At 40.7% G+C, this 71893-nt stretch overlaps 3 protein-coding genes across 5 annotated transcripts; 1 reads left to right on the top strand and 2 right to left on the bottom strand.

The window, feature by feature from the left end:
• Positions 1-21663: 21663 nt before the first annotated feature.
• wnt7ba (wingless-type MMTV integration site family, member 7Ba) lies at positions 21664-33923 on the top strand. The gene is made up of 4 exons (XM_080887917.1): positions 21664-22044; positions 23168-23394; positions 28248-28519; positions 31490-33923. The coding sequence occupies exons 1-4, from the start codon at positions 21962-21964 to the stop codon at positions 31967-31969; spliced, it is 1062 nt and encodes a 353-aa protein (XP_080744043.1). The 5' UTR covers positions 21664-21961; the 3' UTR covers positions 31970-33923.
• Positions 33924-34120: 197 nt separating this feature from the next.
• On the bottom strand, positions 34121-46328 carry atxn10 (ataxin 10). The gene is made up of 11 exons (XM_080887916.1): positions 46188-46328; positions 45440-45631; positions 45038-45123; positions 44404-44500; positions 44134-44298; positions 43956-44036; positions 43570-43726; positions 43283-43400; positions 42877-43058; positions 38816-38879; positions 34121-36052 (listed from the first exon to the last, which is right to left on the bottom strand). Exons 1-11 carry the CDS (start codon positions 46316-46318, stop codon positions 35868-35870), a joined length of 1458 nt encoding a protein of 485 aa, XP_080744042.1. The 5' UTR covers positions 46319-46328; the 3' UTR covers positions 34121-35867.
• Positions 46329-52778: 6450 nt separating this feature from the next.
• Positions 52779-68983, bottom strand: trim24 (tripartite motif containing 24). 3 transcript variants are annotated; one of them, XM_080887913.1, is made up of 19 exons: positions 68245-68983; positions 64963-65081; positions 64689-64836; positions 64442-64574; positions 64134-64250; positions 63431-63545; positions 63188-63334; positions 62909-63023; positions 60748-60887; positions 60384-60620; positions 60104-60226; positions 59850-59997; positions 59670-59727; positions 59397-59523; positions 57482-57774; positions 56623-56734; positions 54933-55007; positions 54416-54577; positions 52779-54307 (listed from the first exon to the last, which is right to left on the bottom strand). In XM_080887913.1, the coding sequence occupies exons 1-19, from the start codon at positions 68516-68518 to the stop codon at positions 53759-53761; spliced, it is 3192 nt and encodes a 1063-aa protein (XP_080744039.1). In that variant the 5' UTR covers positions 68519-68983; the 3' UTR covers positions 52779-53758. The 3 variants fall into 3 exon arrangements, with proteins under 3 accessions (XP_080744039.1, XP_080744040.1, XP_080744041.1); XM_080887914.1 differs by having other exon boundaries at positions 59406-59523; XM_080887915.1 differs by having other exon boundaries at positions 60384-60599.
• Between the last annotated feature and the right edge of the window lie 2910 nt (positions 68984-71893).

Genomic DNA, 71893 nt, shown 5'->3' with positions numbered 1-71893 from the left:
ATAATATTTACACTTTGTTTCAACCATAAGTTTTCGTTTTCATGAAATAATCGTGTTTAACTGCAATCATAAAGAATAAATATTAAATATATCTGTTAACATATATTTTCATATACAAAAAAGGACATTGATATACCTCATGAAGTACAGATTGAGTTGTTCAAATCAGCATAAAAACTATAACTTTTACCCATTATGGGGCGTCATATTTGTCTATCAAGAATTCAAAAGCAAACTAAAATAATTTGTGATAGATAGATAGATAGATAGATAGATAGATAGATAGATAGATAGATAGATAGATAGATAGATAGATAGATAGATAGATAGATAGATAGATAGATAGATAGATAGATAGATAGATAGATAGATAGATAGATAGATAGATAGAAATATGTAATATGTAAGTAGTATCAAATATTAGCCACAATTTTAATGTAATTGTTATTGCACTTTAATGCAACTTTACAGAGCAAACTTAAATATAATTTTATTTAAAAAGGTGCAATATGCACAACACCTTGCTATAGGAGGAGGACACTCTTTAGCATCTAGAGCACAAGCACATCAGAGCTAAGGGTCTCCTTTTCTTGCATCGCCAGACACTGCTGCAGCTTAGAAGTGATCTATCCCACAACCCCACCCTCATTCAGTCTTTTCCCCTGACCTCAGCATCACCTGATGCCTGCTGTTGGGTTAGGGACACTGAACGCACCACAAACAAGGAGTCATTCCTGTTAAACTTCTTTAAAGTGTAACTGGAGCCTCACGCTCAGTCTGATTATGAAGTTTACAGTGGGACTCAAGCAGACACTTGGATACTTGTGGAAATTAAGTCTGGCAAGAAGCCTTGTTACGTTTACTGTTTCTGCATTAGGGCTGCCACGATTAGTCGACTAGTCACGATTACGTCGACTATCAAAATCGTCGACGACTGATTTAATAGTCGACGCGTCGTTTGAAGCTTTGTAAGATCACAAAAGACGCAGGAATAAGTAGCAGGATTTAAGAGTGTAATAACAGACTGAAACAGAAGATGGCAGCACTGCATGTACAAGGATGCCAGCTGCCGTTAAACCCCGAAGAAGAAGAAGTAGCTCCGTCCCAGAATTCATAGCGCAGCCCAGCTCTGTTGTCAACAATGGCGGCAGCTAGTTAGTTTTTATATTACTCTTATTATTCTTTCCGGGTCACAAAATAAACGTTTAACATATTTTCAGGCGAGAATGTAGCTGTGTAAACCTCAAATATCTGCTCAGTTTATCAAGACACCACATATTTTCAAAAGCGCTCCGACGTTTTCGGAGACGTCTGTTACCCACTAGCTCGATAGCTAGCCGGGGGCTAGGCTAACTAGAGCCGTGAGAACACCGGACTCCCGGCAAATCGTTTTCAAACCCACTGCCGTCACTTAGCTTAAAATGTTATTGTTTGGCTTTTTTTTAGTATTTTATTTGTTCCTGAGTAAATCGGTTTGGCTGAGATTAAAGTTATAGTTTTTACACAGCTGAATAAACGTCAAGCAGACAGCTGATTATCAGAAGTGTGAGATGCTCGAGAATTTACTCCGGTGTCCTGTTATATTTTAGATAGCAAGGAGTTTATTAAACTTCACCGAAACAATCTGCAAACTTCATTAAACTTTAATAAACTATCATCTTGTCTTTATTTTTAATTAGCACTTAACTTAAACACTTAAAGCTGTAAGCTAATGATAGTTATATAAGAGCAGATGCTGCTGGTGCAATAAGCTGTACGCTGTATGTCCAATGGATGATGATGTGATTAGTCGACTAATCGCAAAAATAATCGGTGACTAGTCGACTATCAAAATAATCGTTTGTGGCAGCCCTATTCTGCACTGTAAAAGAGTTGCATGTACATTAACAATAAAACAGGGCTGCCACCAAGTTACTGTTAGTTTAACAGTTTTCCTACTGTTATCTACATTACAGCATGCTACTACAATGATAGCGTGTCCTGAAGTGCTCCGCGTTCCTTTATTTCTTCCTTATACCACGTCAGCTATAAAAACCTGCACAATGTAAGTCTTCCTCTCTCTCTCTTTACCACTGAGGGCATAGCCTGCTTGTTTGTAAAAGATTTACTGGAATTGTGACCAAGGTATGGAGGCATTTACATTTAGTATTAGCTCTCAATGGTGGCTCATGTGTTTCATCAAACAGGATTGGTGATTAAAATGAAATATCGACCTCTAATGTCAGTTAACATAATGTGAAAGTTTAAAAAAAAAAAGGGGCAACAGTGTCTGTCCAGCTTTCAGTGCTAAGGCTAATCCTGCTAGCATTCTATAGACAGACAATAAATAATGCATTATCAAAAAAAGTTTTATTTTTTACATAAATAGACTTGATTGGAAATGACTCGGAGTGTACAAAATCAAGCATACCTCATATTGAAATTATATAATTTGCACTCAACATTTTGAGAAGACCACTTTCTATATAGACTATGTACTAACCAATAATAATAATAATAATAATAATAATAATAACAACAATAATAAATTGCTGACTCAACATATTTATTCAAGACTTCAGCTTTTTTTTTTTCTGTCCACGAAGTTACAGCCTCAGGGCTAATGCTGCAAAGTCCAATTAAGGGTTAAAGACACCCGGCCAAGGCTTGCTTACTGAGCAAGTCAAACCCCTCTGCTGTAGTCACACAAACAAGATATTAAAACACAAGGAAAAAATGGTTCCTTGACTACTCCTTGAGCAGACTAGACTATTCATTAATGAATAGAATGAATAGAATGTTTCGTAACCCATATGGAAAAGATATACATAAATCTTATAAAGTTTGTATCTGTCGTTGTATTTTTACTCAGTTGTATATAGCATTCGTATTCTATTTTTATCTTATTGTATATTTTTATTCTATTTTATTCTACTGTATATAGTATATTATTTTATTCTATTCTGTACAGTTGTGTACTGTATTTATTCTTATTGTATTCTAATTTTTGCGTCATAACTTTTGCACTGTCCACTTCCTGCTGTGACAAAACAAATTTCCCACGTGTGGGACTAATAAAGGTTATCTTATCTTATCTTATCTGTCTTGTGTGAAACTTGTATGAAAAGCATATAAGTGTGAAAACAGATATAAGATCCCTTGAAAAATTATATAATGAAACTTGTATGTTTTGGATACTTACTAAAACAATGTATGAAAGTAATGCGAAAGTGGCCACTTTCATGAGTAATCACATATAAGTTTTTACTATTTCTTTTCCGTATGGGAAGGACCGATACAGTCCTTACGAAACAGGTATTCTGGAATATTTCTGTCTCTCGGCAGCTGCTGGGTGTGTGACGATGTTTCTAGAATAGTCTGTAGATAGTTCAAAAGGTATTGAAAAAAAACATGAAAGAGGCTGAGTAGGTGTTTTTAGTTAGAGTATCTGGCCTTATTTAATTCCTACCACCCCCACCCCTCCACACTAAAATATGTACATGAAACCTTGAAGATGAGATTAGGTCATGCTGTTTCAACATTTCTAGCATTTACCTTGGTCTGCATGTAGTTCTTGGAATAAGTGTCATCACACGTGAAATATGTCTAAGAACAAATTTAAACTCAGTGACCTTCAAACCAAATGAATCAATCTCACGTTTATTCCACAAAATTATTACATTTTTGGGATGCCAACGAGTTGATCTATAACGCCGGCTTCCAGTCATTCTTTTTCTGTGGTACAGTACCATTTATCACTCCGCAGATCACTCAGAAGATTCATTGGCTACTTTTATCTTTTGTTCTTTACTTTTTAGCTTTCAGCAATACAAAGGGCAAATGCTTTGTAGTGTCTCGACACTGGCCTTGATAAACCCGGTTTGTGTGTGTATGGTAAATACTTAAAAATACTTTAAATGCTTTCCAAGTATTTAATGGACCTCCCCTTTTTGCTGCACTTAGTTTATAACTGAACCGGAAGAATATGCACTCCTACCCACAAAGCAACCCCCTCACCCAGTCTTCTCACAGGACTTGTGAACTCTCCATAAACCCCTGAGTCCCTCCAGAACACTGCTGTTCATCTGGAATCAGAAAAACTCCACACACACACACAAAAAAAAAAAACTTAAATAGACACTAAAGTACAGAGAGTGAAAAGAGAGAGGGACAGAAAGAGAGGCAGGCCAGATTGCAGAGGGCTGAATCAATGCAGCAGCCTGGTCTCTTTTTTTCCCTCTCCACTCTTTTTTCATTTTTTTCTCTCTCTCTCTCTCTCTCAAATGATTCACAGTGGAAAGAAAAGGCCTTTTCCCTGTCCTCAGTTGAACTCCACATCAGCTTCCTGTTAGAAAGGCAAGGAGGAAACACCCAGAGCAACACGCGCGTGCGCACATACACACACACACAAACACACACAGAAGAAGGCCTTCACGAGTGGATTCTTCGCTGCCAGAGAAATTAGGTCAAGCACTTAAATGCCCTGTGCTGAGATGCACAGAGACTTCAAATGTGAAGTGTTTGGTGGGGACAGCAAAAGCACAGCAGAGCAACAAACACACATGCAAACAAACGCCTGTTGCACTCGGGATATACACACACTAGTGACACACTTTACATCTCATGGTTTTCCACATTATTAATACCAGAGAAAACTTAAATAATCAGTGACAGACGCCCACCTACTGTTAACACACCATCCATCTGTGCAGATTAGAACATGACAAGGTGGCTTTGTCACACACGATAAAATAAATGACGAATTAAAAAGGGGGTAAGGAGAAAAAAACAAACACATTTTAAAGCCCTTCTCAGGCAAAAAGCTAAAGGAGTATGTGTGAGTTCTCAAAACGCCAGATGACCTGATTAGGGAGCGACAGGACTCTGCACGCCTATACGAAACAGCTAAAGATGGGGTGGGCGAGCACAAGACGCCACACTGCAGCATCGGCCGTGCACGCCGAAAATCCCCCTCGCCAAACCCCACCGCCCCCCGCCCTCTGACCTGAAATGGCCTTAAAGTAACAACACACCACATCGCCATCACGTCCAATCAACTATTCATAGAAAGGCTGGATTGCGCTCCGTCCTGATCTTGCCGTTTAGGGTTTCAATCAATTGCGTGAGATATGAGAGTGTGGCAGGGAGTGTGGGAGGGAGGATGAAGCTGCTCTGAAAGCAAATGAGAGGAATTTTTTTTTTTTTTTTTTGCTGAATCCAAGCCTTCTTCTTTCCTACCATATTGGCCACTGCCAGTATGGCCCACAACGGAGCTCAGAGCTACAGGGTGGCGGACTGAATCTGAAAATAATCACGTCAATTTTCACTCCACAGCCATGTCCTTTCTTCTGTCCCACTGCCTCACTGTAGAGAAATGAACCCCGGCCCATTGTCTAAAGGCCACCTGTGTTTCTGCTGCATTCTCTCAAAGGCACATTTTCCTGTTTATAACCATGATTGTGCCTTATAAACATAAATCTCATAAGACACAGAGGGGGAAAAAATTGTGTTTGTGACCAAGCTATTGCAGCCAAGAGGTCGTTCTGACCCCGCTCAAATTTTTGGCTCCTGACAGTTGTGTTCCTCTTTCATGGTGAGAATGTGGCAATAGCACAACACGCCGTGTTTTGTCAGCTAACACAGATCTTTTCCTGGGAAACGCTGCTGCTTCTTTGCAAATTTGACCGACACTCCAGAATGAACAGAATCTTACCCGACCGGCCAACCAGGCTGCACACAAAGCCTTGAGAGCACACAGGCACACATACACTCACAAAGCAAAAAAGAAAAAAATGTAGCCAGATGAGCAGAGATGAACTGGAAAGGAGAGGCAATTCTCTAAGGTGTGCGTGGGCCACTTTTTAACCTTTAACCTGCGATGCGTTTCCGTGCCGGTGAAGTGTGGCCTGAGTGATATATCCAAGATAAACTGACAGCAGTAAATTTGAGTATGAAGCTAACAAAAAAGGAGACTTGTGCTTTAAATCAATAGAGTCAAATTTAATAAATTTACACCCAGTGCAAATTACAAAGCAACCATGCTTTTATGACTTTATGTGCAGGCTGCATTTTTGCTTTAGTTGCTTTTAGAAGAGGACGATGATTTCCCCACTTTATTTATTATTTAGCAGGAATCTGTGTGATTATCTTCAGCCAAAAACAATCAAAGAACGAGGCTGTAAAAAGAACTTTGTGTGCTGCTACCTGGCCAGTGTAAAGCACCTGTTATTACTGCCCACATCCACGTGTAACATCAAACGCATCACAAATCTAATATCTCACGGGGAATTTAAGCATGTGTCTTTTTAGAGAAGCTCAGTGTACACCTGAGACACAGCCAGGAAGCACCAAACGGGCCTTTAGAGCATTAAAAATACATTCAGCTACTGCTGAGTTAGCTGCTCTCGGATTTCAATGAATTAATTTCATCAAAAAACTTCTCTTGAGGGGAAACCACAGTGACACATCAGGGGGAAACCGCACAGTTCTACCATATGTTCTCGGGTCTTACATACGCTCATCATCTCGGGGCGCACAGCTCCGGGAGACGCAGTTTTTACTAATTAAACGCACATTTTTCCTTTTCCCCCATCAAATCCTTCAAACTGATCACTTGGAGAGCGGTGATGTTTTCCGCTGGATTGACGCGATCCGCCCGGCTGCCTATCTGTGTTTGCATCGGGGACAACAAAGGGGGGAAGATTATGCCTCTCAGCTAGCAGAAACTAGGGCACGGGAAGGCGACCTCTTTTCTCGTATTGCGACGGAGAATTTACAGCCTGGCGACCATTTCCATCACCGCGTATAGACTATAAGGTGTCTGCGACTTGTTCTCAATTTTAAAGACTTTAAGCTATTAAACAGTTTCGGGCACGCTGGAAACTTCCCCTAAGGACTGTTTCAGTCATAACAGTGTCAATATCCACTGACTCAGTCTGGGGAGGGTGTTGGTGGAGGGGAGACGCACCGCCACAATTCACACACGCTGTATTGCTTTTGCTTTTAAAACAAAACCTTTGATGTAATTTTACGCAATTGGCGCAAATTTAAAACTAAAAATAAACGTATAGAGCGGCATTTTAATACGCACCGATTCGTCTCAAGTTCAAGTTGGATGGTCTGCTCCGGCGTGTCCAAGTCGGCCGGCTTTATATTTCCTTTAGCCCACGGTGACTCGTCTTCCTTTTTGTGTCTGGAGCCACGAAACAGCAGGAAATTAAAAAAGCAAGAAAGGGACGATATTTGCAGACTGAGATGTGGAGGAGTCATCCCGTGACTCGGTCTCCGAGAGCCGCTGCTATGTCACGAAAGTGTTGCGTTTCCCCCCTTTCTTTCTCCGCGTCTCTCTCGGCCGGCCATGCAGCTCGGTTCAGTGGGGACACACAGCAGACTGCGCCGTGCGACTCGCGCCGCCGGTGAACCAGATGCGTCAAGTTCAGCTGAGGTGAAACACGAGTTATACAACCACACCGCTGTGCGGTGCAGGCTGCTCTGCCGTGCTGCTTATTTAAAGACTCCAAAATACGAAGGGAAAGGGGGGGAAAAACAAAAGCCACCACTCTGAAATATCAGCAAAAACGAGCCTGCGTTCAGATGATTATTAAGGGCTGCCTCACTCCCTCCCCTCCTGCCCCCTCCGCGGACCTAAAAAGCACTATTTGCTGGCGTGAACTTTTGTCAGCCTCGTGAAAAAGACTATTTTAATTCCGCCGTCAACTTTTACTGGTGCTGAAAATAGCACAAATTACTGCCGCGAAATTATTTACAACAGTAAAAGAATATTAAAGAATTAAAAACAAAAATGCTATAAAACAACCACCAAGGTCACTGTAAAGTCACATATTTTCCATGGCACACAGGTTTTATGCCCCACCTTGAATTATTACACACATACCATGCCTTTTTCCCCACTTGCACCACCCCTGCTTTTGTAATTAACAATTACTCTGGTAAGTAGCTTTGCTGTAAAGTATTATTCATAAAAGTGTGTGCTTTTAAAACAAACTGCAAGTGTGAAGCTAAAGAAAAATAGCCACAAAACAAGCAAAATGTGCTGCGTCACCATCCGTCCGGGCTAACGGCGCTCTATTAACAGCACATTAACTTAAATGTAATTCTCATGTTAGCTTAGACCTTAACCTCCACAGCTAGGCTACTTCATTTTCTTCATCTGCTAGCTTTTAAAACACACTCCCCGAAAGCGGGACTTCACACACCTGTTCCCTCCCTGCAGTTAATGAGCTTCATTCAGTTTTGTCCTCTCTGCAAGTTAATGAAGACCTCCTTATTCATTCGACGCCACAGGTGACTCGCAGACAAGCCCGGACTTGTTGAGGTAGCCAGTTTGCCTCACAGACACTTTATTGATTAATCAGCTGTGGTGATGAGTCAAACCAGAGCTGCTGGAGCACGTCCCCGACATTTTGAAAAGTTGCTAAAAATAAATAAATAAATTAAAAAAAAAAAACCCCAAGTGGCAAAAGCGAGGGGACGTGGGAGATATTTTAATAGCTAATAATTTGATTTTTCATGCTGGGTCATACTAGTTTAATGTAAGGAAATGAAACTGTAATAGAGTCCGTGTACTAGGGGGGAAATGTTTTCCGAGAGAGTTTGTAGGGGAATTTTATGATTGGACTAAAAATAAATAGTGCGCATCTTTAGGTCTAAATCTTTTTTTTAATCTAAAATTATTTATAATAACATGGAAAGTTCATTAAACGTTATACTCCTTACACAGAGCTCTGCACAGTCACTCTTTAATAATGTAAACACACACAAAAGTGGCTTCCCTGTAAGATTTAACCTTTTCCTCAGGTATGTTACTGAGAAATGAGATTCTCTGAAGGCAAGGATAAAAAATTAACTTTTAATATTCCTCTGGAATGTGTAAGAACACACTCCCTCACCATCAACTGCTCAATGTAAATTAATAAAGGGGGACCAAAAAGTCAATTATTAAGGGAGCTAATTAATTAAAATCCTCCCTTAAAAATCATGGTAATAATATTAATAGGAAGAAAAACATTAAAAACACAGGTGGAAATATGTCAATGTGATTATTTTGTGGGAAAAAACTTAACACTAGTAACAGAAGTTGAACAGAAGCATGTTTGTCCCTCAGTTCGTGATCAAACCACTGCTTGTGTTAGTTGTTTTTTCTAAGCTCTGTGCACATTAGCACTGGAGCATCACACTGTGAACTAGCAGAGTGTGCAATGAGTGCACGTAAACCTGTATTTACAAGCGTACAGAACACCTATATTCACGAGCATGGAGCCATACTATAGGATTAGGAGTGTGTGTGTGTGAGAGAGAGAGAGATGTTACAGCTCAGCTGCCTATGGCCTGAGAATGTAGGCTATAGCTTACTGGGATTAGAAGGTGACACGAGTTCATATTATTAAGACAAACACACACATATTTAAAGCTGCAATAGTTCATGAAAAAAGGCTGTGTGTAAACTTTTATTAACTAAAGCCAATTATAAAAAAAAATAGGGTAATGTTTTTACTTACAGTTGTGATGTTTATAACTAATATATATATATATATATATTATAGAGATGATAATATTTTATTAACACACATAGGCGATAGTAATTGCTTAATATATTATTTTATGTAAGCGAAGAAACATCAAATTCTTATGTAGGGCTCAGGCTCATATTTGTTCTCACACACACACATACAACCCTGTTATTTAAATTTCTTAGATATTAATAAACATATTCATTGTAATATAATATATTAGTAATTGTGGTCAGCACAGAAGTGTGAAGTTATTGTGTAATGTAAGTATTCTGTATTTTATTATTTCACCATGTCCTTTCTTTGTAGAAAAGCATTTTTCATAAGGCACTTTTGAACTTTTTTTTCTTTGTAATCACCTTTAGAAATGTTTTCACAGTTCCTTAAATTTTGTAAATGAACATGCTCAAATTATAAAATACCTTCAACAGGAAATATATTTAATTATTAATGATCTTTTTTGTCTGTTTTCCCTCAAAAGTGGACCTGAAACTATAAAATCCCCACGTTTCCTTTGCCTGGGAAGAAAAAAAAATGCTCCAATAATAATAAAGTGAGCTTCAGGTAAAACAAATATTAGGAGATGTTAATGTCACTGGTGGATTTGCTGCAGATGTTGTATTTGGCACTTATCATCCAAAATTTTACACCCAAATTGACTTTTGCACTCAGTACTCATCAATGTTTCATTTGACTGAATTTGAACACTCACTCGCATCAATTACGTGAAAAGTATTGACGAGAGAAAAGCACCGAGTCCCGCCATTAACCTTCTTTTACGGGACTTTTTCATAAAATCGAACCGGCAAAGTGTCCGAGGAGGACGGGCGAGGAGACGAGATGGCGTAAACAGTGTTGAATCTAGTGGAGTTGGCCAGGGTGCTCTATTCGGCACTTCTAATTTGCAATCAGACCCTCTCTTTGAGCCCACGTCTCCAGACAGTGTGGATGGCAGCTGAGACAAAGCTAGCATTCTCCACCGCCCAAGGCCCCTCTTAGTTTTATTTCAGGCCACTGCTCTCAGACACAGACCATTCTGCATGGAGTACCCAAAGACAGCAGCCACAGAGAGGGAAGAGGAGGAAGGAGCAAGTTTGGAGGAGGTGTGGAAAAAAAGTGGGAGGAGGCTTTGTCAAGGACCAAACTGCTGTCTGTCTCTGTCTCTCCCTCCTCCACCTACCCTCCTCTCACTGCTCCTTCCTCTCCTTGGATGGTACCCCTGGCCTGGCCCCCACCCCCGCCCTCAAACTTACTGCAGTGCAGTGCCACGCCCCACCTAGTACCACGAAAAACACTTGAGACATGATCGATCACACCACTCAAACCGGGGCACGCCAATCATGACCTCCTTCCCCTTCACCATCTCTAGTTTTTTTAGCTCACGGGAGCAAAAAAGCTCTTTTGAGATTAGCATGCCGAGTGTAAGAAGTTTGATAAACTCCTCAACAGCTCACTTCGGCACGCGCACCAAATGGGTAATACATGGCACATCATCTCATGGTGCAGTTGTAAAAGTGAAAATTGAGTCACTCTGGTGGCAGACTTTAGTGCCACAGCAACCCAACTCTTTGAATACTTTAACTCTTTGAGTGCGACAGATTTTAATTTGGCAGGGAAGCTGGTGTCCGATCGGCAGTTGGCACAAGTTCAAAGATTGGAGTCAGAATCAAGGGTCAAAAAGTCTCCGCTGCCTTTGTGCTTGGTATTCACAAAGTATAAAGTTTTGTGTATGCAGTAAAGCTTGGATGAGCATACTTGTTTTTACAGTAACGCCCTGTTTAAGGAGATAATGAACAGGAGTTAGGGATTTTCTGGGGCTTACAGGGATAACCGTGACGCTGATAATTCAGCCCAATATATATAAATACGTAATCTAACTCCTTTAGAAAAAAAAGCGTGAGCACGCATGCCTGCGCTGTTATCCACACGCCGACGTTATCGCCTCGCTATCAGCAGTCCTGTGGTCGTACGGTTCGTTGTGGCTTAGTTGCCACAGGTAACAGGTCAATGATTACCAAGAGGGCCGAGGGTGTCCTCAAGCTCAGGTCATAGTCAGTTCCCCGAGAGAGAGAGCAGGACAGCAGTGCGCCGCAGCTGCCGTGTGTAACTCTAGGCCTGAGTGTTGAAAAGCGGCACTGTGTTCACATTGGGCATGTGGCCTGTGTCAGGGGGCAGGGGCCACACTCCAGTAGCCGGTGCTACTTTATGAGGAGAGGATGGGATCTTTTTATTTGGCTTTCAAGCAGTCGCTTCTAAAACCAGGAGGCACTAAAACTTTCACATGATGTCGCTTTAAATCCACAGCTGTACCTTCCCTCCTCATCAATAACGTCTCCAAAAACGGAGAAAAGATCTGCCTCAGTCCTCTTTTTTGGTTTGAGCTGATTCCCACAGATTGTGTCACTTATTAGCTGCTTTTCCTGCACTGGACCGAGGAGCACAATCCCTCTCAGTCTCACTCGAACACATAACAATGCCAGGAATGGCTGCATTTGTGCAGTACGACCATTAGGCAACATCCAACTGCCTAATTCATTCAATTTCTCCCTCTGCCGTGCCAGCACAATTGGCCTGAAAGGGCACAGGTGGGGGGCAGAGGAGGCTGGTAGGCTTGCTGCTAAAGTCGCTCACACAGTTCTAACTGTTCTAGGGGGCTTGGATGGGTTAAAGCACGGGAGCTGGTTGGGAAAATCGTGTCCTTGAGGCGATCCCAGCCGGGCTCTGACTATATCTTTAGCAGTGAACGGTACAAATTACTCGATCGCACGGTTCTGCTTTCTCCCCTCTTGAATCCCTTTCTCTTTCTCACTTTTCTTTTTCTCCGGATGACCACAAATAGCCATTGTCGCTGCAGACCACGAGAACAATTGGGTTCTTATGCTGTGGCTGGTCAGGGGATGGGAGGGTAAACTTCGGCAATGACTGCACTAAGTAAATTATAGCTCCAATGGCCTGTGTGGTTTGGAGAGGCTGCGCTTTGTGAGAGGTCCTGCAAGTAAAACCACCGGTTCAGCACATTCGCTGCACTCTGCAGCGAAAAACTGACGATAGCATGGCAGACTTTTTTGCATTTTTTTTTGTTTCGCTGGTTTCTTCTCGATCTACCAGAGCGGTTCATAGTCGTGTAAGCACTTTGAGCTAACACTGAGAGCTGTTAAGAAGCAGTTTGAGTTTTTGTTTGGAGTCTCTCTGTAAACTACATCTTGTGAAATGAATAATTGCATGACTGCGGGGCAATGCAAGATTGCCACAGTCCGGCTCCTTCTCCCCCACCCCCCTCACCCTTCCCTTTCTCTCAGATCGAGGCTCCGCCTGTCGACTGTCCTCCCGCGCCTCCATCGCTCCACCCTCCCACCCTATCCCCTTTCTACATGACATCATCCGCACATCTGTCGTCCCAACAGGGTGCTAGTGACACAGACAGGCCACAAAATTAGTAGAGTTCCTCCCTCTGCCTTTGTCACCATCTCTTTCTTCCCCTCTGGTTTTCTCTTTCTTGCTGTTGCTTTTTGCTTTCTCTCAGCGCTCCTCGGTATTCCTTTCTTTCCTCTCTTTATACTTTCTAACCCCCACAACCATCACCATGCCCCCACCCCTTTCTGCATTATGTCCTGTAAATAATATAGCTGCATGCTGCATTACATTCTGCCTGTTTCCTACAATATGGCACGTACATTTGAGCAGGCAGGAAACAGCCATTAAACTAAATGATCCGTGAGCTTCACCCCAGCCTTGACCCATGTGATTGTGAGCAAACTCAATCAGCAAGGTCAGCACTAACACGATGTGACTCTTACAAAAGACTTTTTTTTCTTGACTTTCTCTGATTTGAGCTAATAGGGCCTGCTAAAACCAGTTAAGAGGTTGCGGTTGTGTCAATTTGTGCGTTGTTTTTTTGTGTGTGTGTTTGTGTGTGTGTTTGTGTGTGCGCCCGAGAGAGAGTGCAAGAGGAAGAGAAAGAGAGTGGGAGCGATTTCTAGTGTGTTTCAACAGTCAGACCCAACCCATTAAGGGCCAAGTATTTTCAAGGGAATAGAGACTTACAGAAGTATAACACATGTTTGATTCCCAGAGCCCCAGTGCAATAATTCTTCACACATGAATTACTCACAGATCAAATCAAGTTGTACTGGATCACACAGCTGCGCTGGATTTACAGGTCTGCTGATGTGTTAGTGAGCGTTCACATCACCATTCACGCTGTTAATACCATCATTAACCAAGTTTCCTTTTAAAAAAATTACACTTCTCATATATTTCCTCCTTTATAGGCGTATACGTGGTAACACTTTAAGTAAAGGTCATCAGTACAGGTGTTCATCATTAACTACTTGATTATTAACATCCATATTAGTTGGCTCTTAATAAAGAACTCTGAATTATGGATTTTTACTTTTTTGGGGGGCCAGAGCTTTTACATCGACTATATATAAAAGATGGACCTACCCACTATGACATCACCCAGTGGTTACTGAGGTCCTGTTGTGAAGCCTCAAGCTGAGAGTTTGCTCTGCCATCACATCTTCTTTCAAAATACCATTTTAGTGTTTAGTTTGAAACAACCTGTGACGAGTGAAGGGAGAATCTGGTTGAGAAACACACAGTAGACAATGTGGACCTTGCTTTATCCTCCTTTGGACTATAATGAGACCATAATATACAATTTAAAAAAAAAAATTGGATGTATTCAGTAAGGTTTAAAAGTAATGATTAAAACCACAAACTTATCAGGAAAGTGATTTGTAGAGGTTGTAGAACAAGGAAGCTGAGGGCTGTTTTTGCAATTCTACACAATCAATCATTTAGAAAGAATGCACATGTAAAGCACCTCTGAAGACTTGGAAGCTGTTCATCTATGAACTGCCGTCTACGGACGTTGACCGTTTTCTTTTAAGCTATTTTAGTGCTCTGCTTCTTTAAGAAATCAGCATGGTTACAAATTACATTTCAAAGTCATATTTTTTAGTAGAGCTGCATGGTGATGCCTTCCTTTTTTATTTTTAGCTAGAGTGTGACAAGTGAAAGTAGTGCCATAAAGACCTGGGATTGTATGGCCGAACTCTTAGATTCCATGTCCAACAACAGCTAGCAATCAATCCCACAGCCCACACTAGACAAGCTATTGGCATTTTGCTAGCTCTGCTCTGCCAAGGTTACACACACTCTGATCGTTAACTGAAAAAATCTAATCAGCCAGTCACTTGGCAGCAACTCATTGCATTTAGGTATGTAGACGTGGTCAAGATGGAATACTGAAAAACTGATCATCAGAATGAGAAAGAAAGGTATTTTAAGTGGCTTTGAATGGTTGTTGGTGTGTTGGTGGTAGATGGGCTGGTGTGGATGGGTTACTGTCCCACACAACCCTCCAGGGTTTGGAGAGAGTGGTCCGAAAATAGAGATAATATCGTCTGGGAGAAAATAGCTGGTTAATGGAAGAGGTTAGAGGAGAATGACCAGACTGCTTCAAGCTGATAAGAAGGTAACAGTCACTCAGATAACCACCTGTTACTACCAAGGTGTGCAGAAGAGCATTTCTGAGCACACAACATATCAAACCTTAAAGCAGATGGGCTACAGCAGCAGAGGACCACAGCGGATGCCACTCCTGTCAGCTAACAACATGAAACTGAGGCAATAGTTTGCCTGAGCTCACCAATAATGGACAAACTTTGCATGGTGAGTGTCGATTTTTGCTGCAGGATTCAGACAGTAGTGTCAGAATTTGACATTAACAGCATGAAAGCACGGCTCCATCCTGCCTTGTAGCAGCATTTCAAGCTCATGCTGATGATGTTTTAATGGTGTGGGAAATAATTTAGTAGTAGTACTGAAATGAACAATAACTACTGAATGAACATATTCTGAATTAAAAACAATCTGGACTCATTTGAATAATGTTAACACATGCAGTTTTGTGTTTTGTTACACAAAATACCCCACCCACCAAGGGAAAATTTCGACACTTGTAGCAGACCCACCCTTTTAAGTGGAAAATGAACAAAGCATATTAGAATATTCCAGCTATACAACAACTTTCTAATCCATTATATTAAAAAAGCAATGATTAGCCGGATATTGAGGAAAACTCTTACTTGATGCCCTGCTAGCAGCGTATTGATCATGCAGAATTAATCTTAAAACGTGCTCTATAATCACACAAAAAAATCATGAAAATAATAAGCTATTAATATGCCTCCTCCCAGGCCACTCGTGACTGCCGAATCTTGTCGAAATACAGACAGCGAGGAAAATTAAATGACATGTTATTAGTTGAAAGTCACTAGGTGGATGTGAGAGTGTAGTTTTGGGTTCCTCGTTTGAGTCTGATCGCCATCAAAAGACAGCCACACAGAAGGCAGCAGATGGGATTTGAACCTCGGATTACACAGAGGGGGAAAACGAACCCCGATGACCACCACGTATGACCTCCGCCTTTTTTTCTTTTATTTTTTTTGTCCTTGCTTTATTTTTCTGTGGACGTTCATGGATTAGCACTTTTGAAAAAAATCATGCTAATAAGCATAATTGTTTAGGAGATACAAAGTTGCAAAATGCCACTGTGTGGAACTGCAGGACATTTGGAGTTTGCATTCAGAGAGCACTTTGTGTGAATTCAGTTTGTTTGTGTAGCTGCTGTAGACACCAGCAGATCCGATAGAAACCAAAACCCACTGTCAATTTCTAATAACAGGCTCGTGTTTCTATCAGAGAAACAAGTAAACCAAAGTTTTGGTGAAGGTGGCTCCACACACACACACACACACACACACACACACACACACACACACTGCTCTTTTAATTTCCGATACATTTTACTAAATTCCAGGTCTTTGCTCCTTTAGCTGATGGTTAAATAGAGTGCACAAATATTTCAATTTTGTCAAAAAGTGCTTGCTTTTGTGTGCTCAGCGGGGGGACTTTGTGAGAAGTGGAATATATGTTCACTAAAGGCGCACAAATAAACACGACCGTTAAATTTTGAAATTCTGATGGCAGGAACCAAGATGGTGGAACGACTGAGGGGTGGTGGGGATGATGGGGGTGGATGTACGGCGTTGAAACAAGGGAGTAAAGAGCCCCCTTGAGGATGTCAGACACACACAACATTGCTAGTGACACTGAACTACACCAGGCTCGCTGAATAATCACCGGACACGTGAAACAATATCGGCAGAATCAGAAAGAGGAATTTTCTGAGCTGCACGTTGCTTAATGTTCATTAGAATCTAAACAGTGGGGGGACCGACAGTGCTGCAATGAAATAAAGAAACAGTGGTTAAAGTAAAGTTTGTTCTATATCAAAAAGTAGGGGATCTGCTTTTTTAACGGCGTGAAAGACCAGAGTGCTGGTGGGAAGAGGACAAGCTTGACCCAAGCCAGAGAGGTTTGACCTGAAGTGAGAGCTTCTCTGGTCCTTTGTCTCCCTCTGCAGCTCTAGCTGGGTAAGGACAGATAGAAGAAGCCATTTGAAAACAGAAAAAGGGGAAAAGTCTTGGGGAAAAAACAAAACAAAACAAGTAGAATTAGAATAAATACTTGGGGATAAAAACGCTGCATGATTGCTACAGCATAAAAGTACATAAAGCTTCCACTTCAGTCATTAGCGAGCAGATTGTTGCAAAAATCTTGGCAGTGTTGCAGCGATTCCAAACAATTCATATTTTTGAAATAAAAATTAAGATTTTAAAAAAGAACCCGTTAGTCTCTTGTTTCTTTAAATTACAAACTCATAAGGATAAAATTCTCCCCTTTTTAGCTTCTCGTGGTGGTGAATTCGAAACCCTTCCCGCCATCTAGCCTTTCCCCCCACATCTGCAACATGTTTACAGCTTGAAATGTGCATTTGTGCACCCAAAAAACCCATAAATCTTCTTTACATAAAAGAGATCATTTCTGAAGACGTTTATGTCCCTCGTGTCACCGTTAAAAAATACAGCCCTGCCATAATCTGCTCTGGAAAAAGGTTCAAGATGCTTCGAAGGCAACGACTGCGTGAAAAAGTAGAAATGTCACCCGTCAACATGGAAATAATTTCCCCTCCTGTCAGCTGTCGGGTTTTGGGGGATACTCAGGACGGTGTAAATTAGATTTGATTACAAAGTAGTTTCTTGTAGCTGTGTCATAAATACTCTCTTACTTCTTCACCCCCAGGCCTGGCTGTGCCTTTTTTATCTCTGAAAACCCTTCACAGTGCGGGGGGTCATATTCATTTCACCAACCGCGCCTCAGATCTTTTGTGCATTCTCTCATGCGTTTTAGCCCATTACACATATAAGCACCATGTGTTTGTCTCGCAGTATTAGGGTCTAAACAATGCCTCTGACATTGTGGTTAAGCTTTAAAGTCACTCGAGTTGCACGTAGCAGTGAGTTAAAATGGCCCATATGCACTTGTCTGAGCTAAACAAATTGAACCCATCAGTTTGTCTTAGCAGATCAGAGACACATGCCATATGTTGAACCGAGCTCTTTGATGCCTGTCTTTTCCTATGAGCTCAAATGTCACATTTTACATATAAGGCTGGCATAAATCTATATTTTTTCCTACTATTAACAAATCCCCAAACCAGCAGTGTGTCTGTGGCAATCAGCTCCACCATGTATAGTTTCATTGTGCACCTGCTGACTCATTTCAGCATCAAAATTGTGTACAGGAAACACGATCTAATCATCTAACTGGACATAAATGCTTTCATCGGTATTCTCGCGAACCATTCATCTCATCTACTTCAAATTTTGTCGGTGTACTGCCCGAGTAAGAAAGGGCTCCAGTGTAGCACTTTCCTACGCAAAGTGTTTATTACAAACGGTCTCATTCGCACACACATTCACGCAAGCACTTTCTAATGTGTCCAACGCCTTTCTATCTAACGTTCATTCACACGCCAGGAGCATTGAGAGCAAGTCAGTATTTTACCCAACCTACCTTCCCACCCCCGCACTGTCACGATGTTGGCATCATCAAAAAATGTACAATGTCAGAGTAATAACACTAATCATGGGATTGATTTGTGGCCTCATGATGATGTGTCACACAGTCTAAAAATGTCCCGTAGCTGTATTTTTATAGTTCCTGGAAAGCTACGAAGCTTAAATATAAACTTGGATTCATGGTAGGTACAAGAATGAACACATAGTTTAGGTTCACCTTTATTTTTCTAGGAAGAAAGAAGTGTTAGTAGGGTTAGGCCTCCAGGTAGACCTCCACTGGGGATCTGCTCCTCCTCATAATTATCTGGTGGGAGTGGGTCCCTGGCTTCAGCACTACATTTATTAAAAGAAAGTCATGGAGGATTTTATGTGTACAACACAAAGCAAAGATGTTTTTTAATAGAAGCTGAGCTATTTTATGCGTCTCTTATTGTCACTTTGAACAGTCATTGTCACAAAAAATCCCCCAAAATACCACTTTAAAAAAATAATAGCAATCAATGCCCAATATCCAGAGCTACAGTACAATAGATGCACAATTTATCAGTCCCTCCCAACTAATACACTGTCTATATGAGCAACAACACCAACAAACAGCTTATTGGATGTAAAATAACACACAGGGTTCATTATACTGGGCAGAAGATCTCTCAGACAGCAATAGCTCCCCTCAGAAAGAGAAAAGACGGTGGACACATACTTTGGATGATTGCTAAGCCATCCAAAGCTTCTAGAAATAAAACAATATATCACTCCCTGCTGGGCTAAAGCATCACACCATCACTGTCTGGGACTTATAAAAAAAAGATGTGAGGAAAAACTTGCAACATAACTATCTTCATGAAGTAGAAAATGTCGACATCTTTACCCACCAATAGTTTACATTTCATTAGAAAAAGTACCTTCTTCTATACAGTTTACTTTTAAGTTAGAGTGAGAAATTTAGCACACAAGGAGCAGAATGAAATGCTGTGAAAGGCAACGTTAAGGCAGGGACACATTTCATCCTCTGAAGGAATGGATGTGACATGTCTGGTGGAGGTGATATATAAATAGAGAGGTTGCAGTGATGTTTTAATGCTGGTGATGAAGCTCAGAAAGACATTAAGGATAATATTGGCTACACTGAGTCAACTCAGACTGGCATGGTGACTGTGAAGCAGTTTCACATGAATTTGGTGCTCTGAGTGTGATCCTGTGTGTGTTTGCTATTGTTCAGAAAAATGTAAGATCATTTGTCAAATGATTAATATTATATTTTACAATATTGTTTCATTGACATCTAGGATTTGGGGTTTAAGGAAAAGAAAGGCCCAAAATCCCTCAGAGCCCTGCAGACACTATGAATAATGTGGACTTTTCAGGCCTGCTTCCAGCTCGAGCCCTCCGCTGCTCCCTCCGCGCCTGACTTCCAGATCCGCCGCTCATCGTAAATGACGTGAACAATTCCACAAAATCAGTTCCCATCAAACTCTTGACACAATCGCACCAAAATTCGGTCTGATTTCGAGTTGCTGACATCACAAACTCGAGCTTCAGCAGTGGATGAGGAATTCCTGCGTGGCCCCGTGCTTCTCGTGTCTCCCCGTTCACCTCGCCTTCTGCTCAGAAATATGAAAAGAAACAGATATTGCCGCGCGAGCGCCAGGACACTGAGTGCATGCTGTGTAAGTGCTATCTTGGCTTTGGAAATTGTGGTTTTAGGGGGATTATTTAGACAGAAAGAGAGAGGGCGAGGGAGCATGAGACAGGGAAAAAGTGTTGAACACATACACAGAAAGGTCCAGTTTACAGGAAAGGCTGCATGTAGCTACATTATATCTGCCTGCAGCTAAAGTTACACACACACACACACAGTCTGAGTGGGCACAACCATCAGGCCCATCTGACACGAGCCAAGGAATGAAAGGTATTTTATTTGAATCACTGCTATCTTTCGCCGGTTGCCACAGGGAATTTAAATTAAGAGGTTCGTTTCCACAAAAATACCCTCAATTATTCCACTTAGTTTTGTTCACATGATTGATACCCTGTTCAGTAACAGATTTCTATCAATATTATCTCCTTGTGGTCATTTCATCAGTTCAAGTAAATCTTTGAAAGGCTCCATTTCGGCCTGCAAAATGTCAGCAAGCCAGGAAAATATGCACTTTATCCTCTCCCCTCCTCTCCGTCCAGTCTGTAAGACAGACCTATAAAGCCTAGCCCGAGTGCTGGTGAAGATCTTTTGTTTTCACAGCACTTTTAAGTACAAGTGTTTGCCCTTGTTTGCACTCCTGCATGCATTCACCACACAGAAAATTGTCCCGATTAATCAGTATCTTTATTTTCTGCTTGCCCACACTGAAAACTAATCTATAAACCTCTTTTGTTAAACAGTTACAGCAGTTCTCTGTAACTCTGCAGATGCAACACCAACTGCTGCGCATTCTGGCACCGGTTATGTAGCTGAGTGACATTGTTCCTTCATGTCACCACATGAGGGCGTGTTGTCGGAGGGTACAACCACAACACAGCTGGAAGCTTGAAGAGTCGGAGACACTGCAAATCTGAAGCATTTCAGCAAACACCAACCAGCTGAGAGAAACTGGAACTCCAAGAGTTGTCTCTTTGGGAGTGCAAGTAATGGTTATTAAAGCCATTTGTTTGGTGATACCCACAGACAGTCGCTAAAAAGCTATTCCAAAAAAATAAATAAATAAAAAAATAAGAATAAAAATATATATGTATATACACTGCCAAAAACCCAGAAGATTATTATTTTTAAAACACTGAAACCAATTTTGGGTAATTCAAATATGCAGTTATTCACTGGCATTGTTGTTTTTCAGAGTTAAGAATATTACTGGTTGAGTTTTGGATGTGCTGGACTTAACTGTAACCCTGCAGTGGTCACGGGTCCGAGCACAACGGGGGGATGAGGACAAAAAGGAATAACGAGAAACACATTTAACTATTGACTGCCACAAAAAAACAAAAAAAACAAACAAAAAACCTTAAAAAATATATTTTAAAAAACGCGAGAAAGAGAGCAGAGTGGGAGAGGCGTGGACGGACGTGGGTAGGAGGTGTGTAGGGGGTGGGACACAGAAGGATGCAGGGTATGCAGCCTCATCCCGGGGGCTGGTGCACCGGGAAAAAAAAGGCCACCGTCTCTCTCCCCTCCAAATACTTTAACAGTCTCACTTTTGGAGACGCATCCGGACATCCGGAATCCCATCTGCCTCCCCCTCCCTACCCTCTCTCCTCTCTCTCTCTCTCGCCTTTAACACCTAGCCCGCTTTCAGTCCAGGTGGCAGAGCGCACATCGGCCGAGGGATGCAGACTCTCATCTCCAACAACACACGGATAGCGGAGCTGGGAACAGCCGCCGACAGCCACGGCTCCGTTAGCTAAAGAAGACGAACAGCTCTGCATTTGCGTGGACTCTAAAAAAAGGATACATTTGTTCTCAATTCTTCTTCTCCCTTTTTTTCTTAAACCCAAGCGAGCAAATCAAGCTGTGTTCAATGCGCAACCATGCTCATCATCTCATCTCGCAGTGCGCTGCTGTCCGTCTACTACCCACAGATCTTCCTCATCCTCACCAGCGGTAGCTACCTGTAGGTTTCTTCTGAATGAACACATGTAATTTCTCCAGCAGGTAGTAGTGCCTTGTGCGCAAATTAGCCAATTACGCACAGGGAAATTGGACTAACAGAGAGCGAAGTTTTGTTTTTAGTGCAGGTGTTTATTTATTACAGCTGATTTTTTTTTTTATTATAATGATTATTATTTTTAGCTCAGCATTTGACTTTGCAAAATGAAGAAATCCGACTCGTGCTTGCATCTCGTTCTGGTGTGGCAGAGATTTTATTTTAGAAAGTGAGGTAAAATGAAATTTGGACTATCCAGTCCCTCAATATACGGGAAACATGGGGAGGAAATGCGTGATTTGTGACGTACAGTTAATTTCATTTTATCCTATCATAGACTGCCAAGGAACAAGAGCTGTGGATTTTTCCTTCAACATATGGCCACGTGTGTCATTTTCCGTCTCATATTGAGTCATAAAGATTGAATGAATTCGCTTGAGTGTATGCATGTAGCCAATATTTAATCGGCAAGATTTGTGCACGTCCTAGTGTGTGCGCCGCTGATGAGATGACCTGCCCTCGTGGATTTACACATTACACCAGAACCACTTTGTCATAGAAGCACCTCGTCAGACAAGGGCCATAATTGGAAAGCAGCATATGGAAAAGCCTCATTTTTGGATTACTCCACGCTTTGCCCACAGGCCCAGGCCTATGTAATGAGCTCTTTTCTTACAACATTAAAAGACCCAGACCCTCACAGAGAGAATGATTGCTGCACCATACATGCCTCTCATTCATATTAAGGGCAGGTTCTGAAGCCTTAAAGTAGCTGTGCTGGTTCATGTTTTATATAATATAGAGAAAGAGAGGTGGACAGAAATGTCTGAATTTGAAAACCAGTTTTTCTAATTAAATACGGCACTTTCTTATGTCTATATAAGAGTCCATTAAATCAAACATGATAAGACTTATGTTTTTATTTAGTTATCTTGACAAATGTACCCATTTCTCCTCTTGACAATAACATCTTGATACCCAAGCAAGGTTTAAGTTGGGGGAAGAATTCAGATCTTTCTGATTTCACTCAGATTTCAGTTCCATAATTTCTATTGTTCTCTCTCACTAAGCCCCATTACTCTCTGCCTAGGGCGTTGTCTTCTGTGGTAGCTCTGGGTGCCAACATCATCTGCAACAAGATACCTGGACTGGCCCCACGTCAGAGAGCCCTCTGTCAGAGTCGCCCCGATGCCATCATCGTCATTGGTGAAGGTGCCCAGCTGGGCATCAACGAGTGTCAGTACCAGTTCCGCTACGGCCGGTGGAACTGCTCAGCCCTGGGAGAGAGGACCGTGTTTGGACAAGAGCTGAGAGTAGGTCAGTCTGGTTGAAAGTCAGCTTCTACAAGAAGTATTAACAGTTTTTCTCTGCATAGACACATAGACTGTATGCAAAAGATGGAGGCAGCCACTGCATGGTTACCTAAAGATTGTAGATAAGTTTTTGTTCTGCTTGCACCATGTTGGATTTTTTGAGCCAGAGGTGACTACATAAAGACAAGCAAGTCAATAAATAAGTTATCAGCTAATGGTAGCATACTTGGTTAGCAAGCTACAGCCACAAAATATACTGCTATACGAACCTGCAAAATCTGTGCTAACTAACATATGCTAGAATTTAAATTTCTAATACTGAAGCAAAAAATATTTCATGAGATAGACATCACAGCTGGCCAAAATAGTTTGTCAGTTAATCCCAAGATAACCAGAATCAGAATCCTTTAATAATGCCTAAGGAAATTATGTATACACCATTAGTGCAAACATACCAAGAATCTCAGCTCAGTAACTTAGCAGAGGTGTGTCAATGCTCATTTCAATCAAAGAGGCCGTGTCCCAAATTTTAAGTCTTAAAAAGATCCAAACAGGTGAGTTAGGAAATATTCTGCTTTCCGACAGTTGTTATGAAGAGGAAAATTGGCTTTAGAGACTTAATCCGTGTTTCGTATCATGCTCTAAACATTGTTAATTTCATCTTTAATGCTGGTTATTTCAAAACCGAGTCAGTATGGACTGATGTATGCGTTCTAGTCAAAAACTTGGGAGTGACATCACTCCAGAGTTAGCACATTCCAGAAAAAGACAGGAAAAACAGCATTTGTTTTGGTTCTTAGCAAGGTAGAGCCATGCAGGTATTACTAGCAACACTGCATAATGCATATATTTTTTTGTGTTACAAAACACATTCATGGATAGAGCCTGAGTGCTCTGAAAATGCTTATTTAGTGAGTCAAAAATACAGAATAGTGGTAGTACAGATGAGAAGTTTACCGTTTTTCTACTGTTTATGTTTATTGCTGCCATCTCAGGGTATGTTGGTCTGCTCCGACTTTTCTGAATGGTAAATCCAAGTTGAGGGGGTTTTCCACAAAAAATTTCCAAATCACAATTTCCAACTTATTCACCATGAGTATCTTTTGGAGTCAGCCCCTAGTGGCCTTTAGAGGAACAGCAGTGTTTTACACTTCCAGTTCTACCATGGAGGTTGCTGCTTGTAGATTGTAGAATATGTGAAAAGTAGGCTGAGACTGAACGGCTTCAAGGACGAGACAGGGGTGTTTGAGATACTGACATAGTATCAAGTACAGATTGACAATATTTAATATAATATGACCTATTGAGAGTAAAAAGGTGACAGAAGAAAGTTTATTGGCTAACATTTTACAACAGTCTGATTAAATTAAATAAGGTCCAACAGGTGGAAATGATAGATGTGATAACAGGTGGACTGTTCAAACCAAGCCCAGCCAAGATTTCCCATCACTGAAAGTTGAACATCAGTGCGTAGACGAAGCCATTCTTCTTGCCACAAGAATCTCTTCTCATTCTTCTAGTGTTGCCTTTGAACGTCCTGTCACTATTGTCAGCGCTGAGAGGAAAAAGTTGGAGCACTGATGAAGGCATTTCTGTTTGGAGCTCCACACACGAGAGAACAATGAATGAACAAACTCCAACTCTAACGGCTTTGCTAGTATTCCCAAAGGGGATTTAAGCGACTCTGCTTGCCATGCATCGTGGTTGATGGGGCAAAGACTTTCTCTGTGAAGCCTCGCTTTAGGTCCATCTCTGAAAGCGATGCATAAACACAGACACGAACACACCTCCCTGCTTTTAGTCCTCATTCTTCCCAGTTTTATTCCTCACAGGAGCGTGTTTGCTCCTAATGTGAACCTCTCATGTAAATCACATTGTAGTTGGAGCTGTTTTGTTGCGGTCTCGCTGTGGGTTTGGATGCACGTTTAATCTAGCATCTCTGGGAGCAATCACTTTCTTCAACATGGGAGACGGGCAGACGAGACGTCTGGATCGCTTTATTTCTTTTGTCAGAGGAAATGTCTCTTTTCTTTTGTGGTGTGTGAACAAGACTCAGAGAGACGCTCTAGACCTTACTTTGATCCTCGCGCCCTTTCCATGAGGAACAATTAAAAGACTTTATTTTAATAAGAAGTAAACTAGTTAGCAGGCTGCAACAAATGTGTGAGCTTTCTAGATATTTTGGGGGGAGGGGGGGTTGTAAAATAATTTCTTGTAAAATCACACACATCTGTCACCTGATTCTTACCCATTTTCTTTAGTCTTAAAGACAGAAATGTGAGCTAGGGTCTTAGCCCCCTCTCATGTGGCCAATGTGCCATCCACCACTTTATTTGATTGACCTGCTGAGCCTGTGAACTCATTAAATGTTGAGAAAGACCAGCGAAATTCATGCAAAACCACTAATTGAAGTCAGCTCCAGCAGCTGGATGGCAACAATGGAACCCTGCATGCACTGCTGTACAATCAAAACAAATCACAGTGCGAAGAGATGGCTGTTTGGCTATTGAATGCGCCTGATGCCTGGAGAAAGACTCAACCATACAATATATCCGAATGGGTCGCAGATTCAGCCTGATGAGAGACGACTAAAGAGTTTGTTTTGAGTTATGGAACGAGCGAACCGCAGGCCTGATGGTTTGCGAGAGCGAGTTTGTCAGGTTGGAGGCGCGCCATTAGAATCGCCTCCACCAGAGACGCCATGGATTAATACTCTGGGGCTGCTCAGAAGAACGGAGGCCCGGCATTATCCTGATTGGTGAGCGGGGATATCCTGTTACCAGCTTCTGTGCCAATAAATCCATCCCCTTTCTGCCCCCCTCCCCCACCCCATAAATATCAACGTGTTTATTCTGAAGTTCAATTGGTGACACGCAAAAAGCTTGGAAATGGGCACATCTCAGTCGAGCCTGGCCACAGATTATTTCAACATGCAACACACAGCGGTATCATTTGCTGGAATGATGCGGACCGCCTAAGACAGAGACAGAATGACACTTGAGCTGCGTGAGAAATCCCATTGATGAAAAACATTAAGCAAAGTAACTGCGAGTGCTGATCTTTAAAGAAAAAAGAAGCTCCTCCAGTCAGCCAGTAGATGTCACTTGTGTTTTCTTCACCATGGTGATCACTGCTTCAACAGTTACCGACTAACTGTGCAGATCAGCGATGGAGCATGAAACAAGGCTTACGGAGAAAAGATGGAGTTATGAAACTGTGCCTTTACTCTTAGGCTCATTATTTTGCCTCTTACAGTAAATTTACGGAAGGCATTAACAAATACTGTTATACACCACTGCTCTCTTTCATATTTAATCATGTCCTTAAAGCAGTGAATATTTTTTTTCTCTAAAGCCAAAGAGCAGCAACCCAGCTTTGCACATCAATACATTTTGAGGGCTTTTGCCTTTTCCGGAAAGCTGGAAACGAGGGACTAGAGAACTTGTCGTGAAATGCAACAAATGTTTGGCTGCTGGGGTAACCCCATAAAATTGAAAGGCCTTTTGTCTGCCCACACAGAAGTGTTTTCTTTTATTTTTGCCTTGCGTGTTATTTGACGTCAAGTCAAATCAAATCATTAAAAAAACAGAAGAAGGACACTACAAAGCATGCACGGTGACCAAGCTTTTCTTGGACGGACCTTAGGACAGACTTCACAGCTAAAAGAGAATAAAATAATAATAAAAAGGAAAAGTTAAAACAAGACAAGCAATGCATATGCAAATGCCAAATATTCAGCCTAGTTTAAAAGCCAAAAACATAAAATGTGTTTTCAAATGATTTTTTTTTTTTTTCAAAAAAGAACGCTAGTTTTGGAGAGGTCCTGATTTAACTCTTTACCCCTTGAAAGCCTAATAGGAGGAATCCTTGAAGCTTTAAGGTGTCCCGAGAAAATAGATCTTTTGTTTGTAAGCCTTTAAGCTTACAAACATGGGCCACAGTCCAGAAATGCTGAATGCTATATTGTCTTTAAGCCCAACTTTTTCCTGATAGCAACACTTTTTGCTAAGAGCATTTGAAGAGATGTCAGAAAGACAGAGAATAATGTCTTTCTGACATCTTGTCAGGTTGCTGCCTTGATAAAAATGAATATAGTATTGAAGGGTTCTCTGTTAAATCTTTCAATGCTCAGTTCAATTCAGTTTTTCAAGTAGAAATGTTAAAAATCCCTTCAGATGTGTCCTCATGAGCTGAAAGGTATGTTCCACTACATTAAGATCAGGTGACTGATTTGACCATTCTCTTTGCCTGGAGAAACTCTTGGGTTGCTTTTGCAGTATACCATAACAATGCCTCCACCATGTTTGATAGATAGTGTGGTACGCTTCGATCATGAGCTGTTCCTTTCCTTCTGCATACTTTTCTCCTCCCATCATTCTGGTACAAATTCATCTTGGTTTCATTTGTCCAGTGATTTCTTTCCCAGAACTCTGCAGGTTTCTTTTGATGTTTTTTGGGAAAGTCTAATCTGGTCTTCCTAACCAATCTGCACCTTAGTGTAAACACTCTGATTCTTAGATTTTTGCATCTCTTGACTGTAGACTTTGACAACAGCAACAGGTCCACCTGTTCTTGACTTTGTTGTGAAGTTGTGAAGAGGTTTTTCTTGACCATGTAAACATATATTTCAGTTTTCTTCTGTGTTGGTTTTGGTGTTGCTGAACTGGCCAGTGCATATATTCTGTTTAAGAGTGAACCAGGTTGTTGATTTGGCCACTCCTAAAGTTTCTGCTGTCTCTCTGATAGGTCTGGTTTTTCAGACTAATGATGGCCTCCTTCACGCCCATCAGCATCTCTATGAACCTAATATTGGAATAACAATGGATTCGGTATATTAACATGATTCTATTTCTTCAGGCAGCAGGGAAGCAGCGTTCACTTATGCCATCACGGCTGCTGGAGTTGCCCATGCAGTAACCGCAGCGTGTAGCCAAGGCAATCTGAGCCAGTGTGGTTGTGACCAGGACAAGCAGGGCTACAATGACCAGGAGGAGGGCTGGAAATGGGGAGGCTGCTCAGCTGATGTCAAATACGGCGTGGAGTTTTCGCGGCGTTTCATGGACGCCCGCGAGATCAAGAAAAACGCCCGGAGGCTGATGAACCTGCACAACAATGAGGCCGGGCGAAAGGTAACACATGATCACAAAACTCTATCTGACCAGTTGTAAACTAAACAATAAAGCAAATAATAATTAAACGATGTGTGACATAAAACGTGAGCGTTGGTAAGGACGACTCCTAAATAGAGCTGTGCCACAGGCCTACAGCCCATTCAATGAATTAATAAGCATTAAGTCAGAGTTGAGGATATTATCCCCCGCCTCCTTTCTCAGCGGCAGCACCAAAGACCACACTTCTGCGCCACCACAAATACTGAACCGACTGGAGGGACTTCCAAAAATGCGATAACCACGAGGGGAAAGACAGAGTTTCTCTTAAGACCAGAGCTGTAGACAAACAAGTTACAACATGATGTAATTATGAGCTTTAAGTCATCTCACATTGAAAATGCATCGAAAACAAAATACAGCTCGGTCACCAAGGCAAACAGTCACCTGTCAATTTTGTCATCTGAAAATATTTGTATGGCAATATAATATAAATCTGGCTCAAACCACAATGTAACTCTATACATGCATGGTTGCACAACGGCTCTGGTCAGTTTTCTCGGGCTGACATGCTATTCTGTGGTCTCAGCAAAGGTAAAGTTAATTAGAGACTACAGTTCGGGGGTATGAGTTATTTTCCCCAGGTTTTGACATAAAGTTGGCCTATATGTTGCTGTGCTGAAAGTTGAAGTGCCCACAGAAAACCCAGCTCACCAGAACAGACAGACTTGAAGGCTGAGCGAATGCTATTAAGCATTTTAAGCAATGGACCTGCAAATTTAAAATGACCATTTGCAACACACAGAAGTGTGTACACCCCCGCGCAACGTCAATTAAATGTCGAATTATTCAAAATGATGAACTTGTACTAGCTGCTTACTTTTAAGTTGAATGGTCAAGTGTTTGTTCTCATGTGAAATTAAAAACAGGCCGATTCTATTCAAAATACAGGAAACCAGAGCAGCAACTTTTAATAACAGATTCGATCCGTTTTGGCATGAAGAATATCGGTGTCACACAGATTTCTGATGAGATGCTGTGCCGTTCTTCAGAGACATTTCTTTCAGCTGTTGGTGTTCTGCTGGATTCCAATCAGGCAATACACTTGGCCTGGTCATAGTTTTGAGTTTTCCTTCCTTTAGAAACTTTTGTGTGCTTTGGATGATTATCATGCTGGAATATTCGTCTTCTGCCAGTCATTTTGTCAGCCGGTATTTTGGGATTTCCACGGGTAGCCATGGCCCATCTATAAATGTCATCTCTTCAACCTCCTTTGCATTCATTCAGCCCCGTATCACCTTGGAGCTTCACTGCTGGTGTGGGGGTCCCGGACGAGTTTGCGCCAAACACATTGGAACCTATCTAAGGCAAATAAATGTATCTGGCTTCATCTGACCAAAGAATGCTCTCCTAAAACCAATTTTTGTGTGGAAGAGCAAGCAGGACCTTTTTTGGAAGTCATCCTTAGAGTGTGCACCGTCCTTTCGCACTGTCTCAGATGTCACACAAACTCTGACTTTCACTGATAAGATAAACAGAGGCTCAAAAGTTACCTCTCAGATTTTAACTAGTCTACAGACTATGGTCTGTGGTGACATTTCAGGAGGTTAGTGGCACTATGGCTGGCTCTGTTACTCTTGATTAGTGCTGCAGCTGTGTTTTGACTGCTTTTGAGTCGGTTACTGATCTTTCTCCATGTTTTTCCAACCTATTTTTCAATTCCTTTGGCAATTCTACTCTATAAGAAGCCATAAAGCAGCCAAGCAGACAGACAGCCCATAGCTTCAACATTAAAAGGGCTGTGGGGGATCAACACTGCTAAAAAAAAAAGAATTAAGGGAACACTTCATTATCATAGTATAACACAAAAATCAGTTAAAGTTTCAGTTATGAAGCATGAACCACTTTGAATGAATTTATCTGCTTTGATTAAAATCAAAGTGATAACATGTGGAGACGATCCTCGAAAAGGGAATGGTTTTGCAGGTGATGCCCACAGACCATTGCTGTCTCCTTATCCTCATCCCTGTATACAGTATGATGTTGCAGGCAGCGTAACGTTTGCCACACCAGTTCCATACTCTTCTGCATCTGTCACATGTGCTCAGTGTGACAGTGTTTGCTCAGAAAAACATGCATAAATAGCTTTCATGTTCATGTTATAGGGCTCTGGCAGTGAACTTCCTGCACCTCTTCATACAAAGGAGCAGATACCAGACCTGCTAGTGCGTTGATGTTCTTACACAACCGTGTCCAGCTCTCCTCGCGTAACGGTCCATCTCCTGGTATCTCCTCCACATTGTTGAGAGTGTGCTAGGAAATACAGCAACCCTTCTTGGATGGATCAACCCTGAATGGGTTAGGATTTACGTACCAGCACCCCCAAGCACCACCGAGGACACTAGCAGTAGCCAAAACTGAAGAAAATTCAGTCAGGTGGGATGAGGAGAGAGGAATGGTCTGTGGCCAGCACCTACAAAACCATTCCCTTTGTGGCGACTGTCTTGTTGGCTCTCCAGTGCACCTGTTGTCACTTTCATTGGCACTAAAGCAGATTAAATCAGAATGGTTTTTGCTTTCTAAATGGGCAAGTTTATATCCATGAAGTTTAACTGACTTTGATGACCAAATGTTCCCTTAACTTATTTTGAGTGGGGGATGTTCCGGCAGTTAGGCCAACTGGAAGTCAAGGATTTACTCAGTTTGTTAAGATAAGATAAGATAAGATAAGATAAGATAAGATAAGATAAGATAACCTTTATTAGTCCCACACTTGTTCTCATGATAATGAGATTTCTTGTGTGTAAGCAATCTCAGGTGTAATTCATTTTTATTGCATTGAGTTTCTATTGTAAGACCTGTGTTTTCAAAATACTCTTTCTTAAGTTCTTTGCCAAGTTTTATTGTTAATTGTTACTTATCCTACTGATTAGGCTTTTAACCACCATGATTAATGTGTACCAACCTAAGATCTACTCTCTGTGCGCTCAGATCCTGGAGGAGAGAATGAAGCTAGAGTGCAAGTGTCATGGTGTATCTGGTTCCTGTACTACTAAGACCTGTTGGATCACCCTGCCAAATTTCAGAGAGATCGGTAACCTGCTGAAGGAACGCTACAGCGATGCAGTTCAAGTAGAGCCAGTTCGAGCCACGCGGCTTCGCCAACCCTCCTTCCTGCGTCTCAAACAGGCTCGAGGCTACCAAAAGCCCACAGACACAGACCTGGTGTACCTGGAGCGCTCTCCCAACTATTGCGAAGAGGACAGGGCCACAGGAAGCACAGGGACAAGAGGAAGACTGTGCAACGGCACCTCGAGCCTCGCAGACGGCTGTAACGTGATGTGTTGTGGTCGGGGTCACAACACACACCACTACACGCGAGTCTGGCAGTGCAACTGCAAGTTCCACTGGTGCTGTTTCGTCAAGTGCAACACATGCAGTGAGAAATCAGAGGTTTTTACTTGCAAGTGAGGAAACAATGAGGCAGGGTACCGAGAAAGGAAGGGAAAAGGGACAAGGGTACGAAGGGAAGGGAATATGAGAAGCTGGAATTGGAAGTGAAGAATTTTGGAGGTATTTATTACATTTTGCACATTCTGACATCCCATCTGGAATGGAAAACAAAGTGGAATTTGATTGGGAGCAACAGACATAAATATTTAAGACACGTAACTGCTTGCATGCTAGAGTAAAAGTGACATGACAGTGAAAGGATTTTTAAGATAATATCAGTGACGTATCCTACAGATGTTCCACAGAAGAAGAGAAAGGCGACTGTTGGATCTTGGAAAACGTCTGGAACACGCTAACTGGAAATACTATGAAGTAAGATTGCAGCGGAATGCGTTCAGCTCTACACTGTACTCAGTTTGAACACTGAAAATGAATTATTTATGTCAAAATATTTTTCACACTTAGAGGATGGTTAGCAAATTCACGTGCTCTGGCATTTTTTTTCCTCTCTCTAATTCATGCGGGCCACAATGGTTTTGTCATATGGAAGCTCAATTACAGCAACTAAACAGCAAAAATAATCTTTTTCCATTTTTTCCTCCCATAAAGGGCAACTTACTAGTGCTTTATTCTCTTTTTTTGCACTCACGTGGTTATGTTTTCTTTTTTTATGTCATGAGACATTGGTTACTTTGGGGAGCTGTTGGGTCATGGACATACACTCACCGCCGATGCTTTCCTATGCCAAGAACCAAAGAGGCAGAAAAATACACATGAAGTACTTTTAAACACCGTACTTGTCAGTTTGAACGGCACCTCGTCTTGACTGTGTTCACTGTTTTGTTTTTGGAAGGCTCTTGACTTCTGTGAAAACCATGTAAGCCTCATTGGAACTCTATAGAGGTGCAATCAGGTTCAGATACATCCAGCATTCCCATGAACGGCAGAAACGTGGAATTCCACATTCATGGTCTGTGCTTACACAAGGCCTTCCAGCGCGGTTTAGGCCTGCCTGGGTGGATGGCATGTACCCCAACCACACGGAAGAGGGTATGTGAGGATCAAAGGCCTCAAAGCTATTTTTGGACAGAACCCTTAATGTATTCAGAAATGTTTATTTAGGCTTTATATAACTTACAAAACATTTTGAAGAGTATATTTTTATATGAGGAACGTGGCACTTTATGTCATTTAAGGTGGAAAGAAAGTCACTATTTAGGAGTGCTTTCTGACATCATTGTATACAGATTGAAAAGCTTTAAGTTATTTGGAATTTTTGTTTTTCTTCAAGGTTCCTAAACTGTAAATATTCTACATGTTTTATCAAAAGTTGACCAGATCGTCTATCTTCACATGATCCTTCATAACTCAGAGTGGGCTCTAATAGTTAGTTGTCAAATCAAAGTAATGCAAAGGCAAGTGGAAACCACTAAAGTGGACCTATTGTGCTTTTCCTTGTTTTCTATCACATATATAATGCTACAATGGTGGGTGCTCATATTAAACATGGAAAGGTTTTCAATTAATGAAGCCTGAAATCCTGCTTCAGACTGCACTAAACACTTAGTTTTAGTGTGTTTTTCCAACTTCGACTCTGTGTAGTATTCACTGAGAGGGGGCATCCTAATATGGTCATCTAAGGGACAAATCTTGTATTTGTAAATGGCATTGTAAATTGGCATCCAATCAGAAGAAAGTTGACTTAATGAGAGGGTTTTATTAAAGGAAATGGATGAATACAAGATAAATGATGATTATTTTGAACTGTGAATCACTCAAAGCTACTCTAGAGTCCAAGTATTATAATATGCAGCTGGAAAACAAGCATAATAGGTCCCCTATAAAAAAATAAAAATAAAAAGGTACATGGAAGGTGCTTATAGACAGTACATGGGTAGTGTAAAACAAAGTGCAAGTATTTTGTATTTGTCTTGATGGTGCTTTTGGTTAACAGTTTCCTAAAAGCATAGCTATAACTTAAAGAAATTTAACTAAATCTGTATTTTATTTGTTTTGTTGCAAAATTAGAGTCTGCAACACAAACATTGACAGTTGTATTTCATTCTTTTTTTTTACCAATAAAATTTCTAAGGCACCTCTAGCTTTTTTGTTTTGTGTCACAAAAGGCCAACAATATTTCAATAAAAACAAAGAGCTCTTTGATACACGCAGTCCTTTATTATGCATTAAACTCATTATTCATAACCTCATAGTACGACCCAAAGAAAATGAAGCTTTGAAACCCCAACCAGAAGGCACAAGTACATTATAGTAGAGGCCTGTGGTGTAAAATGCTGACATGGGAAACAAGAAATCATGACCTTGACCAATGTGGTACTAATGTGTTAGGAGATGACCACATGGCTGCAGCCATGCCACCTCATTCAGCCAGGCTGACTTGCACAGGCTCTTTCCTGTGAGGCTGAAAAGCATTGCAGCCATTCAGTCAAGTGCGACTAACAGCTGTTTTGTTAGCCGTCTGAAATCCTGGGGACCGGAACCCCATAAGCTCCCTTCACTATGTTGGCGGATCGAGAGGAGAGTCCGACCAATTGTTTCAACACATTTTGTCATTAAAAAATCAGGTGCAGAGCAAACAGGGTGGAGCAGGGTGTTGGCAGGCGCATAAAGCGCTGCTTTGTTGAGTTGTCAGGACCGTTCAGCTTACCCAGCAGCAGGAGGGATGTCATTCTGCAAACTAATGCTTATGGTCCGATTCCTCTCACTCGCTCTGCAGATGCACAATTCCAGTATGTTTTTATCTACTGCCTACTGATGTAGAATTGCTATCACAGGTCAGCAGACCAAACATGGCTACAGCTAAACAGGAAATACAATATTGATGAAATATTCCCGGAAAAGTCTCCGGAGTCTGGTATAATAAATAATAGATTGCTCAAAGTATTGTGAAGTGTAAGTTGGTGTTATTCTAGAATGGTTAGAACTCATCCTGCATGCCATGATCTCTCTAATGACTTAGTTTTAATCATTAATGGATAGAAATAGAAGATTAGGGTGAAATTCACAAAACTATGTTAAGTATTTAACTAATACTGTTATAATCCTAAAACAAGAATAATTGGAAAGGCAAGCAAAAACACGGTAAACACACTGGGCCTTGTTTTTAAATAATGACACATGCATTTGTATTACTGCATTTCCCCCTTAAATCGCCTTAGCTTATAATATCGTGAATACCATATCTGTGTAGATAAGTGGATATTGGAAATACTTGAACAAGGTCTTCATATCATGACCAAGATGCCTCCATTTAATTAGGTAAGGCAGGGAGGGGGTAGATTACATCATGTTTTGGTCATTCTCTGTTTCATGGTTACTGCAGAAGTCACTATGGGCCTGGGATTAAACCCAAACCCCTGCTGGTATCATCTGTGTCTGTGAAAAGCAAAAAGCCAGGATACTGCAGTGCTCTTTGTCTTTGGATTAAACCGCAAAGCATCAGCCCTGCCAAAAGTTACCAGCATGAGCTCGCCACTAACAAACTCATTTCCCAGACTCAGATCAAGACAAAGCCAGAGCTCCTGGCATCCTGACCTCTGCTTCTATACCACAGATCTTTTGTTTACATAATAGTTTAGGCTTGAGTACCAGCATTACTGAGGTAGAAAAGTACGTTATAGAGCATAATACATACTTTTCTGATCGCACTTTTTTGATTATTGTGTGGGCAGCAGTGTGACTGTTAGCTATCCTGGGCAGGCGCAGATAATATTTGTCTAATACTAAGCAGGCCTATAACCTGAAGAAGCTGCTTAAGTACTTGGTAACATTCATGAGGCTTTTAACACAAGCTGCATGTTCACCCATTAGTGTACACATTTCATGTATTCCCTTCTACTTTACATGGAAACCTGTTTATGGGTTGAGGACCTTCTTTCTCCTCACAGATGTTTTTTTAGGAGTCTTTCCTCACAGGTTTGAGCAGCAAGGTTCCATCTCGCTCTTCCACCAGGAAACCCAACTCCCTGAGCGCGGAGTAGTCAGCTGTGCCGCAGCGTTCCAAAGTGGCAATCAGTTTCTGGTTCTCCGAGTTGTGCTCCAGGAGGTTCCTGATGGTGAAGATTGCCCACTGGCTGATGACTAGAGATGCCCGGTTAAGGACAACAATGTCAAAGTTTCTGCTTTAGAGAGTGGAACATGCAGCTGTTCCATCTTTTATTTTTAAACATATTTTTCAATGACTTATTATTTCCTTATTTTCTCCTCATATTTATACAGCTTCAGAGGTAGATCTTCATATTAAAGATGGGAAACGTTACAAATAATACAGTCAGCATATGTGGAAGCAATCCTTGTTAGACAAAAGCTTGGGAATCAGTTTCTGGCTTTCTCATAGAGAGGGGATCTCCATAATACAGTAAGGCTAAAAGCAGCCCCACCCACCTGCTCTTCAAACCTTGTGTTTCCAAGGGGCAGCCAATGAGAAGAAACCAGGTTTAAAGAGAGATGAATAGCTGAAACTACTCATTTCAGACAAAGGACAAACTGAGGGGTTACACCACAGCCAAGTTTATGAGAACTATGGATGATTTTGAACAGATTAAAAGTGAGCAACAAAACAAAACACATTACTATTGCCTAAAAACAAGCATCCATTTAACACTGCTGCATCAATTTAAATCAAAATTTGTGGTCTTATTCAGTCTCTTTTGGAATTAAGTTTTGTATATTTGTACATAAAAGCCGGTGAGTTTGCATCCCCCCCCCCTCCCAAAAAAAGCCAAAAAAAACAACAACAACTTTGCATCGCGCTACAAGGTAGTAGATGTCATGCAAGACGGATCTAGGAAATGATTTGTTATAGAAAGAAAATACAATACCAACAAAACCTGGAAAATATATCAAGCTCTTTCAACTCATGAGCAGTTTTTATTTTCCCTGGGTCATTGACTTCAAAGACAGCCTAACAAACAAACGGGTTTGCAGACAGGTTGTGTATACTTTGCATTTCAGGTCACCCCATACACACTTTTTTTTCTAGATAACTACATTTTGGATGTAATGGTAGATAGACTGGGTTGTGGTTCTGTGTGTGTGGATGTGTCGGTAAGCAGACATGAAAGATAAACATGGGAACAAAATCAATGACCTGAAGACATATGCGTTTTCTCAAAGACTGTCAAAAAGTTGTGACAAAGATACATTATGTGTGAGCTCCCTCCAGTTTAAAGTCAGGGTTTGTGGGTCTGATGAATGCGGTGCTGGAAGCGTCACTTTCTTTTAGTGCAATAAATAAGTGAAAACTGGAGCTCCGCAGTGTACCAACTGTTTATTTTCTTTCTTCCAAGGTCTGCTGGTACCCATCAGCTAATTGAATCAAGCCCAATAAAGTGTAACTCCACTGGATAGAAGAAGAAAGTTTAGCATTTTACTTTGGTTGTGTATTAAACTGGATTTAAAGTTTACAAAACAAAATTTGCATGTTGAATTAGCCATTTTAACACCAACTGCAACCCATCACATGATACTGTCAACCATCTGCAAGCACAGCAACTAGGGCTGGGTATCGTCACTGATTTCTAGAATCGATTCAATTCCGATTCACAAGGTCCCGAATCAATTCGATCCATGATTCGATTTAATTCGATTCGATTTAAATCTGGGAAATTTTGACAGTCAGAAATATTATAATTCAGATCAGTACATTTACATATTTTTGTATCAATAAAAAGGAAGCTGACACACGCAAGACTTTATCACAGGTGTAAGCGTCACAGCAGATGCCTTTGTGTCAAAGTAGCTGAAGATAAAACACAGAAAAACATGAAGGCGATTTTCCTGGCCTGGGATTTTATAAAAATATTCTGCAGTACATCAAAAACGAAAGAAAACCATTAATCAACATATGAACATCACCTCTGACGTTACAGCGGTTTTATTAGAGACACGGCTAAGCGTTTTGCATTTTGAATAATTTTAAAAAGTTTAAATTTGTTCAGTATTGAACAGCAGAAATGAGGTTTTCTTTTCGGAAGAATGTAAAAGGGAAAAAAACAGCAGCCGACAGCCTGTAAACAACAGTAGACTTGTGCGTAACAAGCAAGCGAATAATGAAGAAAGGGAAACTGTTCTTGAAGTACAGAGAGAGAGAGAGAGAGAGAGAGAGCTGTGCATCGTGGTGGAAGCAAAACAGTAAAAGTCAGAGTGAATTCATGACGATGTTTATGTGAAGCGTTTGGATCTTCTTTTGCTGCTGGTTCGGTCAATATTGTTTGGAGAGAGATCAAACTAACAGCTTTAGAATCGGCTTATAAAGGGCGTGAACACAAAGCGCGGACCCGCCGACAGATCAGAATCAGCGAGCTGTCGGCTTTCAGCCCCGACCGTGAGAAAGGCGACAACTAACTGATTCTGATCCGCGGGTCGCGCTGTGTGTTTAAGTCTATGTGCAGAATCCGTGTTCCTGCTCTCATTTACTGTCTTAACTGTTTGGTGGTTCTTAAAATTTTGTGAGATGTCACCTGAGATTCTGGCATTTTGGGCAAAATAAATTTATATTAAAAAATCGATTCAGGATTTTAATGAATCGATTTTACATTATCCAAGCCAGAATCGATTTTAATCGATGAATCGATTATAAAAACCCACCCCTAACAGCAACATAACTCTCTTCACATTTCGGCACTCTTTCCTTGCCAGCCAGTACACGCTGCAACAATTAAAGCTCAATGCAAAGTTGTGCAGGCAAGCCCACTACCTTTACTGTACAAATATACAAATATACAAAGCTTAATTGCAAAAGAGCCCACAAACTTTTTGCTTAAATATGAAGAATGATTTAAATAAACATGAAATATGGCTACATTACCACAGCTTCATATTTATACTTCACAGAAAGGATACAAGGATTGTTGCTGTCAATGTTGCAGTTATCCAAGATGAGGGGGATGCCTTCAAGTTCTCGCACCTATGGGATATAAGAAAATGATATCAAATATAGAGTAACTCAGCTGCCAGGTCCCCAGCTAATTTCACAGTGTTACCTTCTAATGAATTAGAATTAATTACCCAATTTCTTTTGCTTGTTTTCACTGTTGTTTGTTCAACTTTAATGGTAACATATTACTGTAACGTAACGTGAGGCGTTGTTGACTACTTGATTCATTATCATCACTTCACCTGTCGGCTCAGCAGGTGTACTCGCAGTGAAACTGAGAGCTGAATGAGGCAAAACTAGCACAACTATAAATGACAGCAGTAAGCAGCTGCCTGATGACTCTCACATTGAACCAATATGAGACCAGTGTAAATAAATCGTCAAATGCCAATTTAGTATATTTATCCTTGGAGGTCATTTATTCCCAAATTCTACTTTCCAAAATCAGGAAAAAATAGAGCCTGATATAGCTTGATACAAAATGATTTTGGCTGCTCCATCCACCTCCATCTCAAACTATCCTCAGCATCCTCTTTTTAAACCAGACCTCTCTGTGGATCCGCCTTCATTACGTCCATGAATCGTCTCTCTCTGGTCTTCCTCTTTTTCTCCAGGCTGGCAGCTCCATCGTCAATATCTTTAATGAAATATATCCACTGTCCCTCCTCTGCACATGTCCAAACCAGCTCAGCCTTGTGTCTCTAACTTTGAACTGTCCCTCTGATGTACTCTTTCCCAGTCTTGTCCATCCCTGTCACTGCAGCTACTACAGCTCAGCACATCAATTTTGTTCTTGAAAAATCAACCAGTACCACTCATACCTCAGGTATGTCAACTGGACCAACTTGAATAACACATTATTTTTAATTTAACACTGGTATTGGATCAGTACTCAGCATCTACTGAAGTAAAAACATTTACATATCAAGACCACAAACTGTCTATTGTTTATGCAAGAATAAAACCAGATACTCTTAATGAGATGACTTATTAAGTGAACAAAACTATAGCAAAAGGTCTTGCTGTACAGTCTCTAGTTACTTTATATCTCTTTTTCAGGAGGAAATAAATCTGTATAAACTTACTTAAACAACAGATACTTTATATCCAAGATTTACTGAAAGAATTTGTGAGACGTTTATCGAGGTTCACGATTCGAGTTAAGAAACAGCAGACAAAGGAACAGTACAGAGATGCCCTTAGCAGAGCCTCACATCCATGCAAACAAAGCAGTGTGGTTGTGGGTTAGTCTAAGAGCACCACAACAGGACAATCTGTTCTTTATCATGTGTCTCATTCTATAGGCTTTGTTGTATTTGCTTTCTGATGCCCTCCGCACGCCGTTGCGGTTACTCTCCAAACACACTGGAGCAACAGAACAAGACAAAGTGCTGAGTTACAGAAAATGGAAATGTCATTTACACTGTCAAAGAAACACAGAGCACGCAGGTCTGCGTTTTCCACTTTAGGAATCATTGTCTGAAGTTACTGAAATTATATTTAAACTCATAAAAGGGATGAATAACAAGCAGCTGGACCCTGACTTTCAGTCCGGCACAAGCAGTTCCTCGCTTTGCATGCACATCTTAAATTACAATCTCTCCCAAAGGTGAACAGAACGACATTTGGTTTACTGGAAGAAATCTGGGTGAAAACAGATACGTGGTGATTTCTGACCACTGACAGACCACAGATCAGCAACCATAAATATTATACAGGGGCCAACTGAGGGTGGCCATCCCACAAGCATTCCACAAATCTGTTCCTATTAAGTACAACCGAGTCTACAAAGTGATGTTGATACTGTCTGCTTTATTACCCATCTGTGCTTTACGCTGATAGCTGCATGCTGAAAGATGTCAATTGAGAAAAACTGATAAGATTTCTAAAATAAACAAGAAGCTAATGTTTCACATTTGAGCGGAAAACCGAGTTGTGTTGAAAGAACCCACAGCCTCTCGCTCAATTAGACTTTGCACTCGTTTGCACTCCTCAGGAGATTTGGTTTGAGGTTGCATGCAGCAGCCCATTTACTAAAACCTGCCTCTGAGCATGATCATTTAGTGGAGAGGTCAAACAAAGCAAACTAATTCAGGTCGGCCTCCCAAACCTCGCAGTCACATTTACACTTTTGACCCTCCAACTGTGTTGGACTGATTAAGGGTATTTGTTTAAATGCTAGGAGACCAAGGATCGCATTAGAAGGGCAGACCAGCAGGCTAGAATAAATGTAAGCAAAGAAAAACATTTAAATTTTAGGGTTTGTAAATATTTTCCTTTTCTAAATTCGATAATTGTTCTAAACCATAATTTCCTGACAGAACTATCAGTACATATTATAAAACTAACCAAAGAGGCTTTGGGCAATTTTCAATATGCTAATGTGTCTCCCCGCTTCCTTCACTTGACTCGTCCTTGTGTCTTACCTCCTCCTACTGAGGATGGGAGAGAGACAAGGAAGAGAAGCATATAAGCACCGACATTTACTAATGATGAGAATATCCATATTCCCACGTATAAAACCTTACCGCTGCTCATCTTTCACAGCTAGCACGTACAGGTAGGAATCAACAGGCACCACGTGATAAGATATCATGACAATATGATGTTTTACATTTTGCAATATGCTGAGTGTTGCAATAACATATTTTGTGATTTATTTTTTTGTAGCCGAAAATGATGTCCTAAAGTTAACTTTCTTTTCGGATAAAAAGATACTGACAAAAGTTATCTCACTTCAGTTATTTTTTTAGTGCAAAATGAGATATTCAAGCACACAAACACTGTCACCGAAACCTGCCATCCATGCTGCCGGACAGAGTCAGTCTCCTGTCACTTTACAATTACATGGTGTCAAGCAAGCAATTACATGTAACCCATTTCTGACAATACAGCAATTATCTGTAATAAATAGGCACATAGTGCTGTCTGTTGCAGTCTGCATAGACAAAAAAAAAACATTTAAGTATCACATTTGCTCTCAGCAACCTTCCTGTTCTACAGGAATATAACCAGAATGCAACCACTCAGCTGAGTCAAGTCCCCTCAAATTGTGCTCATTCAGACTCATAGTAGTGTGTTGGTAGTCTTCCTGCATTTATAAATTAAACAGCAATTATTTAAAATAATCTCTCAGAGAGTGACTGCAGTCATTCCAAGTCAGACTGCAACCGTTTGCAGAACAGCTTCCTATCAGGCGACCTGTGCAATCACCTTGTGACCAAAAGTGGTCATGACTGTTAAGCTCTGCGCAGCCATTTAGTACAATATGAAAAAAGTCAATACAATCATCAGTCAGCCAGCTATGTTTTTGTAGATGCAAGATGGTTGCTGTCCTATTTTTACTGTGACTGAGTCATTAGCTTGCTCTGAATTAGAAGGTAGCGTTGTTTGCTCAGCTAACATTTATCTCATGAAGATGGTGCATGAGATAAGCCATCTTTTACGAAGTATCCTCACAGTATTATTTAATAAAATACTGATTTTTTGCTGTACCTCTATTGACAATAATGGCAAGGAAAATATTGTGATACCATACTGCATAGATTTTTCCTCTCCCCTACTAGATAGATAGAAAAAAATAGCTAAAGTGCTTGAGCAGATTTCCCCACCTAACAGTTATTTCAAAATGCCTCCGGGTACTTATTTGGGCAGCTATTTTGAAGTTTTACTTAAAGAAACGCTTCAGATGTGACAGATTTAAGTACAAGACTCTGTGTCTGTCTCTGACAGATAGGTAGACAGACATAAAGTTCTCTTTATGTCCCACGAATAGGATAATCATGAAATACTGTATGTAAATTCTCAACATATTTAAAATGGCAGCATATGAAGGACTCTGAGGTGCAGAAGTAAGATTTTTAGGTCAAGGAAAGACAGAGGACAAGTGGAAATATGACTCAGCACATTGAGCTACCTCTGATCTGGAAATTATGGCTTACAGCAAAATTTTCATTCACTCTTCGTCACAGTTGTTATCAAGTACCACCACAAACTTCCATCCCTGCACTCATTCATTTGTCCAAACCTTGTTCTGGTTGTTGGTATTGCTGTGGCAGAGGTTTCCAATGAGCCTGATGAGATGTGCCTTAAAGCTGATGACAGGAGAATAAGAAGAAGAGTCTCCATCTCCACTGAAGGAGAAGTTCTGAGCAGCACTGAAAATATTCTTACTGGCCTTCCCAGTGGCGTGTACCTGCTCCAGGAGCTCTGCATGGACAGTTTGTGACAGACAACAGGAAAAGCAGAACACCTTCTGAGAAGCAGCATAAAGCTATTCAGATTATAGCTGATTTTGACAAATGAGATTCTGCTTTTCTCCTTTAAGAAACAGATTAAATGATAAACCTCAAACTTTCCAGCATTTGGACTTTGCGGGCTGTTTAATGTCTGCTGTTGCTCGGTTGTTGACTTAATGGCTGTTTTTCATTTACCAACAGTAGTTACTAGAAGGTCTGGATGATCCTGTAGGAACATGAACTGCTTGTGGTCTGAGGTCATCTCACACAGCACATCCAGCAGACTAATCACTGTTAGTGCCTCCTGCAGGACCTGCAGGGGATTGCAACAAACGGGGGGCAGTCCACAGAGTAAGAATCTTTTGAGACACAATACTGAGTCAAAATGACTGAAACATAGGTTAATTCATTTCACACAGAGTAAGACTAACAAACGCAGGGTGAAAAACCCGCGGAAATTGTGTTGAATTTATGATCTGTACCTCATCACTGGACGCAGAACCCGTAGCAAGTGTGAGCACAGCACCACAACCTTTCTGGAAGGAAGTGGCCAGGAAATGAGCCACACTGGGAGGGATGCCACAGTCTTCTGAGCCCTCCTCTCTTAGCTGGGCTAAAAGTAGCTCTAATAAAGTAACTCTGAAAAACAAAATGTACATCTATATGAAGCATCTATAGTTTTTATTTAAATATTAGCTGTTTTTAACCACTATTCTGTGCATCAATTCTCTGCAGTGCAAAAACCAAACAAACTAAAATAATAATAGGTTGAAAGGTGTTGTAGCATACATTTAACCATATCTTTATTTTTACAATTCTGTTTGAATGAATTGTTCATGTTTTTGTCCAAACAACAAAAATGAAGTACCTATCATGGTGAGACATTTCAGAGTACATGTTCTCCACCAGCGATGAAGACTTCAGGAAATGCTGTGTTGCAATCAGCACTCTGAAAAATCAATAAATAGCAAAGGGAAAGTAGCACTTAAATATGCCCTTAATGCATAACAACAGTTTTCAAGTTAGTACCATGATGATGCACTTACGTCCAGTCCAGCTCAGGCTGAGTCCTGCAGAGCTCCATCACCCTGAGAGCCAGCTCAATGTTCTGTGGCTTGGACAAATCTTCCACCTTGGCCTCATCCAGGCATGTGTGGATTACCATCGAGGTGTAGTTCACGGTCTTCTCATCGTCAGTGCTAAGCAGCTGCCTGTTTGGATACGTTCGGGTTGACAGAATTACCAATATAGAATCTGCATGTGATTTTGGAGTCAAACAAAAAGATGAGGGTGAGATTTTGGCACACAGAACTTACAGGAAAAGGTCTGGGAAGCTTATCATCCAAATGTCATCTTTGCACAACTGGTTACCAACAGCCAAGTTACCAAGAAACTGGATGCCACAGCGAAGAGCTGAGCCACAGAAAACCAATCAAAAATAAGAAAAAACATTCAACATTCATTTTCCTCCATGGTGTATTGCTTTTATGTCCCTCTAGACTGTTAAAGTTTTTTGCCTACTCTTGAATACAAAAGAACTTGACAGAACGGTTTCTTGTAAAACTCAAAGAACCCTAAAAAAAGAAAAAAGAAAAACAGCTCTTGATAGTGACATCGTGACAGGATGTAAACATTAATGACATCCTCCCCTAACCTGAGTTGTAATATTAGCTGGATGCACACTTCTTCTGGTTGGCGGATGTAGACTGTTGACAGAAAATAGTTCTTATATGAAACTGCCTACACAAAAGGCATAATATTTTTTTGACTAGTCAAAGTCATAATTTCTTTTACAATTTGAGCACCACAAGACAAAAACAGCACAATCTACTTCCATCTCTAACAACCTCTATAGCTCACTTCAAAACAATTTAGTTGGCTTTGAAAGGGACAAAGGAAAAACACATAAGTACTGTACCTTAAGCATCAGTAGCTGAATTTTAGACTTACGTTCGAAGATGGTATCTGGAATCTCCATATTTACAGTAGATAAAAATCTCAGGAGTTTGAGGGATACATCAATGAAACCAAGTTCCCTAGTTGACAAAGACACATTATGTCAAGTGTTTCTTTGTCTTAAGAAAGGAGGTGCCCAATAATCTAACAAACTTTGACATAATATTATAATAAACTGCAAAAATAGCACTTCAACAAATCCTGCAATTGCAAAGATATAATTGTACAGGTTCCTTAAACATAAACTGCCAAGTTTTAGCAGGAAAAATGCTCAAGAAGGATTTTTAGCAGAGTTTCCAAATAAATCAGTCACTAAACTCTATGACCATTGTTTACTTAATTAATTTGTATTTACTGAAAGATCCCCCTCATGCTGCTTTGTGATGTCGGGGATACCTGAGCAGACTCTGGTTACGTATACTCTGGACACAGGAGTTCCTCTGAGCTCTGAAGCACTCTGCGGTCAGCTGGAGCTGCAGGGTAAAGGTCTGCACATCCTCACTGTCCAAGCCGGCAGCCTGCAGCTCTTCACAAAGTCTGGTCAGGACCTTCACAAGAGTGGAGAATGTCTTCTCCTCCACAGCATCTCTGACAACGACAAACAGGTGAACAAATACACAATATTCATTTCATTTGCAGTACTCTCACTGGGAGACCACCAGATATAAAACACAGATGTAGTTAATAACGCGGTATTTGCACTACATTAGCTGGATCTTGCGTGAAACACTGTCTTTTTTCCATTAAGAAAAAAATAAAAATGAAGTTCACAATTTGAATCCAAATGTGCGGGATACTCCTGTGCTACAAATTCTACAGAAGGGAGCATAATGTCACGTGCACAGGCCGTTAAATTTTAATAAGCAGAGTTAGCTCCTGCACAGGAAAAACAATGGCAGTAATGCTTAAAAATGTGCTTTTAGTACAAAACCACGTACTGAAGCTATACTGCTGATATGTGTTAGTTTTGTTTTTTTATGCTGCAGCGACAATTATTAGGTCTGAGTTCAGAAACCGGGCGTGCCGTTATATTTGGCTGTGCGTAGTTGACAGTTGGGTATTTTCAAGTTACTGCTAGCTTAGCCGGACCGCACTGATACGGCCCATTTCCGTATAAAACATAAATAAATTACCCAGACCTCACCTGTATTCGACATCCCGCAGCGCAGCTGTAAATGTTTTTAAAGTCTGCAAGTGTTCAGGTCCGTGTTTTTCATTTAAAATGCCAGCGATGGACGCTGAGGTCCCCAAAATGATGTCGGTGGAAGCTGCCATGTTTGCCTGTTTCACGCTTGTGGGCGGGACGTCCGGAAAACTCTTTAAGACATTATTGGTTCAAATCAGTATGGGGCGGGGACTGAGCATGTGCTGCTGTTTTCTTGTTGAAGAAGAGTCTCCTAGACTGCTGTGTAATGAAGGCTGTGACTGCAAATAGACTCTACAGAATGAATTTTCATGTGTTTTTGGATAAAACTGTGGGTAAAAATGACTTAACTATTCTGTGTTTCACTGTAATGATTTGATTAAGCACTTAGCACTGAGAAAGACAGAAGTAAAAATAGAACTGATGAGAGCCATCAAGCTTCTGGAGACCAAGGTTATTTTAGTTAACTAAAAAAAGGTACAAACTAAAAATACATATGAAATAACATTTTAGTTGACTAAAATAAAACAAATAAAACATAGACTTAAATGTAAAACTAACTGCAATTATTTTGTTTTCTTGGAAAACTAACTAAATTTGTTTGTTTTTTTTAAATAGAGAGACCAAACTCTATTTACACTAGTCTAATTTTGTACCCATTATAACCTCCCTAAAATTGCTATAGGATGCAGCTGCATTCACATCTCAAATCCATTCACCAAAACCAACATTTGAAAAGTTCAAATGTCAATCCATTCAACCCAGATAGTTTATAGAACAGCTACTGCAACTGCAGCTGCAAAGCCGCAAAACAAGCCTTTGTGATTTCCATGTAGAGTGGCAAATTTTAGATTACAGATCCATTATGGTTCTCCCTTGTATTTCCACTGGCCTGGAACAGCACAGCAGTGGTGAAAAGCAGCTCGCTGCTGAGAAGAGTTGATTACGGATGGTAGGAAGCATCCACCTCAAGCAATTTGTCAGCCTTAAAATGAGGCAATGAAAGAAGCAAACATTCCCTTTATAGAATTCCCATTATTCATTTTTCAAGTGGAATAACTGGAAATATCCTCACAAACTGGAAATGCTGTGGCATGATTGGGGAATCTGAAGAGTTGAGTTACAGGAAAAACAGGACATCCTATCAGGGTTCAGCCATTCTAGAAACCTCAGTAATGTTAACTAGACGGCGGCTGGTTTAGTCTGCTGTGGCAGACGATCTAGCTCTCTCGGAAAAAGAAAAAACAAAAACATCAAGACAATCAACCACACACACAGTTTTTATTATTCACAGATGGTCGGGCATTTTTCCTGTACAAAACACAATCAGCGTTGTTAAATGAAACACTTTAATACCAAGTGAATCATGTCGTATTTGGTCTTCCAAGACAGAGAAAAATGCAAGGAGAAATGAAATGGCTCCTTGTGTCGAGCAGCAGTTTGTCACAGCGGCACTCACGACAGCAAACTGAGCTGAACCTAAACACAGCGCACAGTGGTTAAGGAAATTATAAATGTTTATTTGCACCCTGATGGTCTAATACCAGAGCCTGTTTCATTCCACTCTTGTAAAATCCATGTTTCAACACATCTGGCATAGCGCTAACAAAGGAGAAATTCATTTGTGGTGCGAACATTTTCAGCCATGCGTGAAGTGTGGCTCTGTGAAGACGTGCTTCAATTCAGACATTCGTGGACTCAACATTATGTAACCTTCTAATTTTCATCCCCCCGAGTGCTCTAATTTGTGGTTTTGAGTGAAAGGCTGCGGTTGAATAGTTATTTGCTGCTCTGAATGAATGAAAATCTCTGTTATGTGACATACATGAAAAAAAAGTAAAAGTATTTAGGATACTGTAGTGTTAACACAACACAAAATAGTTTCCTTAAGGCACTTGATATTGTAAGGTAAAGACAGCTACAGTAATACAGAGAGAAACCCCTCAGGTGACCCCCTATGAAAAAGCACTTGGCAGCAATGGGAAGGAAAAACTCCCTTTTAACCAGAAGCAGTCTCCAGCAGAACCAGGCTGTAGATGGAGCATGCCCATTCACGTTCTGTTAGACATCACCTCTGCTGACTGGGGTCACTCAAGTGGACTTCTCTAGCACATTTGTGGTGGTGGAGCCTTTTTTTAAAATCAGCTTCTGTAAAATTATATTGATTTCTGTGCAGTTTATTGTGTAAACACCTAATCCAAGAGGTACTTAGCATCTCTGGGTATCCTGTTATGAAATGATGATGTATAAAACCCTGCTTCTGGGTTCAAACTACACTGTGTTCATTAAGGCTGTTGTCTTTTTAATGTGTTTTAATGCTTTATATTCTTGAATTCAAGAATTGGTCAAAATCCGCCTGTACCGTACACTGGGATTCCCCATTCTTATCTATGGGTCGTAGACCTGGGTCATCCTCAAACACGACCTCAACAAACCTGAGGTCTTCCAAACGCACTGTTTGCATCAGATTCTCCGTGTGTCCCTCCGTGATAGTCTAAGCAACGCGTGATACGTAGTCAATGTCACCAGCAGGCCTCAATGGAAGAGCTGATTAGGAAGCGACGACTGCAATGGTTTGGCCACATCTGCCGCATGAGCAACCATCGCCTGCCATACCGCCTTTTGATGCAGCAGCATCAGAGTGAGAGTGATGAGAGACCTCCAAGAAGACTTGGATCAAGCAAATTGAAGATGATCTTAAACAACAACGTCTAACCCTCAAGCAAGCAAAGGTGAAGGCAAGAGACCACAAGACCTGTAAGTGCATCGTTGATCAAGATGGAAACCCTACGACACCCACAGCGACGTATTGGCTTCGTGGACAACCTCCCTGCCAACCGCCAGCTAGGGACAAAAGAAGAGGAAGAAGAAGACGAAAGAATGCTTTATATCTTATTCGATTTAATCTGAACAAGCCCCCTGTGGCTTGCTAACTAAGCTTGCTAGCATTAGCTGACAACATACTCCACCCTCTGCTCTAAGGACCCACTGCACACCTCATAATAACTCATGTTCAGAGACTGTAAAGTGTTAATTCAGTATGTTCTCAAGCCATTTGTAAGTATTTTCGAGGTTCAGTGGACCACATTTTCCTGTTGGGGAATGTTTTTGCAATGGAGGTGAATGCTTGGTACGCAACAGTGTTTAGGTGGTATGTGTCAAAAATGCCAGAACCCATTGCTTTAGTAAATTGCTAGCGCTTTTAATGTTGTGGTCAATGGCTTTATTTATTTATTTATTTATTTATTTATTTATTTCAGCTCAGAAGCAGAATTCAGAGACGAAGGCATGGATGGTTTCAGAGTCACCTTCAACACAAAGTTCTTGGGACCAGTTATAAGATTCTGCTGGATTTCACCTGAGTGATTAGTGACAGATTTGAATTAGTAAGTTTTCAGTTTATATAGTATCTAAATGTAAAAATAGACCATAAATGCACAGTTGATTGAAAAAAAAACCCCCTATATATTATAGAGAACTGACTGCCATTTGTAACCATAACTGTCTTTCCTATACAATCGTGCTTGTTTGAAGTACTTCACCACATCGAAAGAGAAGTGGTCATCTGCTTCCAGGTTCTCAAAGAAACACCACTGGCACCTTGGTAAAGGTTAACCTCTAAAGCTGTCCTGAGTACAACTATTTGTAATGCAAAAAGAAGGTTTAAGGTTTTTAATAGACTAAAAAAGCAAACCACAATGTGCATTCAGTGTTTTACACACATTTTTACATTATGATATAGAAACTGTTCTGCAGATTGAGACAAATGTTATCTTTAGCAGAGTCATGATGCTTGCAAATAATTTCCTGGATTAAAGTTCCTACTTCTTTAATAATATGATACCAGACACCAGAGACACACACGGTTTCACACATAGATGAAATGTATTTTTGCTCCACTTTTCTTTACCCTCCAGTTCAGCACAGTCTCTGAAGGTTGGCAGAGAGATGAGGTTAAAAACACAGTTGGTGTCACATGGCTGGCAGGCCTTAGCACATCACAGCGACTGAGTGGCTGTGATACTGTCGGACCTAAGTGTGACAGAGAGGAGCCATCAGTAAGAGACAATATCCAAGGAAAAAGTGGGATCTGTAATGCAATCTGAGGGACAGAATTCAAAAGTCATCATATAAAAAGACTTTAACTAAAGCCCCACAGCCGCCTTGAGCAAGAAGAACCTGGCAAAACCTGAATAGTCCCATAGACCTCTATGGTAAGCCGAGCAATGGGCGCCTTAAAAAGAGGCCAAACCCTGATTCCAAACCCTAGAATCAAGTGGGTGAGGGTTCCCCTAACGTGAAGACAGTGGTGCTTTTACAACACGACCTCAAAAACTGTAGAGGGAGCTGAGCCATGTAATTACAAGCAAGCAGGTGAGTCCAAGTTGTTCGCTCCGAAACGGGGCCAAGCCACAGAAATGATTGTGTGGTATTCCACACCACTGCAGTGCCACCAAGGAAAAACAGGCAGAGAAAAATTTAGAAGAGGGTATGTAAGAATGAATGTCATTTGTTGTGATCCAATGGCACATTCGCATTTCTGAGGAAGAAAAGGAAACCGACTCAAAATCAGCAACTGAATCAGCATTAAGGAATTAAGGCCACCACAAGCAGGTAATATTACTTTTTCCATGCAGAAAACTATATTTTCCATTTGTTTCCATTTTTGGAAATTGTTATATAATCCAAAGATATTGCAGAATTACACTGACATATATTTCATACCTTGGCACTTTCAATCAGCTTCACATGCACCAAACCTCGAAAACCAGCAGGAGGAAAGTGGAAGAGGGGAAAATTTGTCTGGTTGCATTTATTCAGCTGACCAATGCAGCTACTGGGCTTTTGGTATCAATTACAGCAAATTAAGTGATAGCCACCCAACACCAACACTAAAAGGATCATCCATCAAATGAGTTAAAATGCTGCTCTACCACTAATTGAGCCCACCATTTTGGCTGGGCCCCAGGTGCCTATAAATAAGAGCCACGCTTATTTTTTCTTGCATTCCTCTAAGGCGAGGCCTCTTTGATCTTTTGGCCACTTGGAAGTGATCATCGGAAAAATTGGTTTCAGGGTTCAAAATGACCACAGCCGAGGAAGAATGAGTACTGAGAGGAATTAAAGCCAATGTGTATCTGTGTGCTTTAAATGTTGGAGAGCAAAAAGCGACTTTAATCTCGCAGCTTTAATTTCAAACACAAAGAGTCGGGTGTATAAATGTATTAAAAGGAAACTTTGTGTATGTGAGATGCCATCACTACTTTATGAATATACAAACAGTATTCACATGGTGAAGGGCAACTTAAAAGCCCCATCTAGTGGTCTATGGGGTCTCCTAATATTCTAAAAGACATGTAACAAGAAATCTCAGAACAAATATCAAGATTACAAATAATTTAAAAATCTGCTTTGCTTTCTCACTAAGAGTAGGGGGAAATGGATATAATTCCAGTGTGTCCAAACTGTAACAAATACGCTTGCAATCCTCATAGATTTTTCAGTTAAATAACAAATTGTTGACTTATGGAGGGTTTATGTGACCGTTAGTTTTGGTCCTGTGTCTTTCTGGGGTTTTTTATGTTACAATTACCATGTTTTCTTTTGGTGCTTGCTTTTCTTTTGTCGGTTCGTTCTACTACCCGTCTTTCTACTTTTTTTGGGTGACTATCTGCCATGTTTTCCAAAGTAAACCACGAACGGGTGTATAGATAGCCCATCCTTTGTATAGACGGTCCAACCGAGTCTTAGTCTGTCCTATATACCAGCCTGTGCTATTTTGTGGAGCAACCTGAAGGACTGAAAAATTAAGCTAATCTGGAAGGGTCAAAAACTTTTCCTCGAATGGCCACTTAATGCTACAGTCGGGAAAATAGTGGTTGAAGATTGCACCATGACCAAAACTATTGACCCAGTGTATAATGAACTTACAATCTGGCTATGCCTTTGAAATGGTTACTTCGATGACTGTGACCAGATCTGCAACCACTCGTCAGTTGCTACTTTCAGAGCGACTTTGATGTAATAAGATGGGAATAACACAGAGTCAGTCTGCTTTTACTTTGTGATTGAATGGGTCAAGTTTGAAAATTACATACAAAGTTTCTGTTAAAGACTGGACGATCCTCTTCTTGCTTATAAATTCAGATAAAATTGACCCCACTGTACTCGGCCCTAAAAATCTTAGAAACATGGTGTCTAATCAGATGGACATGGGCAGCAACAACACTCAGGTAGGCTGTGTTTAAATGACAGAATGATTAACGGGGGATCCAAAATGTGCCAAGAAAATAATAATAATAAAAAATAACACACCATTAAACCACCATCACCAATCTAAACCAGTGATACAACAATTTTCTTAGCATGGAGATGGTGGTTTATAAAAGATTCGATTACAATCTACAACACGTGCATTTCAGAGTTGCACCCAGCATGGTCTTCTGCTGCTGCAGCCCATTTGTCCCTTTTGTAGATTTAGAGATGCTTTTCTGCATGTACTGCAGTAGACAAATGGCTCGTCGGTTCATAGCTCCAAAACATGAACTCTAAAATGACAACCAACAGATTATCACAGAGGGACGCAAGCACAAGCCAGATGTTCATGTAGCCCTGTTTATTACAAATACTGTAAATTCAGGTATTTTTATGCTCAACATTGTTAAGTTATTTACAGTATGCTTGATTAGTAATAAAGTAACAATATAGGCGAGAATATTAACGCTAATGATGATGATGTTGTGTCAGTTTTTGAGCCATTCTCATCTTGTAGAGCACAATTTGTAAAACATGACAATGACGACAGATTCTGACGTCTGAAATCTGAAGCATTTTTTTCTCGATACCAACAACAGAATACTGCTCTGTGGAAAGTGGAAACACAAGAGATGGTTTGACTGCAATCAATGTGGGACTTCCTTCTGTACAGAAACTACAGTACTTATTTGTTGCATATGTAGCGTTAATACCATACTAAAACAAAGCCTTTGCATTTTAACATTATTTGATCATGAAGGTAAAAGCCTAAACAGAAATGTTAGCATTAACACATTCTACATGCATTACCAATTTAAACTTTTATTTTTGGCTGCTTTCAAAATACATCATTATTTTGTACAGGTGACGAGCAACGTGACGACTGATAACCTGTACATATTGAACAAAGAATGTCATTTATGTGCTTTTCAGTGGCATCATCACTGAATATAATCTTTTACAAGATATCAAATGTCCATTCAGAGAAGAACACAGAGCTTTTTAGATCTTTGCTGTGGATCTAAAGCATAACTGCTACTAAAGCCCATTTAGTACAGCAGTTCTTTTCCTATTAAAATCCCAACTATAAATAATAGCTGAGCAATCTCTATAAACTATGCTAATCTGCACCATTCCCATCAAATAAAACATAAATAAAAATACAATCGTAAAAACAACATTCATACTACAAAACACAAACAAACAAAGGCATGATTGCAGCAAATGTAGGTCCCCACTGGGGCCCCTTCTGTGGAAGACTGGACTCATCCATCGTCATTATCAACAGTTCCTCTTCCTATCTGCTGTACATCCATCTATCGCTTCTCCTTGGCTGTGTCCACAGAAGCAGACGTCTCCTGCGGAGCTTCAGGTGGCTCTGTTGTTGTGTCCGTAGTAATCCGAGGTTTTACCTCTTTTGCGGAGCTGGAAGCTACTCCGTCTTTTGTGTCGCTCTGAGTTGCTGGAGAGCTTTCCGCCTGTTTTACAGCAGCAACATTTTCCTGCTTTACTTCGTCTGCAGGAGGTGCGTCTCCCTCTGTGGCAGCTATCGCTTTGCCCGTCATCTTCTCGCTCGTTTCAGCGTCCGACTTTTCCTTTGCTGCTGGTGTTGTTCTGTCTTCTAGAGGAGATGTGTCTTCCTCTACTGGGGGGATCCCCTTTTCTGCAGGGCTTTGTGGCTTATCTTTAACGTCAGCCGCACCGTCCTCCATCATCTCCTCTTCCTCGTCTATCTCGTCCTCTAAAGGGGGGATCATCTGTTCTTCCCTCCCACCGGGGAAGACCCTGTCTGGGTAAATGAGCTTCAGCTGCTCCTCGAAATAGTCCTCCAGGTACAAACCCGCACTGCCGACCTCTGAGGTTGGCTGGTAAAAAACAAAATTTCAGTTAAAGCAAAAATAAAGGAAATATCAATTAAATAAAGCATGACTGGCATTTACAAAATAAAAAAAAAATACATAAATCAGACCAACCTTGTAATACTTAGCACAGTTGAAAAAGATGAGCCTGACATCTGCAACAAAGCCCTCAGGACTGACATAACTTTCACCGTCTTTTGCCTTTGACTCCAGCTTCCTCTTTACTATTGACAAATCCATCGGGGTCTTTATAAGTTCTTTGTACCGTCTCGTCTCCTACGTTTAGAAGAAGAACAATAAAAGTTGAGCACCTAATCCAAGTGTTGTGTGAAACTCTCTCAAAAGTTATGAATCACTTTCATATGAGAAGATAGTTACAACAGAATTTATATAAAGTTACTGAGAGTGGAATGAGTAAAATTAAAAAGTACACGAGAAAAAAGTAACACATTGGCAAAAGTGGGAATAAAAACCCCACTTATTATAGTAAATAAAAATTTATAGATATTTTTTTTGCCTCATTTTACTTGAAATAATAGCACCGTAAAATAACATATCTAAAATAAAATAACATAAATAACATATCAGAATGCTCTACAGAAGTTTTGACTGAACATTGAATGCATCTTACTGAAGGAGAAGCTGGCTGCTGGAAGTCGGTGCTGAAGTCGTTGCAGAAAAGACGAAGAAGCAGCCTCTCACATTTCTAGATTTAAAAAAATGTAAAACTTTGTGTAAAGTTTAAAAAACAAAACGGTGAAAATGTGTAAAAATGTAAATCTTACAATTTAATTGAAAAATGTACAAAGTACAAAGACAACACATCAAATATTGATTAAAGAAAAATTCTGCATCACATCACAGTTTAAATAAGGCTAAGTTCACACTGCAGGTCTTAATGCTCAATTCTGATTTTTTGTCTGCTTGTTCACACTACAAATAAAATGCGACAGCAAACGTGCTCTAGTGCATGCGCAAAAGAAGACGTCACACAAGAAGTCTCTCTGTTTAGAACCAGACCAAACAATATTGTTTGACTGATGGCCTTAATATAAAGACTTCGGACTTTACGTTTCCCAATTTTTGCTTTAAGTTATTTTTTTATTTACATAACAATGTAAATAACCTAATAATGATCCTTATTGCTGCTTTAGAGAGGAGCGGTGCTTCAAAGGATAGTTGCAGATTTCTGTCAGAATCTGCAGATTATACAGTACAAATAAAATGTTCACGTTTCTCCAACGTTGTCTTCCCAACAGTTTCACTAACATCTACGCTGGATGGCCAGGATGGATGGCTTTTTATTTTATGTTCACACTTTGGTCAGTGCTAGATGTTTTTTTAAGGCAATGTTGACAGTGATACCCATTTAGGTTGGCTGTGTTTGGAGATGTTTGCCTGATAAAGTTGTTCAGCTTTCACGTCTGTGATTTTAACCTGAGCCATTAGCACTAATATACCACAAAACCATTGCAGATATTAGCTGCTGCACCAACAGTGCACTGGCCTGTCCCCTCTCCTCTTTAGCCTCTATGGAATGCAGTTTCATTGATTTTAAATGATAGTGACCAGAGAGATCTTACATAACTTTGGGTTTAGAAGCAACATTGTTGCTGTCCCTATGAACAGCAACAATGTTGCTTCAGGGACATGAGAACATTATGAAATGCTATTCTGAAGTAATTTAACCATTTTCCCCCCCACAGAGCAGGAAATCTATCTCCAATGAGACTTTTAACAGGCTCAGACTTCTTTGATGCTCTTTTTAAATCCAACCTGACCTGCTGCTGTTAAATAACCAAATTATAGTTGTAAGACAGCGGTCCCCAACCCCCGGGTCACGGACTGGTACCGGTCCGTGCGTCGTTCGGTACTGGGCCGCAAGAATTTAGGCTTGGGTGTGAAATTTATGGTTTTCAGGGTTTTAATCTTTATTTTTTTTAATAATTTTTATCATTAACTCAATTTCCCTGGGTCTTTTCCCGTGTGTTATGAATTCATCTTCTGTTTTTTTGGTACCGGTACTGGTTTTATTTCATTTTATTTATCCGCGACACCTTAAAGGCTGGTCCGTGAAAATATTGTCGGACATAAACCAGTCCGTGGTGCAAAAAAGGTTGGAGACCGCTGTTGTAAGACATGTTTTTCATGGCAAGTCAGACCTTTCGTTTTTCCATTATGTACTAAAAAGAAAAGAAACTATGATACAATGCACTAGAAACTCAAACTAAAATCTTTTCAGTTGTAAAACAGAGGGTGCAGGCTGAAGGACTGAAACTAATTCGTGGACATAAATGTAAATGGCAGCTTGATTAGCATACCCTTCTGTCAACAGGTGGAAACTTTTCAGAGATGGGGGCATCCTTGCTGTCACAGTTGTACTCCATCTCGGGAGAGACAAGGTCTCGGCAGAATGAACAGAACCACTCGCCGCTGAGGAAAGATGTACGGTGAAGAAAAGCAGTTAGGAAACGCCCAATGATTGGACACCTGTTGCTGAATAAGATTAACATTTTATCTGCATAGAGCAGCCTGCACAGACTAACAAGCTAACTATGGGCAAGAATAATAACCATGCGCTCAACAGAGAGATTTTAGACTTCATCAATGCCAAACGGAGAAGGGATTTAAGACCAATTTCTACATTTATTCTATAAAGATAAAAAGGTGGAAGGTACAGAATTTTTTTTTTATTTCAGAATGGTTGAAGAAAAAAAATCTGTATTTTATTATGATGTTGATGGTCCAATATGCTTTATATACAACAACTATTACAGACAATAACCATTTCAACTACACATGGCCTGTGGCCATCTCCCTGTACAACGCATCCACTTAACACACTGTTTGCTGCTACAGCTACACATGTTTCTTTTCCAACTATTTATTTATGAGTGACTTATGTATGTATGTATGTATATATATGTATATATTGTACTATTCTTAGTTAGTGTATTGTCTGTCTTGTCTTAATGTTGGTTTAAAATGGAGCACTGTAACAAAAAATAATTTCCCCCAGGGATCAATAAAGTATTCTGATTCTGATTCTGACAATGTTCAGACCAGCTAAAATAGTCTAACAGAGGTTTTAGGGATGAAATGCACTCCTCCTCATGCACCCTGTCCACCTCTTGTTTATTCATGTGTGTCTATGCATGATCCCAAAAAGGCATCTCTCACCTGGGGGATTCATTCAGAGTGGGAATGTGACAGGCCAGATGAAAAACTTTGGGACACTTGTCGCAGCAGAGCAGTTCTCCTCCGTTCTGACAGACAGCGCACCAGTCCTCATTAGGATCTTCTTCGGGCTCGGCTCTCTTTTCAGACTCTGGCTGCGATTGGGGCTGAGGACGCCTGTCTTTGGAGTCTGATCCAGGGGGTGGTGCTGGTGGGGAGACCTTCTGCAGCTGCCGGGGCTTAGACTGTGCTCCAGTGCTGCTATCTGGCAGGCTAGAGCCGACGCTGGACTGCACCTGTAGGTGGGAGAGAGTGAAAAAGGAGCAATGATTTTGAGGCTGAACTAATGTAAAATAGCAGCGGAAGCCAGTGGTATCCCTCAGCCTCCTAGCAGATGCAATAATCCTATGTCGCCTTTTTCTCAAGTTCTGGCATTCACAAACTTGGATGCTCAGTCTTTTACAGATAAGGGTTAAAAATGAAAACATTTTAAATTTGATGCAAGCAACATGCTGCCAAAATCACCACTACTACTGTACTAATACTGCATCCCTGCTCCTTTGTGTTTGGGAAGTGAGACCACCAGCTGTGTTTTTGAGAGCAGTAATGTTTTCTCATAGTTATTTGATAAATGCTCAATAAGTTCAGGCCATTTTTGCCAAAGATTTTCCAATGGATGATAGGTCTGGACTGCTGATAGGCCAGTTTAACGCCTCCAACGTTTACTTTGGAGCCATGCTGTTGTAATATGAGCAGAATGTGTTTTAGGATTGTCTTGCTAAAATTAGGAAGTCCTAAAAAAAAAACAAAAAAAAAAACACATTGGTGCATTCACATGTCTGAGCATTATGCTTCTCTATACTGTCACACATTCTGGAATTTGAACTTTTCTCCAATGGTGAGCTGAATGCTTTCTCTATTCAGGACAGAAGACTCCTGGAAATGAATTTCAATTCTTGATCTTTTAAAACATGACAAGTTTCCCAGCAGGGATGTGTGCATAAACTGGTAGCTTAAACGCTGCTGCTGTATATCAGTTTTGTCAGAATAAGCTGGCATCAAGGAGATCGAGGTTACTGCTCAGTTGAGTTGAGTGTTGCACATACCAAAGTAACAAGTTATTGTAATCACTTTACATTTTCAGTAATGCAATAATGTACTAGATTCAGTAATTATGCAAAATTTACAATTATTTTCTTACTGGCATTGCAAAAGGTTCTCCAGTTATCTGCACTCTAGGCAAATTAAAAGCTTTTTCCTTCCTGCCCATTTGCGCTAAAGTCAGATGAAGTGCAACGGTCTACAGCGGATATATGGGCATTACTTTTATTTTTACTGTATGAAAGGTGAAATGCAAGCTGCATGCAGAACAGATACAACTGTTTAATACTGCTAACAAAACTCAGTCTCTACAAGCAGCTCCACAAATGGCATGCTAACACAAAGCTTTGTTAAATCTGATTATATGCTGAACCCAGCCCGGCAGCCAGAGCCTGAACTTCAAAAGGTAAAAGCAGTGTTGAGCAGTTAGGCTTGAGTTATTATAGCCTGACTGCTATATTATTTACTTACATTTTCTTTGCATGCAAGACTTACCCTTTGCATTGTCTGGATACCAACAATAGTTTTCAGTGAGTTGTCAATCAGATGCAGTGATTTTCACCACAGATTTTCCTGTTTGTATACTGTATAACTATACACTGTATTTATAATACTGTGTAGTCACAAGCATTCTGTGTTGATTCTCAACTTTGTCTCTTATCCACAGACGGTTTATATTTCAAAAAGAATAACCACCTTTTTTGAAAATGGGCCGGTAATATGTCAAAGATCGATTTTTAATACGTTTTAGGAATGATACATTTGGATCAAAATGGCAAATCTGTAAATATCCTAAGTTTATAAATGCCACTCTTACGAAACGGACTTCGTCGTCGTCCTCAGGTTCGTCCTTTATGACAATAACAGGACCCGGAGAGGTTCTCCTTCGTCGCTTTAATGCAGGAGCTGATGGTGTCTCGGCAGTCTGCTTCCAAGAAGTCGTCCTTCAATACAGATTCCCACAGAGCAGTGTTTGATTTTTTTTTTAAAGAAAAAAAAAGTCTGCTATACATTCACAGTTAATCCATGATCACAATAATAAACTACAGGATTAAGTAGCACTGTGACAGATGCTCTGCTCACTTCTTACCCTGTGCTTCTGTCTGAAGATGATGGCTTTGCCATGGGGGAATTCTGCCTCCCTCGACCTTTAAAAGGAGGAAATTTTTTTATTTATTTGAAAACCAATCCCAAAATGGAGCTTTTAACTCAACTTCAGACCTTAAAAGCCATTTTTTGTAAATGAAAAGATCAATGTACAGATAATGACCTGCCATGTGATTAAGCATGGCTGTTTTGTCAGCAGTTGCTGAAGCTAGAATAGGAGGGAAATTGGGTTTGGGTACAGAGACAGTGATGGAGGGGACCGATCCACCAGGTTCACTCCTCTTGAGGAAAGATGACTCTGGTAGGCATCTCTAAAGGAAACAACGCCAAACAAAGTTCAGTTATCAGCAAATGCTTTCACTTTCTGGACTCATGTTGTGTCAGACTGAAAATCTTTATGATAACGGTCCTACAAACCTGGTGCAGTGACATCTGTGTAGCTGCTCCAGACGTGAGAGGCTGTGGAAAGCGGGAAACACCCTGTGACCCATCTGTAGGTTTAGGGGGGAAGCTGGAGGTATGGATCAGATCTCTCAAAGACTATATGTAGAAAAGACAAGTTCAAAGAACACTTAAAAGACTTAAAGATTTAAAAAAGAAAGAAAAAATGCATCAATTTGTCCCACTGTTTCATTTAGTAAAGGAAAAACAAACACTGATGTACTTAAATTTAACAAAACCTCACAACCTGACGTACCTGAGCAGCTGGGAAGCTCATGTTGTTAAGCAGAGATGATGTGGGGCTTCGAGGGTTGGGGTGGGAACTTCCATACCTGCGTCCTTGCTGTACCATGTTGGGGACACCTTGAGAGGGAGAGGAACCTCCATGGATAGGTCTGGTTGGTGGTGGGGGGCCAGGTAGCCTGACGTTTTGGTGCCATGACCACGAGTTAGGAGGGGGCCCCCTGGGGTGCTGTTGGGAAAGCTTGTCAACCTTGATCAAAGGAGTATTCGGCAAGATTAAAAGGCTACAGTATGTAGAAAAGTCCACGATATTTAAGAATATCTATGACTACATTTCATTCTTAGGCAGCCAAGGACAGCTTGAAAGATCCCTTTACCTGCATCTGGAGCTGTGCGAGTGTGCTCTGTCGCTGCTGAGCTGAAAGTGAAAGAGCTCCAGTGGGTGCTTCTGCTCTGGGACCTGTCTGGTGGTTGGTGATCGGTGGCCTACTGGGGCCTCTTTCTACTACCAGGGAACCTGCCCCAAAAAAGACAAACTACTACATAAACCGAAGACGCAGAACTATTTTTTTTCTTCATGCAGTTTATGCCACCATCCCCAATATATGGAACCTAAATAACCCAAAGAAGTCCACGAATATTAATCAGTAGGATACCAAATGACTCAATATGACAACAGTCTGAACATCAGACTAATGTCACCATTTCTCTGATTGGATGATGGAGTGACTGAGGCAGCTCTTATGTGCTGATGGTCAGGTAAACTGAAAACAGTGAAATAACTTTAACATTGCCATGGACTGAGAGGGTGATGACCAAGAAAGAAACCTCTCCTCCAAAATCGACACCTTCAGGCTCAACTGAAACTTGCAGCTGTCCATGTGGACAACTTGGACGCTTTCTGGGGAGAAGTTTTATGGTCAGACGAGACAAAGTTTTATCTAATTGGCCTCAAAAACAAGGCGTATGTTTGGACTAGTAAAGATAAGGCTTTCATAGCAATGAACACTGCAGCACTTGTCAAGCACGGTGGCTGCAGCATGATGTTCTGGGACTGTTTTGCTGTCAGTGTTACTGGTTTATTGTACAGATTGGTTAGAATACCAAAGGAGTAGGACTTTCCTACAAATTCATCAACTTCAACTCTGATCATCAGCTGGGTGCTCCAACAGGACAATCATCCCAAACAAGCCATTCCAAATCTGAAATGGATAAAGCAGGCTAGCCTTAAGCTTCCCAAAGCCTCAACTATACTGAAAATTTGTGTACTATGCTTAAAGGCCGGGCCCTGTGCCATGAAATGAACCAATTTAAACGACATATAACAATTTTGCCAAAAACAGTTGTCAAATATCCAGCCAGAATTACGCCAGAAACTTGTTCAAGCTTCTGGTTGAGGTGCAACTTCTTAAGGGACATTTAACCAGATGTTAGTGGGGGGTGTTTATATGTATTTAAGTCTGTATCTATGCCCAGTGTAGATTAGAGAAAATCCGGAATAAATTCAAACTTGTGCGCCCAGTTCTTTTTTTCCCTAAATCGTTAAAGACGGATGCTGTACGAATCATTGCATCCTGCAAAAAGAACAGTTCAAAGAAATCATCAAAACCAAAAATTACCAGTACAGTCATGCCCATAGTGAGTCATCATTAATCATCAATCATGTAAACTTCTGACTACAACTGATGTAGGTTCATGCACGTGCATCAGCAAGATAACAAATGACTCAATACAACAATGTTAATCTTATGCAACATTTACCCAACCTAAAAATTCTCCAGTTTTGAGTGTGGGGGTTGCAGGTTTGTGTTTTTGTCCTTATATGCTTAAGCTGTGCAGAGACTTTTATAAAATATATTTACAGCCACATCTCCACATTTATTTTTTAACCAGTTGTCTTGATGTATGCTCAATCATCCAGGTAAGTAAATCCTAAAATGTTGAATCTGTACACTAGTTGCTCTGTTGTTGTCAGGCAGCTGACAGTAATTAAATACGACATACTATAACTATCTTAATTTATTTGGCACGTTATCTGGATTTTAAAGAAACGATTGTCAAGAATTAGGACCATTCATTCATGATCATCATCATCAAATATGAAAATAAATGTGAGATGAAGGCTCTATGACTACCATGTTTTAAACCATTTTAGACCATAGCTGTAAATGCATAAAATTTACAACAATCACTTTCAGCACTGATAAGCATAATTGAATTTGAACTTTTAAAAACATACAAAAAAACATCAGTAAATTTGTTGAATAAATAACACTAATGAGCAAAGGTACACATAAAATTTGGAGTTATTTCTGTTATCAAATGCTTGACCATAGAACAACCCAGTCATAACCTTTCTACTGTAGGGTCTTTGCCTCATGTTATAAAGTGTGGAAATCGGGCACTATAAAAATGGATTTGAATTTTTAGGGCCCACATGATCCTTTCAAATGTGCTGTTCTGCAGCCAGTTAGCTTTTGTTCTTGCTACCATCAGTATACATTGCCTCTTATACATGAGAGCAGCTGACAGCCTTACCGAGGTCTACATTTGTAGCCCAGAAACCGGAGCGACACTGGAATCGAACTGAGCTCTGAGGGACGATGGAGGGACTGCAGTGTGCTCTCATCAGGTAATGGATCTGGTAAAGGAGCTAGGAGGAGGAGAAAAAAACAGGGACATTTTAAGGTCACTGAGATTACCAAGTTTTGCAGATAATATTACATATTAGAAAAATGACAAAAACAAGTAATAGCTACAATGTACTTTATAGTGTACAGTAATCCACATTGCTGTTTGATGCTAAAAGTTACACACCAGTCTCTTGCAGTAGAGCAGAGCTGTCCCGCTGTGGCTAGCTGTGGCCCATTTGGTGAAGCTAATGACGTGGTCTAGGTGCCTGCCTAGAGAGTTGACTTCTTCCTGCTGCTTTTTCAAACCCAACTCATGGTCCTTAGTTAAAGCCTGGGGGGAAATGTGTAAGTTTATTTAAAAAAATTAAAATTAAAATTAAAAGAAACCCAAACATCACTACACCTAAAGAAATCAGGTCACACGTACCTCAAGCTGGTTAACCAGAATCTTTCCCTTCCTGTTGATCTCCATTATCAAGTTACAGATGGACTTCTTTATTTCATTAGTTACAGCTTTCCGATTTTCCTCAACTTGCTGCAGTCTGTGAAGTGAAATTCATATAATGCTCACTTTAATCTGGATTTTATTTCAGTCTAATTTTTAAGGGACTTTATTATGCTTTTTCTTTTCCACATGTTAATTTTAAACGATCAGGTCATCGTGTATGCCAGAATTCCCTGTAGCCATAAGCTCCAGATTTAAACAGTGTTTTCTACTCTTGACTCTACGCAGGTGGATGTTGTTAATATGGCCATCTCAAGCACACAGAGCTGGCTGTGAGCACAGCGGCCCCACCCAACTGCTGTTTACAAAGCGCAGCCAATCAAAGGAAGGATGGTTTAAAGGGGAACTGCTAATTTTAGAAAGCGGATCAACTGAGAGTCCGCATTGAGGCCCAGGAAAAGTTAAATAAAGATGACTTGAAACAGCAAGTCACATAAAGCTACTGGAGTGGAATCCAAGAATATAAATCAAGTGGAAATCCCTTTTAATTTAATTAAAACCAAAATCCTAAATTCATACAGCTCAATTTTCCACTTCAATATTTTTTATGGCAAAACGCTTTATATCTGCAGTGGAGCTAAAACAGGTTCTCTGATCAAGCTCCAGCTGTGCAGAGTAAATTTACCCGCCGTTGATGCAGCTGGATACTTCCTCGATGGCTTTTCTTTTCTCTTGCAGCTGCTGCGTCATGGTCTCGAGACACTGCCTGTGGTTTCTGTATGCATCCTCTAAAAACTGGTAGCTAAACACAAAGATGTTTAAGCATGAATAATCAGGTACAAATAGACACCTGTTATCAAACAACACAACATGGAAAAATTGTGTGTTTAAAAGCTGTGGCAGGCTTAACCACAATGCACTTAATTGTGCTGCAACACCATTGTCTTAAACAGCTATAAACCTACTGTGAATAGAGAAATACATTCTCCATACTTGTGATCTTTGTGCTTAAGGAGCTGACAGTCTCGGCAGGTAAGTCGGTCACAAGTCTCACAAAACAGCTTCAGCGGTTCCTGCTTGTGGATGTCACAAAAGACGGGTCTCTGTGTGGATAGGCTGACAGCATCTGGTGTATAAACAAGGAGGGAAGCGTAACGTCACAGATCAGGAATGTCACGGAGAAGAATCACCATGTTAACAATTACAGGAAAAACAGGTGGCTTTCCTGGAAAGAAAATACCTGGAGACATCTCCTCCTTCTGGCGTATGGTGTGGTCCCTGGTAAACTTAACCCTCTGGTGTGCCTCAATGCACGTGACACACAGAAACTCCACGCACTCCACACAGTAACCTGTTGCCTCTGTGTTGTCATCACAGCTCATGCACACCTTTAAAGACAAAAATCAATGGAAGGGTAAAAATAAAATCAGTTGTGTAGTTACAGGAATGTGGTATCACAATAAAATCAAAGCTCAGGGAAAGGAACAGCTCAGGTTATAAGCTCAACGACTAACCTGCGTGGTTTTCTCCACAGTGCTGCTTGGCACCTCGGCAGAATCCTTTACAAAGAAATTGTCCAGCACATCCATCTCCCAGCACTCTTGTCTGCATACTGGACATCGAATGCCCACCACTGGAGTGAACACAGACATTACTAAAGACATTAGCTCAAAAAACACCATACGAAACACGGCCGCTTAAAACAAAGCTCATCCCTCAGACTGCTCTAAACACTCCATTTCAGACAGTCTGGTTCTACTCTTGATTTTCTCCCTTTAAGGACTTTATTTACAGGATAATGCAGAACTGCATGAGATCTATATGATGTCTAAATAATACTGTAATGAAGACTCTTTTAACACTAGGAAGGCCCAGAGCCCAGCCATTTGGCTTTTCTACCTTTAAAACCCGGAGAGCAGCCAAATGGCTGGTAGGCTTTTAGCTAAGCTTTAGCTTCAGGCAAGTGGAAGCTAAATTGGCTAGTCATTCATATGTAAATTGGGTTGTTACCTGGGAATTCTGGAGGGAGGGGAGTGGGGGTGTGTGGATGAGGGGGTGGGGGAGCTGCTAAAAGCGGTGAGCTTCCTTTTGTTTCATCTTGATGCATTCTCAATCATCCAGGGAAACAAATCTCCAAAAGTCACCAACTTGGAGTGTTTCAGTTTGCCATCTTAGGGAGAAATCAACACACATGGGTGTATGTCCTTTGTTGCTGAGATTTATTGATAAAAACAGTACAAAAAATCAACCATTTGTACACATTTTTACAAATAATTATAAAAAGTGAGTGAGTACATTTCAACATTTTCAGCAATCACTCACAATCCTGGCACTGCCATGGTATCTGTAGTCTGCATTTACCTTGGCTTGGCTTCCTGATCAATTGTCCACTACCAAAAGGAAGCCAAGCCCTGCCACCCTTTACAACAAAACAAGGTGTGATCACATTGATGCCACAATGGACGACTGATCAATGCTCCACTACCAAAAGGAAGCCAAGCCCTGCCACCCTTTACAACAAAACAAGGTGTGATCACATTGATGCCACAATGGACGACTGATCAATGCTCCACTACCAAAAGGAAGCCAAGCCCTGCCACCCTTTACAACAAAACAAGGTGTGATCACAGGGCTTGGCTTCCTTTTGGTAGTGGACAATTGATCAGGAAGCCAAGCCAAGGTAAATGCAGACTACAGATACCATGGCAGTGCCAGGATTGTGAGTGATTGCTGAAAATGTTGAAATGTACTCACTCACTTTTTATAATTATTTGTAAAAATGTGTACAAATGGTTGATTTTTTGTACTGTTTTTATCAATAAATCTCAGCAACAAAGGACATACACCCATGTGTGTTGATTTCTCCCTAAGATGGCAAACTGAAACACTCCAAGTTGGTGACTTTTGGAGATTTGTTTCCCTGGATGATTGAGAATGCATCAAGATGAAACAAAAGGAAGCTCACCGCTTTTAGCAGCTCCCCCACCCCCTCATCCACACACCCCCACTCCCCTCCCTCCAGAATTCCCAGGTAACAACCCAATTTACATATGAATGACTAGCCAATTTAGCTTCCACTTGCCTGAAGCTAAAGCTTAGCTAAAAGCCTACCAGCCATTTGGCTGGTGGCGGGTTTTAAAGGTAGAAAGGTAGAAGCCTGGGCCTTCCTAGTGTTAAATCAACTGATTGTAAAGGTCGTATTATCAGCGCTAATTAAGCCTGTTTCAAAAACAGAAAGAACAGTTTGAAACTGCTGCAGAGAAATTGAGATGACACAGTGGACTTCTAAGGAGTCAGAAATAAATCAAGCATAACTAAAACGAATTTTTCTGCTCAGGAACGTAAGCAAATAGCTGTGATTTGGGATCTAAATCAAAAAATAATAATGCCTGTTTTTTGTAAAATTTTAAAATTCATCCATAACAAGAAAAATTATATTTCAGCAATAACAATATAATTTTGAGTAAAGAGCGTACGCATTCTGGTGGATTAACCATTACAGAAAGATAAAAAAATGATTTTGGTAATTATCACTACTGTTAATTTACGGCAGCTGTTACATAAACTTTACATTGGGTGATGGGCTAATAAATGAGTTAAGCACTATCTCTCTCTCTCTCTCTCTCTCTCTCATATATATATATATATATATATATAAAAATTCGTTTTAGTTATGCTTGATTTATTTCTGACTCCTTAGAAGTCCACTGTGTCATCTCAATTTCTCTGCAGCAGTTTCAAACTGTTCTTTCTGTTTTTGAAACAGGCTTAATTAGCGCTGATAATACGACCTTTACAATCAGTTGATTTAAAAGAGTCTTCATTACAGTATTATTTAGACATCATATAGATCTCATGCAGTTCTGCATTATCCTGTAAATAAAGTCCTTAAAGGGAGAAAATCAAGAGTAGAACCAGACTGTCTGAAATGGAGTGTTTAGAGCATGTATGTGTGTGTTAAAAATTTAATAGTAATGATTGCATTTTTATCTTTTAAGGCTTGTAGAAAGAGCCATTTCAAATATAGGGGGCTGAATTTTAAAAATCAGATATGTTAAAACACATGAGGTGTATTTAAACCATGAAGTTTATTGTGATACTTCAAAAAAATAACAATTTCAATTAGACTTTTCTAAATAGACTTTGTCTCTAGTAGTAACATTTCAAAAAAATTGTGATAATGTTCTTCCCTACTTTCCTAAAATTAATTTTTAAAAATTTATATTTTTATATCACTTGTTTATTGTGTTTATTTATTAAAACTTGGAACTTTTTTGTTGCAATTTTCAAACTCTCATATCTTTAAGACATATTAAAGTGTGCAGCATAATGCTGGAGATTATCTATCAATCTGTAGTAGCTGTTATCCATTTCAGTGTATGTGTGTGTGCGCATGTTTGGGGGAGCGGGGACAGTTGTCAGTCCTAGAGATGACAGCAGGACCAACAAACCTTTCAACATCATTGGCCAAAGTCTAGAGGCTGGAGTGGAGAGACAGCAGGAGTTGAGTCAAAAACTCCTGCCGTGAGTCAATAAGGGACAAAAGATCATAGAAAACTGCTCTCCTTTATGGACATGGACTGTTCCACTCCATACTGATGCCCGATTTAGACTAGACCCCTTTTAACTCCACGCAGTAACCTTCCACCTAACCCACTGTGCGCCTCCCGATAAATCTAACATTACATGACTACACAGTAATTTGGGGGAATTGATGTGGAATAGCCCACACATAATCAAAACGTCATGGTTTGCTTATCACAGACAAACTTTATCTGTGAGCCAATTTTCCTCACATGACTTGCTGTTGTCAACTTGGCCTTGGGTGTCGCGTCTTGGTTCGGCACTCATGAAGGGGGCAGGTAGGCACCTCTTGCAGAAGGAGTGGAGACACGGCAGGAGTTTGGGCTCCCTGTTGTGAAAGCTCAACTTGCAGACAGGACACGTATCCATGAGCCCGAATGTGGCTTGCTGTTTCAGTCTCTCTTCTTCCGCTGGTAAACTTTCTGCCTCGTTTTCCACGATGATGACAATGTCGTCGTTTTCAGCAGTTTCGGCACTTTCGTCCATTGTCTCAGTCGCTACAGCTACCCGAGCTTTTCAATCAGTTAATCAACACACTTAGCGTTACAGTCGAAAACAAAGAACAGCTTTTATTCCTCTGACTTAAAGAAGATAAATATTAAACGATTACTGCATTAAAACCAAGGTTCATTCATGCTTCACGCAGTATTGCTTAACTGTACAGCAGCTTTAGTTAACTAAAGTGCATTTCTGTCCTTTAGGGAAGCTACGTTAGCATCGTAGCCTAGTTTTACTGTGCATATGCTAAACGCGTAAAAAAACACTCCATGGTCTGTGGCGGGTCTTATCAAAACAACAGAAAGATAACCGCACACAATAAATTATTGATTTAAACAAGGCTACACATACTGTGTTCTAAAGCTCACATATTAGCAGGGATTGTCGACTGTCTGTGTATTCGCAGCTAAAAACACATACCATATAATACCCACACGGCACCGCGTTATTTTAACGCGTTTACGGTGTCCTGGTGAGGACAAACTACACATGGAACGACTTGATATTTTGACGAGATATTATAAGATAAGATAAGATAACCTTTATTAGTCCCACACGTGGGAAATTTGTTTTGTCACAGCAGGAAGTGGACAGTGCAAAAGTTATGAGGCAAAAATTTGAATACAATAAGAATAAATACAGTACACAACTGTACAGAATAGAATAAAATAAAATACTATATACAGTAGAATAAAATAAAATAAATATACAATAAGATAAAAATAGAATACAAATACAAATACTATATACAACTGAGTAAAAATACAACGATGACAGAAAGGATTATTGCACTTAGTATTATTGCATATGTATGGATGTGTGTGCTTGATCAGTTAAAGTCTTTATTATGGAGTCTGACAGCAGTGGGGAGGAAAGACCTGCGAAATCTCTCCGTCCCACACCGTGGGTGCCGCAGTCTCCCACTGAAGGAGCTGCTCAGTGCTGTCACAGTCTGCTGCATGGGGTGGGAGATGTTGTCCATCAGGGATGACAGCTTAGCCGCCGTTCTCCTGTCACTCACCACCTCCACTGGGTCCAGAGGGCATCCTAGAACAGAGCTGGCCCTTCGGATCACCCTGTTCAGTCTCTTCCTGTCCCCAGCAGAGATGCTGCCGCCCCAGCAGACCACGCCATAAAAGATAGCAGAAGCCACAACAGAGTCATAGAAGGTCTTCAGGAGTGGGCCCTCCACTCCAAACGACCTGAGTCTCCGCAGCAGGTACAGCCTGCTCTGCCCTTTCCTGTAGAGGGCGTCTGAGTTATGAGTCCAGTCCAGTCTATTGTTCAGATGAACACCAAGGTACCTGTAGCTGTCCACAGCCTCAATGTCCATACCTTGGATGTTCAGTGGTTGCAGTGGAGAATGCTTGTGCCTGCGGAAGTCTACCACCAGTTCCTTGGTTTTACTGGCGTTGATCTGGAGGTAGTTCAGCTGGCACCAGTCCACAAAGTCTTGGGTCAGACCTCTGTACTCCTTGTCGTCCCCATCAGTGATGAGGCCGACTATTGCAGAGTCATCAGAGAACTTCTGCAGGAAGCACTGGGTGGAATTGTGGGAGAAGTCTGCAGTGTAGATGGTGAAGAGGAACGGAGCCAGAACCGTTCCCTGTGGGGCCCCCGTACTGCAGACGACCCTGTCCGACACACAGCCCTGAGTCCTCACATACTGTGGTCGGTCGGTGAGGTAGTCCAGGATCCAGGTAGTGAGGTGATGGTCCACTCCAGAGTTCACCAGCTTGTCCTTTAGAACCGAGGGAAGAATGGTGTTGAAGGCACTGGAGAAATCAAAGAACATGATTCTCACAGTGCTTCCAGCGGTCTCCAGGTGAGCGAGGGAACGATGTAGGAGGTGAATGACGGCATCATCCGCTCCAATGCCAGGCTGGTAGGCAAACTGAAGTGGGTCCAGTGATGAGCTTATTAGGCGCCGAAGCTTATGTGGCTTATATTAACCCTCTACTGCATAGTTTTGCCCTGAGGCAACAAACCACATTTTCATGCCTTACACTGGCCCTTCAAACAAACAAAAAAAACTTTCTTTTTTTTAAAATTTTTCTCAAATAATGCTACCAGGCACATATCTTTCCAATAAAATGATGAGTTGAAGGTGGTGTGACTTTATTTTTGGGGCGGGGAGGACCCCTTTCTGCAAGCTGCACTCCATGAGAGGCATCTCCATTAGGAGGCAAGATAAAGATAACTATTTTACATGTTTATAGTGAAATAAATGTATATAAAAATACTTGTATGTGCATGAATATGTTAAGAAACATATTTGATTGTTTGTTCTACTTTTTAAAAATTATTTATACAGTAAAACTGTTAATTTTCATTTGTTGCCTCAAGGCAACACTGTGCAGTTAGCCTAATTTTTTTCAGGCAATATAATGCATTAGCATATGTGTGTAGAGATGTGTTTGTGTGCATTTATATGATCATAGTCAATGTGTTTTACTTTGCAATCTACTCATAATTACAGGACATTGACGTAAAAACCTTTTATGGAAGGAAACCAAGGGAATGTGCACTTTCTGTCCTCAGAAAGTGAGGACAGTGAGCTATCATAGAGTGACAGTGAAGTAGAGGAGTGGGTCCTTGAATCAGGTTTGACGGACACTTAGGAGCTCAGGGGTCAGTTGGTAAAGTAACTGTGTCTGTGTGTGTGTTAGTGTGTGTGTGTGGTCGTGTATTACTTATTGTTGTGGGGACACAAATTTGTTTACACACTCACATTGTGAGGTCTCGCCTACTTTATGGGGACAAATTGCAAGGTAAATCATTCAATTTCAATTCAATTGTCCCCAAAAGTGATGGAAACACAACGTGTGTGCGTGCATGTGCATGGGGTTAGGGTCAAATGTTGGATGTATTTTGGTGTTTCATTGTTCTGTGAAATGTTTACATTGTTTATTTGTTGCTTATTTATTTGTTCATCCTTGTTGTACTTATAAAACTTATTATAGAATAACTTGGTGTTTGACTACCCTTGTCGCACAGTGTTGTCTTGAAGCAACAAACCAATATCTGTTTGGAGGGGGGGCAGGGTGTCAAATTTTATGATTTATATACTATTAGGCAGAGGTGTGGACTCGAGTCACATGACTTGGACTCGAGTCAGACTCGAGTCATTAATTTTATGACTTTAGACTTGACTTGAAAAAATGTTCTAAGACTTGTGACTTGACTTGGACTTTTACACCAATGACTTGGGACTTGAATTGGACTTGAACCGGTTTACTTGAAAAGACTTGATATTTTACCCCAAATATAAAATTTAACATGCATATTATATAGAGATTGAAAATGTGACGTCATTCACGGGTAGAACCGCAAAGGATTCTGGGAACTCGTGGCAAGCGGTAC

The sequence above is a fragment of the Rhamphochromis sp. 'chilingali' genome (genome assembly GCF_963969265.1).
Source record: "Rhamphochromis sp. 'chilingali' genome assembly, chromosome: 7".
Classification (NCBI taxonomy): Eukaryota; Metazoa; Chordata; class Actinopteri; order Cichliformes; family Cichlidae; genus Rhamphochromis; species Rhamphochromis sp. 'chilingali'.
Note: the sequence above shows the minus strand (reverse complement) of the source record. Positions and strands in the feature narration are given on the sequence as shown.

Bases quoted from the DNA above. Each gene is read 5' to 3' on its own strand.
- wnt7ba (XM_080887917.1), top strand. From the start codon at position 21,962: ATGCTCATCATCTCATCTCGCAGTGCGCTGCTGTCCGTCTACTACCCA. The intron at 22,045-23,167 runs GTAGGTTTCTTC...CTCTCTGCCTAG, and splicing joins CTCACCAGCGGTAGCTACCT to GGCGTTGTCTTCTGTGGTAG. The intron at 28,520-31,489 runs GTAACACATGAT...CTGTGCGCTCAG, and splicing joins ACAATGAGGCCGGGCGAAAG to ATCCTGGAGGAGAGAATGAA.
- atxn10 (XM_080887916.1), bottom strand. From the start codon at position 46,318: ATGGCAGCTTCCACCGACATCATTTTGGGGACCTCAGCGTCCATCGCT. The intron at 44,037-44,133 runs GTAAGTGCATCA...TTGATTTTTCAG, and splicing joins CAGCCTGAGCTGGACTGGAC to AGTGCTGATTGCAACACAGC. The intron at 43,401-43,569 runs GTACAGATCATA...AATCCCCTGCAG, and splicing joins GTTCTGCGTCCAGTGATGAG to GTCCTGCAGGAGGCACTAAC.
- trim24 (XM_080887913.1), bottom strand. From the start codon at position 68,518: ATGGACGAAAGTGCCGAAACTGCTGAAAACGACGACATTGTCATCATC. The intron at 60,227-60,383 runs GTACGTCAGGTT...TTCTACATATAG, and splicing joins TGAGCTTCCCAGCTGCTCAG to TCTTTGAGAGATCTGATCCA. The intron at 59,998-60,103 runs GTTTGTAGGACC...TGTTTCCTTTAG, and splicing joins CACAGATGTCACTGCACCAG to AGATGCCTACCAGAGTCATC.